Genomic DNA, 72,089 nt, shown 5'->3' with positions numbered 1-72,089 from the left:
GCGGTTGGTTTAGAGGAGCAGAGGGATGCTGGGGTGATGGGCGCTGGGACGGGGCTCTGCTGCCTCCTGCTCATCCTCTTCTGTGGCTTCAGACCCGGCTCTGTGTGCTTAGCACAAGATAGAACTCAATTAAGCAATACGGGGTATTTATCACTTGGTGTGATTAAGATGTGGATCTGCAAAGAATGCAATTGAAACCTGGGGATGAGTGGAACAGCCCATGTCTGTTTTCTGGGCTGGGTTCTGTGTCTCGGTGCAGAAGCAGCGCTTGCTGTCGGACGCTGAGCTCCTGCCCTGAGCACCACGGGGTCCGGCCGTGTCCCAGCTGGGCGCTCTCCATCGTCCCAGTGGGACCAAAGGGCTGGTCACGATTTGGGGTGTCACTGGTGTTTGGGGGAACAGGGTGGAAATGATGCAAAGCAGTTCAGCTCCAGGAAGGACGCTCAGACATGAGCAGTAGTGTGAACTGTGTCCTCAGCTCCGGGGCCGTGCTGTGCGGCGGCTGCTCCCTCAGCAACGGGTACAATCATCTGCATTTTCCACTGATTCTTTTCAAGAGCTGTTAACCAAGCCGCTAATGAAGCCTGTCTGTGTTATCCCTGTGCCTGCACTCAGCATTAAATCCCTGGTACTGCCCTCTGTGCTCGTGGCACTCTCCTCATGCCCCTCAAGGACCCGTCCCGGTTTCTGCACACCAGGCACATCCAGCCACAGTCCCCGTGTCACCCCAGCTGCCTGTGCTCCTCTGAACCGCCATCCTCACCACACAACCTCCTGCGCTAACCTCTCCTCTTCTCCACTGCTCTCACTCCTCATTGACCAGCATGAGTCTTTAAACTGCAATATTTTCTGTCTCCTGCTGCCTGAGCAGCATCTGCGCTGGCACATACAGTCCAACCCGGCTCCTCGGCCCCGCTTGGTTCTTCTCAAGTCAGGATGAAATTTCTAAGGAGTTTGTGGTAACAAACCTCATAATGAATGAAAATGTCCAAATTGAGCGTTTTGCTTGCATGCTTCCAGAATGTGAGTCCTCATTAAAACAGAGCTTATGTACTTAGAGGGGAAGCAAACATCAAAATTTCACTTTATACAGTACGAGTTATTATCAATGAATAACAGTAACTCAGCTGTTTGGGGTAGATTTGGGGACTGTCTTTGATTTTTATCGTAAAGTTAAAATAAAAAAGGGCGGGGGGAAATGTCCATGTAGTCCTCAAGTGTCAGCACTAAGAATCCTTCTTTACATGGAGAAATTCAGCATGGAGCTGGTGGAAAGTCTGGTGGTGGGGCTGGTGGGGTCCATCCCATACCTGTGGCTCGAGATTTTATTGTAAGTAAATGTAAATTAGGGCAGTGCGATGTCAGCCCTGAGCTGGGCTTATGAAACAGTTTGGGTTTTTCTTTTCATTTTTTCTTTAATCCCTGTGAAATGATAGAACAGAGTTCTGTAAAAGTGCTTCCTACTTCTCAACAATCCAATATTGCCAGTGCAGTAAATGGGCTGTAACTTTACGTGGCCTCTCGTTCGTTTTCTGCCCCAGCAGTAACCAGCAAGTGGTGGTTGAGTGTTCTGCTTTGGTTTAGTGTTCTGCTTTGCTAATGAATTTTGCTGGGAGGAAAACCGCGGGTTGATCGTCCGTCTCCCGTATCGCACCCTTTCCTAACGCAGGCTGCTAAATCTGCTTTAATATGGGGCGTTTGGTGTGGGAGACTGAGCCAAAAGAGAGAAAATTCCTGCGGAAATTTTATGCTTCTGGAGTGGCTTCATTATTTTTGACCTTTATCTCAGTAAATGTGGGAGGAGGAAAACAAAACAATAAAATTGTATGCATTTTGAATTCTTGGTCGTGCTATTTCGGGAGGAAGGTAGGCGCTGCCTGTTGGAAATGGCACAGTCAAAAAAGGAAGAGAAAGTACATGAGAGAAAACCATCGTCACCAGAGGCGGGATGTAAGGGCTGTGGTGTTCTGGGGCAATTCTTCTTCCCTTCTCTCCTCAGTCCATTATCAGCTGGATCCTTTGCCCCTTTGTTTTGCCTTGGTCTCGCTCATGCAGCTCGTTATCCTGCACACGGCCGTACAACAGCAATAGTCCGCTTGCTTGGGCTTTAAGGTGAAATAACACACAGGCCGGTATCTCGCTTTACCCTTAAACTCTTTGATCTGAGTTAAATACAGAGCTACAATTTAATGAGGTTCAGTATATGCCACGTCCCGTTCTGTTTCAGTAAATAACAGATTGCAGAGTGCGTATTACCAGCAGACATAAGAGCCCATAGGTTCACACAGGTTTCTTTAAGCTAATGTGCATTTTTGCCCAAGTGAGGACTTCAGTTTTCATCTATAAACACCAGGCTCCAACATCTGTTCATTTTCCAAACAATGACATTGTCTGGCAAGAACAGGAGCCATCTGCATTACAACAAGCTAACAAAACAAGGAGCGTTTTAAAAATATTAGCAATTGTTCCTGTTATTCGGTGCTGGTGCGAACTCCTTGTAAATCCAAGACGAGCCTGGATTGCTCACGACACACTCTGAGGGAGCAGATTATATATATATTGTTTATCTGTAAATGCAGTTTAGGATGCTGAGGGTCAGGCCAATGATACTGCTAGGGAGAAAAAGGGAAGAAAGGAAGAAAAGGCGAGTCCAGAACTGGTCAGCACGGGGAAGGGCTCCCGCGATGCTGTGGGAATGTGGCTTTTAAAGCAAAGATCATCTGTGTTCCTGCATTGTCGTGCGACCGGGTGCTTGCAGACGCTGACGGTATGGTTACCTTCAGCACAACGTTTGTACGTCGAACAAATGCAATAAAGGCTTATTTAGAATAGCGCTTCTGTCCAAACAGATCAATTTAATGGTTATTTAGCAGAAATAAATTCGATCTGGCACAACGGAAACAGCAACAGGAGAATCTAAATATAGCAGCAGCCGCTGCTGTGTTATGTTTTTCCACCTGCCGTGTTGGTTTTTAATAGGGAGAGATGCTGTGGGTGCTGGAGGGAGCTGGATCGCTCCCACAGCTCTCGGCGTGTTCGGGGGGATAAAGATGAACAGGCTGGTAAGAAAATGGCAAATAATGGCTGTGTTAGAGAGGCAATGTGTCCTGGAGGAGCTGATCCATCTAGGGGATATAGGAAGCAGCCTGGATATATATGAGGGATAAAGGAAACCTTCACAAAATGAAGTTATCAATTAATTGAATACAAGATAGAACAACATTCTTAAATGTTAGAGGGGTTTAGTATTTATACTTTTCTTGCTGTAACTACACTAACTTAGGGATAGTTTAGGTAAGCAAAGCAAATTCCCAAATTAACCAAGGCTGTGAGGAGCTGGTACCTGTGTCTGGGCGATGCTGGAGGTGGTGGAGCTGGACACGCTGGACTGTTCCCGCTCCTGCCCCGGCTCCGCTCACACCTCCCGGGTGACGGGTGGCTCTTTGTGCAGGACACGTCTGCAGTCAGGGGGTGCCTGGACATGGGGAGGAAATTGCTGCCCCTGAGGGCGGTGAGAGCCTGGCCCAGGTACCCAGAGAGGTGGTGGCTGAACCATCCCTGGAGACATCCCAGGCCAGGCTGGACGGGGCTCTGAGCACCCTGAGCTGCTGAAGATGTCCCTGCTCATGGCAGGGGGGGCACTGGGGGAGCTGGGAAGGTCCTTCCAACTCAACACTATGATTCTGTTTTCCTGCATTTCTCCTTTGCAAGGGACGCTCTGCACACACAGAACCAGGGAGCGGGATGGTGCCGGGGAGGCTGTGCCATCTCCTGCCTTGGGTCCTTGGTTCAATGCATTCAAAGTTCTTTCTGTAAAATGCTTAAAGCATCTTGAATGCTCCAAATGCAGCCGGGAACAAACGGGCGGCTGTGTCACCTCCGGGCTGGCTGGCGAGGTGGTGCCGAGGGACACGAACCGTCAGCGCTTTTCCCGGCAGGTTGGGCAATTACGTTGATCAGATTTGTTCCCGTCAGAGCGCACAAACCCCTTTGTGCTCCCCCCACCGCCCCCAACCCACCGCCAGCCCAGGTCAGCAAGGGAAATCAGCTGCAGGAATAGAAACACCATTTCTTTTCCTTCTGAGCAGCCCAATCCGCTCACGGACAGACCCAGAAGCACTTGGTCCAGCAGAGCCCTAAAACGGCAGCAGTTCCAGACCATTAAGCTAAATCAATTTTGTGTTATCATTACTAAGTTACCTGTTGGAAGAAGAATTCGCCCATCTTTGTGAAGGACAGATTTTTATTTCTGCTAAAACGTTTGCAGCTCAATGAACAGAATTAATCTATGATTTGGCAGTTAATGTGTCCGCAAGCTCTCATGAAAGAAGAAAAAAACTTATTAAACTTAATCGGGTTTTAGGTTTTCATTATTTCTGCTCTAATAAACCCAGGAAAGCACACTGCAGGAATGCGAAGGCTGAGCGGGCTTTCAAGGGTGGACTGTGGGGCTCTGGCACCCCAAATGAGGGGCAGTCCCTGCCCTGCTGGGGTGGCCTCCCCAGTAACCTCTGGATACTGGGTTACTGGAGTCAGCTCAGCAAAACCTTCCCCTTCCCCTTCCCCTTCCCCTTCCCCTTCCCCTTCCCCTTCCCCTTCCCCTTCCCCTTCCCCTTCCCCTTCCCCTTCCCCTTCCCGCTGTGAACACAGACACACACACAAACACATATATGTACATTTTAATATTTATTAAAAATATGCTTGACATCATTATGCTAGTAAACAGAACACATTTTTATATGTTATATAAAACTATATTTTTAATAGATAAATTATATATATATACATATATATATGTGTATATATATATGTGTGTGTGTGTGTGTATATATATATATATATATATATATATGATGATGCTTTTTACTGACGTTGCTCCTTTCCCAAGTAGCTGTTGATATTCAGGACCTTGCTAATTAGTTTCACAGTCAGAGCTGGAATTAATGACGCAGAGTCAGATATTTTCAGTTCTTTCTCCCCTGCTTTTCTCCACCACCCAGGCGTCTGCTGTGCAGCTCTGAGATGTGCGGGACTGTGCTGGCCTCATCCTTTCCTGGGTGCTGGGGTGATGGGCAGCGCTGAGACCTGTGCGTCTTTCTTTACTTGCTGAATAAATTGTCAGCGAACATCTTGTTCCAGATCGTTCCTCATCTGGTGCAGCTCGTATCCCTTTGATAAAAGATGAAGCAACAACAATAACAACAGGCTGCTTTTGTGCCATGCACGAAATCATTATTTAAGTGCCAAACAGGATTCTTAAAGAATTTGGCTCATACATGTGAATTGCTGGTGGAAAATGCATGTAATTAAATGTTTTTAGAAACTCATATGGGAATTTGAAACTAGTATCTGCAGACAATAAATAAAAACAAAGCTACCGGGATGCTGAGGAAAACAAAAGACAGTGGGAACATGTGAACATATTTAATTATAGTGAAAAGTTATAATTACATTTAAAAATGACTTTTCATACTTGAATGCTTTTGATAGAGCTTTGATTTCTTTAAATCCAGAACATGGGGCTGGATGTTTGAATTGCCATGGTTACTCTGCTCTTGATCACTGACCGCTTTCCAAGCACCTCGTATAATGTGAATAACTGCTCCATGATGGTCTCAAATTCTGGTCAGTACGTGTGTGAGGTGGAACGTTGCTGTATTTCCAAAACACTGGGGTGTTTTGTGGCAGTAGAGTCAGTCACTGGTGGTTTTTATTCTACCGGATGATACTCAGCTGGAAATACCTTTAAAGCAGTGGGTGAATCTGGGTTGGAAGAAGATAATATGTTCTAGGGTTTATTATGAACAATATAATTAAAATCAGTATTTCCAAATAATTATTTTGACTTGTCTGTTAGCAGCATGATAGTAAAGTATCGTTTTATCCTGGAGAACAGGAGCTGAGGGGAGACCTTCTGATCTCTGAACTGCCTGAAAGGAGCTTGGAGCCAGGGGGGTCGGGCTCTGCTCCCCAGGAACAAGCGCCAGGAGCAGAGGAAACGGCCTCAAGTTGCCCAGGGGAGGTTGAGGTTGGATGTGGGAACAATTTCTTCCCCAAAGGGCTGTGGGGCATTGGAACAGGCTGCCCAGGGCAGTGCTGGAGTCACCATCCCTGGAGGGCTGGACAGACGGACATGAGGTTCTCAGGACATGGGGTAGAGGTGGAGGTGACGCTGGTAGGAACCAGAAAATGCCACTTTCTGTTCGGTGTCTTGCAGCAGCTGCAGCTTTCCTGCTGTTAACTCTAGGAGTTAAGAGTTTTATAGTGAGTTGCCTTCATGTTTTACTGCAAACTTCAGCATCGCCTTACAGACCATCCGTGGTTGGGCTTGGGTACCGAATCTAGCAACGTGTTTACCAGCTGTTTTAATTTCTGCACCTGTGACAAATATTTCCTCATTTAATCCCTTTCCTACTAACAAGAGGCACAGGGAATATGTGTTAGCCCTGTGCTTTTTGGAGATAATTCACTGCGGGACATTAGGCAGCGGTGGGTGGTATTAACGGCTTCCTCTGGCAGAGAAATGAAGGTGTTCCCGTGCGGTGATTGCAAAGTATTGCAGGAATGGTAATGGGTTTGTGATACTCCTGCAATTTTCTTGAAGTATTTTTATATCAGGTGCCACTCTGAAATTACTGTGCATTTGAAAAGAAACCTTAACAAACATCTGCTTTTGTTCAGCCGTGCATTAACAGCGGAAATACACCTTCCAGATGAGGGGTAAGGAACCAGCCCGCAGGAGCTGCGATGCCCTTTGCTGGTTTGGTCCAGCAGCAACTGGGAAAAGTTAATTTGATTAATTTCTCTATGGGAAAAGCAGGCAAACCTGGGGCAATCTGAAGCTTTTCCCCATGAGTGCCTCTTTGCTGATTCTAGATGTCGTGTATATGCCCAAATCACCCTGCGCATCTCAGCAGAAGCCATACTCAGCAGTATTATTTAAGAAATAATGAAGGAATGCCATTGTTTTTCTTCTGGTTTGCAAAGGCCTCTGTTCTGCACACCGTTGCTGGATCATTGAGATTCTGCTTGCTCTTCCTTTGCCTGTTGCAGTGGGAATTTTGTATGTGCAAGGAAAGGCAATTCAGCCACTAGATGCTGGTTTATTGAAAATGCCTGTCAGTGAATGTTTTTAACTAAAAGGAAAACAAAGTGGTTGAATTAAGGTGTTTTTTTTGTTTTAAGATTTTTTTAGCAAAAGCATTTACAGTGCAAGCACTAAGCCCGACACTTTTGCACATCCCAACTCTAAAAATGATTTGTTCTCCCAGGAGTTTTAATTAGGTAAAACATACAGAGAAATGGTGAAATATGGTTCTGAGGAAAAGCTTTTTGTGCAGAGAAATGTGTGAGATTTGGCTCTCCTGCCGTCCTCAGGGCTCCTCTCCAGCCATCCAGCAGAACTGCCCTCCAGCGGGAGACACACTGTTCACTATTAAATCCTTCAGAAAAGAAGACTTGAAAACTGCTCCAAAAAGCAGAACAGTCCAAGCGCTGCACATTCTCCATATTCTTTGTGTACATACACTGAAATTTCAGACAGTTATACAGCTTTTCCGTGATGTGGACAGGGTGTAGAATCGCTCTGCAGTTATCACGAGCTCCAGCCAGCCCTGCAGAATGAGACAGAGACCAGACTGGTCCGGGGTGCAATGTGTCCCCCCAGCTCCCCCGACAGGCCCAGGGATGCTGCAGCTGGAGTTTGCCTGCATCCCTGCCTGTCAGACATTTTCTGCAACCTTTTTATTATTTTTTATTGTTTTATCATGATATTTATAGTATTTGCATATTAGATTTGCCCGGAAGAGTTATCATCTATAGCAGCTCAGTGGTTTCATATCTATCTATATAGATATAGATATAGATATAGATATAGATATAGATATAGATATAGATATAGATATAGATATAGATATAGATATAGATATAGATATAGATATAGATATAGATAGAGATAGAGATAGAGATAGAGATAGAGATATAGATATAGATAGAGAGAGCAACGAGCATTGTTTTACATCTATCTATCTAGATAGATAGATAGATTGATAGATGTAAAACAATGCTCGTTGCTCTCTGTCTCCCTTGGCTCCAGATGGTGCCCAGGGAAATTAAACTCTTTCCTATTTTATTTTTTAATCACCCTCTGAATTTGTCCACAGATACCCTGTTACTTAAATGTATTCTTTCTGCTGAATGTGAGAATTTCCCATATTGCTTAAACTCAAATGAAAATATTTGGGGGTGAAATATATCGAGGGATACCACCATACTTTGTTTCATATTTAGTTTTATTTAAATCTTCAGAACATTCTTTTTTTTAAAGAAATGAATGCTGTTAAGTGACTAAAAGATGCAGGCAGGCAGGCATCAGCTGGGGAAGAAAAAGGCTGGGGTAGATCCTGGCCAGCACTTGCAGAAGGGTATGCAGAGAATTCAGTGCTGGGAATTCAGTGTTGCTGTGCCAGGGGCATCTCCAGGTGTCCTAAAACTTGGGGAAAGGATGCAAAAGATGCCCAGTGGACAGAAGCGTGTGTGGGCAGGTACGGCGTGAAGCTTGGCTGCTACTTGCAACCCAAATCAATGCCAGGCAGGGGGATTTTGGTTTCTTCCCGCATCCATCACCTCCCGTGGTTTGTGTGTGTCCCTGTGATGAAGTTAATTACGGGGGCTGGAGGGAACTGCTGGGAAATCAGACCTGTCCACCTGTGGCACTTTGCTCTCCCAGCTAATTAAAAAAAAGGTGTTTTCAGTTTGGTGGTGACATGTGTGAATGTGGCAGCGAGACTGTCATAACTCCTGTGCTTTTGTTGCTGGGTGGGGTTTTTTCGTGTGTTTTTATGGGTTTTGTTTTTGTTGTTGTTTGTTTCTTGGGTTTTTTTTTTTTTTTGTCTATTTGATTGGTTGGTTGGCTTTTTGGTGGTTTCTTTTTTGTTTTGTTTTGGTTATTTTGTTTTTTTTTTTTCTGGGCAACTGTAGTAGGGTCATTCAAAAGAGCCAAGATTTCCCAGACCACCTCCTCTCCCACCTCCTATTCTATTTCTCCTTTCCTGAAATGATCTTCCTTTGTGCCAAGCTGCTGGGCTGTGGGACGCAGCCAGGCTCAGGGACAAGCACATTGCGTTTGCTGGAGCCAAAACAGCATCCCCGTGTCAGTCCAGATGTGTGGAAATCTGAGGGTGACAGGGAAGGATGTGCCACTTGGGGTAGTGCATGCCAAAGAAAAAAGGAGCAATTTACTATTTCACAGAATCCCAGAATATCAGGGATTGGAAGGGCCTGGAAAGCTCATCCAGTGCAATCCCCCCATGGAGCAGGAACACCCAGATGAGGTTACACAGGAAAGTGTCCAGGTGGGTTGGAATGTCTGCAGAGAAGGAGACTCCACAACCTGCCTTTCTCAGCCTGAACTGACAGTGACAGCAGCTACAGAGCTCTGGATGCAGTTCACGTACCTCTTGATGCAATTTAAGAATGTAAAATTGGAGGTGCTGCTGCTGCTTCATAAAAATCTCATAGGAATTACAGTGATACCTAAAAAAAGCATTTTGTTTATTGCTCTTGGTTACATAATCTGTCTGGAATACAGCATTTGCCTGTTATAGATATACTGACTTCTAAACTGCTGAGAAAAAGAGAATTTCATAGACGATGATCTGGATTGGTGATTGACACTGGTGAGCTTCCCACGGAATATCAACCACATCCCCCGTTGCTGAAGATGGATGCAGCACCAACCCCTTGGCTTCTGCAGGCAACTGAAGCCCATCGATCACTTTTTTAGTGGTTTCCAGCTATTCCATGATTGGCCCTGAGTGCTCCAAGCCAGGTCGGCAGCCTGGGGGGTGTGTGGGGCTGGGGGGTCCCGGCCACGCTCTGCTGTCCCCCCGCACATCTGCAGTGACACAACACTCAATGTGGCCCATTCCCCGTGAAACCAGGGATGACACTGCCAATTAACATTTAACATTTAGAACAATGACTAACGCTTTAGAAACCATTTCATTTTCAGTGCTCCTACCTCCATCATTATTTTGCATAGCGAAGTGTAACAGTCAAAATAATTATTCTGAACCTGGGAAGATAACCAATGATTTTTGTTTTCCTTTTAGCCCCTAGGAAAGGAAAATTCCCATAGCACGCATAGGCCAGCTCTTTGGCTGAGTCAGTGTGAATATAGTCTCAGAGAGACCATATATAATTCATCCCTGCGCTGACTTCTGACTCTGCGAAATGGGAATGATATTTAAAAGGGAGGAATAGCAGCAAGGCTGCGGGTTCCCTCTGTCCTTTCCTTGGTTCTCTGAGGTCACTTGTCATGCAACACTCGCCAGAAAGGGTTTTCTCTTAAATATACATTTTAAATATTATTGTCTTAAATATAGTGCAATGAATGTTTTTAAATGGTGCAGTATTAATGGGGTTTTGCTCTCTTTCTATGCACATAGCTATAAATATAAATCGATAGGCACACAATACCCACTTAGTATGTGCAGATAGGATATAAACACATGTAAATATATTTCAGAACCTATGTCCTTCTTCCTAAGGAAATGTAACCCACCTTTAAGATGTAGGGCTTTGTGCTCTTTAAATTTGTACAGCTGCTTTTAGCTCTTTTAATTTATAGATTAAAAAGTAAGGTGATTAATAACACCAAATAGTCTTAGATTAACAGAGGTAATTTTAAAATCTTTAAAAACGCATCTTGCAAAGCAATTAACACTGGTCTTATGTACACATTACAATTATGCAGGCTTACCTGATTGTATAATGCACGGTTGTTGACAGGTTTCCCAGCCAGGTTTGTAAGAACAGGGCTCCCCGAACTGCCCATCTTGGTTGAAAGATGCTTCAAGGTTCTGTTGGTAGTTCTGACAGACACAGCACTAGAAACACAAAATGGACACTGAATAGATCAGCCAGGTTCCAAACTTACAAACTACCAGCACAGCTGAAGTTTTCCAGTCACTTAAAAAGCTAAATTAAACAAATCAACAGCGAACTCAGCCGCCGGACCAGCGGCCACACTTGCCCTCCCCAGCGACTCTTAATAAAACCCATGTTATGTTTTATAAAATTTCATCTCTTGATACTTCTCAAAAGATACAGTATATATGCTATGTACAACACATATAGTGTATCTTGCACCACCCAAATCACTTCAAATTTATTTACTGAAGTGACTTTCGTGTTGCCACATTATTTAAAAACTGACATTTTTGAGGATGGGTTAAGGAATGGAAAAAATGAGAGAATAAAGAAAAAACAGGAAAAAAACCCCTCCTATACCCCCTGAATGCTGTTGGCACCTCCCAAAAGCTGCGCTGGTGCCCGGCAGCCATGGGGAGGGTTCCCGAGGGTGCAACAGCACAACCTGTGCACCGTGACTGGGCGGTGGGAGCGATGCTGCTGGTGCTGGTGCTGCTGGTGCTGCTGGTGCTGCTGGTGCTGCAGGTCCTGCCCGCCGCCCCCGCCACCTGCAAATCCCGGCCCCAAACGCAGCCGCCCACACCACAGGGATGCTCGGGTGTGCCGAGAAAACAAATACAGGCCGATGGTTTTTTTTTTTACAGCTGTAGCAAATCCTTAATAAAATGTGTGTTGTTACAAAACCCTCTCGATTCACAGGGCAATGGGGATGATTGGAATGGTTACAGAAAAACCATTCCCTAATCCTGATCTCCCCTGGAAACCCAAGAAGCTCTTTCTTCACAGATACCTGTGGGACTGGGGTGGGTAATCTCCTTTTTGTTCCTGCTCTACAGCCAATAATTAATTTCAAAACACCAAGTGGAAAACACTGGGGATAAAAAGGGGAGCGGTTACCATGGCATTGCAGGATGGGCTGGCTCCATCCTTCCGCACGCACGCTGGGATGCTCAGCTCCATGACGGGATGCTCAGCTCTATGTTGGGATGCTCAGCTCTATGTTGGGATGCTCAGCTCCATACCGGGATGCTCGGCTCTGTGCCAGGATGCTCACCTCTGTGTTGGGATGCTCAGCTCTATGTCAGGATGCTCAGCTCTGTGCCGGGATGCTCGGCTCTATGGTGGGGTGCTCGGCTCCGTACTGTGATGCTTGGCTCCATGCCAGGATGCTTGGCTCTATGTTGGGATGCTCGGCTCTGTGCTGGGGTGCTCAGCTCTATGTTGGGGTGCTCAGATCGGTACTGGGATGCTCAGCTCTGTACCGGGATGCTCAGCTCTGTACCGGGATGCTCGGCTCTGTGCCAGGAGCCCAGGAACCAACTGAGGGGTCCAGGAGGATGAAGGACCCACTACGGAGTACGATGTGCTTGGATCCCACAGCTGGGATGTGTCCCCACACCCCACGGCTGGGACACGTCCCCAAACCCGTGGGACACCTGGGGATGACTGGCTGGGGGATGCAGCTCTGGCTGGTGCCTCGCAGCAAGCGGGAGCTGCAATGCAGCCCGTTCCCAGGTACACAGCTCAGAACAACCTGAAATTCAGCCTTAAAAGCTGCTGGGATGTCTGACCTGTGTGTTTCTCTTCTCTCGCTCCAGCCTTGCCCCCGCCGGAGGCTGGTGCGGCGAGCGCCGTGGCAAGGGCGGGACGCCAGGGTAAATCCGCAGCCAGCAATAAGGGCGCTAAACTCCTCTGCTATTAATAAAGTACATTATACCGGTCTCTTCAATGCTGTAGCGCGTAGGTCGTACATACATAACTACATCCATAAGCGTAAGCACTGTGCTCATTGCTCCTCCACGGTGCCTTTTAACAAACCCATCTGGTATATTAGCATTTCTTCTAATTAATGTCAACTCAAATCACAGCCACCTACATAAAAACACAGTTCTACACCAAATACTGGGAAAAGCTCTTTTACAAATAGCGACAACATTTCAAACAGGCCTGGCTGCGCATAGCAATGCGCCCTGCAGAAGGGCTTGTTGAGAGCAAAAAACATGGAAAGCACACGTAATACTTTATCAAACATGAAATACTTGCTCCCGCTTTCCCTGCCATACCGGCGAGGGTGAAAATCTGAAAAATGAAACAGGGTTTTAGGAAGTCTAATAAGGGTTCATTGGTGTTTATCACATATTGATCACTTCTACCAGGCACGTCCGATGTTCTTGTCCCAAATACTTACTTTATAACATGATAACTTTACCTTCAAAGATTTTAGTGAAATATTCGTGAGCAATATCTATGTAGGACTGAAAAATGAGCACATGCCAAAGTGCTGCTGCTCCTTGGAAGCCTGAATTTTAAATTCTTTGGTCAAATCCTCAGGAATATCTGCAGATAAGGATTCTGTGCCCAGTTCCACCAGAACAGACACAAATAGGCTGTTAAAACAAAAGAAAAGGTAAGGCAGAAAAAGGTCTGATCCAAACAAATAAGGTTGTTATTTGGTTAGAGTCAAGATTTTTTTTCCCACCCACAAATTTGGATTATACAGGTGTGTGCACATATTCTGCTTCCATAAATGATGACGTTATACATATGAATACATACCGGCCATTTCTCATTTCAGCCGCTTGTTGCTTATTTACAATTGTCATTGACATCAAAACTTTCCAAAGTAAAGCGCTGCACTGGAACAGTTGAACATTCAACACCAGACATTAAACAACTGGATGGTTCACATGCCAAGAAACCTGCACCTGCACCCGCTGCACGTGGGATCTTCCACAACAGCAACCTTGGCAAGAAACCCCGTTTGAAGATGTTCCTGCAGCACCCGCTCTGCTTTGGCTTTTGGCTTTAACGCATGGAGTTCACCTTTGTAACCAGCTCCAGAAATGCACCAAAATAGTCAATTCTGCTCCACAAAACCGTAGTTTGTCCAGTCACTCTGTGACTTTAGTTCTTGGGGACTGAGTCATCATGCAATTCACTTTTCTATTATTTATTTCTTATTTCTACAGAGGCGGCGAGCAGTAAGCTCACGTTCGGCAGCGTAGCACATTTAAATATTGCAATCCTACCTCAATCCAAAGGGCAGTTCTCCCGAGTGCTGAGGTTTCTCCCATCAGGAAAGCGGTCTCCAAATACACATTTTCAATATTAAAGCTTTAGGAGAGGCGCGATGACACCCGCCCTGGCTGCCTGTTGTGATGCGAATCCTAAGAGGACGGGAGGATCATCAGTCAGTTTTTACTCCAGCAAAACTCATATCCCAGGGTTTTTAGGTAACATTAAGAACAACTTCAGTTCCCAGGGGCGTTTACAGGTGTATAAGGATTTGATAATATTTCCATTTTAAACTCTACTGACTCCAGAAATGACGTGGTGGGCGCACAGCGCGGGCTCTCGCACGGGGATGGGGGAGCCCAATTCAGAAACAGCACATTACAGATCTAAGGATGGAAGGGGAACATTTTAGAAAATACATGTCTTTTTTTTAAATTAAAATAATGCTATAGCTTTAAAAATTCATATCTGAATCCACCTCCTTTTTTATTACTATGTAGGGCATCTATGGATTTTTTTTTTCCTCCCTTATAGCAATTCCTATGTCTCCAACATGGGGATGGTGGTGATTATTAACTGGCAGTGATTATTAACTGCACCGGTACAGCCAGTTTTGCCACAGTGATTTTTCATGGGCTAAAGCTTGTGATCTCGTCCATAAATCTCAGCTGATGATCTGCAGGGAATTAGATGCTGTATTTTTACTGCCGATAATGGAGACCCTGCAGAAAAGAGGCAGCTGAAGGCAGCCAGGACCAGCACACATTTATTCCGATCTATCACCATAGAAACAGATAATCCACAAATGGTCCATTTCTCCCAAACCGGTTTACGAGGTGGAGCAGGATGCGCGCTGCCTCATTAAACAGCGCATTGTGCTGCCTGTTGAATGCACCCCAGGGAAGAAAGAGAGTGGAAAAAGGTGTTTACACATATAACTCACCCCAACACCTCCACACGGGTGACACGGGGTGCGCAACCCTGTGACAAACCAGGTGGATTTCACTTGCAATAATCGTCTGCTGGTGACAACAGGGACAAAGAAAATCCCATGAGGATCCCGTGTATGAATTTCTGTGTACAAGACCCAAAATCTCTGGGAGGAGAGCGGCTGTCGCAGCCCAGGGATGGCTCAGGTCCTGGTCCAGGTGTTCTCCTCGGAGCTGGGAAGCTTTACTCACGTTTTACACAAGGCGTCCTTCAGGAGAAGAGTTTGTGGGAAGGGAGGAAGGGACCTCTGCTCCTGCTCTGTCTGCTTGAAGCTGCAATACAGCCACTTGCAACCTTTGAAAAAGACAAAAAAGAAAAAGAAGCAAGTCTAGAGCAGGAAGAATCATCATAAGTTAAGTTTAAAAGTCTTTTCTTCTGCTTTAGAGGAATATTTTGCAGACAATAAGTAAAGTGGAAGGAAGGATGCTCTGCAGGAGCAGCAGGGGTTCGCAGGACCCCCACCCACAGCCCCTGTTGGGTGGTTTGGAGCTAATGGGATTTGGAACGAGCGCTTTTAATGGGCTTTTTCCACACTAAACCAGCTGTGGGACCACACAGCTGGAATGGAAACCTGCCGGTGTGTCCGTCCCGGCTGTCAGAGGGGACGGGGTGGGAAACGCCGTCTCTCTCCCTCTGCAGCCTGAAGGACGGGGATTTCTCCAATGATATTTAATATGCTAGCTCCGAAAAATGTGGAAAGAAAGTTCAGCTCTCATTAAAAGCATCCCATCTGTGTTACTTCTATGTCCCGGTGCTTCAGAAGTCTGTGTGCACCAAACCACTGAAACAGCGCTGGAGCAGAGAGCTAGAAATGCAATTCAAGTTTCATCTCTTAAATCCCTTCCACTTCAGCAGGAAGACCAGGTATCTATGGAAGGACAACCTGCCCCCTGCAGCGCTGGCCTGACCAGAATAACCGAACTTTGTACCATAGCAGAAGTTTAGTATTTGCTTATTTATCTAAAGGGAAGGGGCTTCAGCAGCAACGCCCATACAGACACGTCCCACTCATCACTGCTGCTCTCCTTCCCTCCTGGTCATTCCCAGAGCAAGTTTGATGGGAAAAACAAAACCAAACCCACTCCCCCCCCAACCAACCAACCAAAAAGCACAAACAAACAAATCTCAGATAAACAACAAAAAAAACCAAACCAACAAAACCGCAAAACCCAAACAACCAAAAAAAAAACCCAAACCAAACAAAACCACCAAAACAACCAACCAAACAAAAAATAAAGCAAAAAATCAACACAAAACCCAACCAAATCAAGAGCAAAAAATACAAACCAACAACACCAAGGCAAGGCAACAGGATCTCAGCAAGCTGTGGCACAGGCTTTGAAACAGCAAAGTATTTCCATTGGAAAGGTTCTAAGGTTGAGCAGATGCTGCAGCCTCCACCCTCAGGTTGTTCCCTGTCATTGCCCCAGGCCTCTCCATTCTTCTCTTTTTAAGAAAAACAATTCAAACTATACCTATTTGACTCCAAGTTCATTAACAGACTCATTTAAATAGGTTCTTTTAACCATGCAATACCCAAATACGGCAGAGCCTGGATTCCCAAGGCAGAAGGGAACGAACGTTCCAGCATCTTGGGTTTCCAGCCCCGGGCAGGATGATGCTCAGACACGGCTGGGACGGAAAGGGCAGCGAGAGGAACGAGGACACGGACTGGCAGCTAAATCAGCTTGTTTTTTGCACATCCACTTGTTAACAGGTTAAGATTTTGCTGTCTGGATTTAAGGAGACAATAAGTTGTCTTCACAACACCCAGACCTATGAGCACTTAAAAACATTCCCCCGCTGTTGTCTTTCTGCTCCATTAACTTTGGTACTGAAGTATCAGAGCAATAGCTGACATTTCTTACAGTGGCTCCTTAGTGGAGATTTCCTGAGGGCTGAGCAAACGAAGTGTGCATGCACAAGGAAAAATAGAATATAAAAGACATCAATTATGCAGTAGTGTTAAGGTATCTGTACGGAGGACTTGCGGTCTAGTCGAATGTTGCGTGTACAGAATTGGAAATGACTGCTTATAAAATATTTGCACTGTGCAGAACCTGCGGTGGAGCTGATACACGACACCCTAACTTTATAAAAGATGCTTTAGGAATATTACATAAAAATTAAGAATAGGTCTTGTCAAAGAAACTGTTGCTTCCTGTCTTTTTTAATATTAAATTCTAAATTATGCATCAGGAAGAGGCCATTGAAGTTTTTTGGCTGTTTATGGCACATATTTTAAATTGTATTCAATATTTGAATTGTATTTCGTGTCCCCAGCTCTGTCATGTGAGACCAAATGGCTCTGCGGGCAGGAGAAGAGGAGAAGGGACCTCTCCTTGGAGAATACAGCCCTGAGGCATCGTTAAATATCGGCAATTAAGGCAATGTGACCGGTGGCATTAGGGCACTTTTGCTGAACCAGAAGTAAAAGGTGCTTGAGCTGTGCGTAGAGTGGGGAAATTAAAATAGGAGGAAATTTGGTATAGGGACACAGAGGCGGCAGCATGTCCTAGGGGGCATTTGTGATGGTTTTACCTGTGATGTTGCAACACTGGATACACTCAGCAGCTCCTTCCGAAACGAGAAAAATCGCATTTGTATTGTAGCAGTGCGTGAAATGGGCACGTTTGTGCGCTGTGGTTTTGCAGACGCCTGTGCTCGTGTGTCCATCCAGGGTACGGCCGAGCTGGGCGCCCACACGCTGCGTGGCCCCTCGCAGCGTCCCCCCAGCCCTTCTTTTAGAGCTTTTTCCACTTCCAGTCTCAACTCTTCCAAACGAAAATGCTGCTCTATCTCTAGCTGCTCGCACCAGGCAGCTCACGTGCCACCCGCCTGAATTCCTGTCATCTGCAGCTTTAGCTCCTGCTTTTCCATTCTCAGAAGGGGGAAAAACACATGAACATGAAGCGCTGCCTCGTCCCGCGGTGTTTAAGCGCTGCCCCATATGCACAGCCTGCCCGGCCCCAACCACACACACCAACAAAAGTCAAAGAGAAATCAATCACCTTCACTTAGAGCTTTTCATTCACTTAGGCCACGGTGAATGGCTGAAGCAGAATAAATGACTATATTCCTACAAACGTCAATGGGAAATTGTATTTATGTGCTCTTTGGATGCGCATTTGTATTTTAGGCTTTGATAATCTCATTACCGCGACTGTAAGACTGAACAACTTGGGTGGAAAGATGGAAGAGACAGACGTGCTTAGGAGATTTTTTAGTTTCTGAACTTGTCTCTTGTGATGCTTTGGCAGCCGGTACCGCTGCTGTGACGCTTTATGTCACATTGGTGCCATTTTTACCCGTGTCCCGTGGAGGTGGCAGAAGCTCTGCATTGCTTTGCATCGCCTGCCCTTGCAGACATCCTGATTAGGGGATGATTTCTGCGGCAAAAATTGCATTCACAGCACTCTATTAAAGCAATGTGCTCCATCCAAAGGCACAGTTAAACTGCAGTGAGAGCCACAAAAGCCATTCCTGCACTGGCTCGCCAGCACGCCACATTTACTTTCATGTTGTCTCAATGTACAAGCATTGCCATTTTTTCTTATTAGCAAGGAGAATTTTGTGGCTAAAGGAACAAGGTATTATCAAATAAAACATTCGGGGAAATACGTTGAGAGTTTTCCTGAATTTTCATTAAATGCAAAATATAAATTTGTAATGTACGAATTAGAATGAGAACAAAATGCTATGTTTTATGGTCTCAAAGGGGTGCTTCGCTAATTTATATTTAAAAAATTAATTTTGCTGTTAAGTGTGGATTTCTCAATATTGTCAATTAGTATAGGACATTTTGTATAATTTCTTCTTGGAGCAGGGCAGAGGGTCATGTTTTATTTATCCTGAGCATCACACCGGCATAGGACTTAATTTTGTCCCTATGCTGGAACTTGCACTGATTTGTTTTTTCTTTGCTTTGCTACTGACGGAGGCTCCAAGAACACTTAAGGAAACGATGCCTGGAGCTTTCCCAGGGAACGTCTGGCGGATGCCAAGAGAAAAGTCTCCCCAGGTTATTCCGAGGGCGAGCGATGCTGCCGTCCCTCGCTCTTCCTTCCCATCACACGCAGGTGCTGTGGAACGAGTCCAAAGACCCGACTCCCAAGGCAGCGCCCAAAGAGCTTATCTAAACCTACAAACGGGTTGAAAAGTTTGGGGAGTGCAAATGGGGAATAAATCTCAATTAGCAAAGAGTTAGCTTGACTGCTGTTACCTATAGTATTATGGATACACAGACATCACCGATTGTGTATTTTCTTACGAATGTATAGGCGATTATTATGTAATTATTATTTTCTTACCTGTGTCTTGCCTTACCCCTGTACCTGCAGATGCAGAAGCAGCTCTGCTGAGCCCACGGCGTTTGCAGTCACCAGCACATCTCATCCCCATGTCACGCTCGTGCTGTTCCTCAAACCTTCACCATCCCAGCAAAGCCTGTGACCAGAGTGACCAGAGATGGGCACCCAGATGCCAGTGCCTGTGTGGGGCCATGGTGGTGATGGTGGGTGCCCGTGGACCTCCCGGCGTGGGCTGGCAGGTGGTGTCAGGGACAAATTGCACAAGTGGCCATCAGGTCTGGTGTTCTGCTCGCTCCTCGTTAGCATCCCCCAAGCGATGGGACGAAAGTGATGGCAGGCTCGGTGGTTCCACTGGGTCGCCCAGTTGTCATGACCATAAACTGGGCTTAGTAGTCAGAAAACAGGACGTTGGGCTTATCTCCATTCATCGCTTGGTGATGCCCACTGTCCATGAGCGCTATACAGACCCACTAGCATGGGAGGACTCCACAAGGTGACAATCACAGAATAATGTTGAGTTGGAAGGGCCCTCCCCAGCTCCCCCTGTGCCCCCCCTGCCATGAGCAGGGACATCTTCAGCAGCTCAGGTTGCTCAGAGCCCCGTCCAGCCTGGCCTGGGATGTCTCCAGGGATGGTTCATCCACCACCTCTCTGGGAACCTGGGCCAGGCTCTCACCACCCTCAGGACAACAATTCCTTCCTCATGTCCAGCCTGAATCTCCCTCCTTTAGTTTAAAACCATCACCTCTTGTCCTGTCACAACAGCCCTGCTAAAATTTGGGTTAAGACATCCTTTACCCCTGGGAGATGCACATGCAGGTGTCCAATGGATGGCACCCCCAGAGGAGTCTCAGCCAGCAGATAATTAATGTCTGGAGTGGAAGCATCTCCGGCTGCGGGGCTGGGGTCCCACCCAACGGAGCAGCGAGCGCCCGCCAGCCCTGCTGGGTGATGCACAGATGTTTGTCTGGGGAATAATAATTCAAGTGCATTTCTGCAGCAATCAGCAAGTGCTTGGAAGTGGTGTAAACAGATTAACAAAACCAGCATCGCGCTCACGCTAAATAGTACTTACAACCATAGGAAAATTAGGCTGAGTTTGCTCTCTCTCTGCCCCTCTCTTTCTCTTCCCCTCTTTTTTTTTTTGCATTTTTTGTAAAGTGGACACCCCATCTAATATTTAAAATATATATGTATATATGGATGTAGGTGGTGACCTGATCCATAAATCCTGCCTGCGCTGGGGTTCATAGTTCAAGCTGCTGGCTGGGTTTGACAATATACTGAGGTATTTAAAAACCTACCGCAGTTTCGTTTTCACATGTCTAAGTAAGCACTGCAAATTCACTTTGTTTCAACCACGGCTGAGGAAATATTAATAAATTCAAATGCATTCTGTGTCTGGTGACACGGGATGACTGAAACAGCCCCGTGTTGTCATGTCTGTCCCGCCACAGGCACTAATTCAGTTTTCCAAGCACCGACACCTCGGTTTGGGCTGTTCCTGACCGGCTCCTGGAAAAACAAAATATGGTTATGCTCCAGTAACCCTCGTTCAGCAGCCTCTGGAGGGGAAGGAGTTAAAAAGTCGGCTATTGTCACACAGATTTAGTCATTCCTTTATTATTTTTGTTTTCTTAGCACAGAAGGTATTTTGCCCAGCCCAAGTGGTGCCACCCAGCTGCTAAAAGGGTAATTTATAGCAAAAACCAAAGAGGAAGGTCTGCTGTATGGGGAGAGACCTGACAGCCTCCATCCATTTCTGGAGCTTTAATTCCTGGGGCTGGATGGGGGAGATAGCGATGAAAACTCCTCCTTTTCTCTGCAAATGAAAGAGGCTCCCCGGCCTCTGTGCTAGAGAGGAAAACGGCATTGAGGAATTCATGTAAAGTTCAAAAATTCAGCAGGACATTGGTGTATCGGGGCTGCCTGGATTAGAGAGCCCCCCAATTTTCAGCACGTACCTCAGCTCTGCTCTTCGCCGTCCTCAGGAAGGAGCCTGCGGGCTCAGCTCAGCCGCCTCCAAAGAGCCCGCAAAGCGCAGCTCAACTAAACTCAGCTTTTATTTTTGCTGCTTTCAGGAGTAATGGAGAGATTAGCCTTTTGTACACACCAAATGTGAAATCAGAAGCCCTTAAACAACTTGAATACGTAGTCATTTATTAAAGTAATAAAAAGTGGACGGGCTAAAAGAACAAACACATTTAAACCGAACAATTTTTGAAAGTTTAATATAGCTTTAGATAAAACTGAGCTTGCAGTATTAATGAATACAAGAGTGTGTTATTTTGTATAATTCAAATCAACTTGTACATTTATACAGTTATCGACTGCATGCCAGAAAATGCATTTAGTTTGTTCTAATTTGAATATGTACAATTTACAATAGAATTCAAGCATAAATTCAGCAGTAGAGAACACAGACCGGCTGTGCAATCAGTTACTTTTTCTTAGCGTAAGCATCGGGGCTGGGCTAAAATGTTAACCAGGAAAAAAAGTGGCCACATCAATAAAAATGAAATATTAGCCAGAAATCAATCCCAAAAGTGAATAACTAAAGAAAGTTATAACCTATGTTTGTACTTTCACTCCTATTAATGAAAGACGCGTATGTTGTCACCTGAACATACATAATGCATTGCAATACAAACCACAAGCCTCAAAATCTTGCGTCCAGCAAGAACAGGTGCATATTTTGATTAAAAAGAAACTGAACTTTTCAGTTAATCATAACTTAATATTTTATACGGCATTAATATAATAAAATGAGGATACTTTCCCAGTGTTTCAATACTTGCAGATTTCTTTTGCACAGGCTGCCGAGGAAGCTGCAGTCACCCAGACTGGCAGTGTATTTTACGGCTCCGGCACTTCTCCCCATCACCTATTTTAAGCTCAGTTTGTAGGACACATCCATGCTGCTCCTACTTAATTCAATAATCTCCTGCACAGACTCAAGCCAAAGTTGCCCAAAGCAAAACACCCCTTGGCTCTCCCAAAGGCACGGGATGCTGGGATTTCGGGAGGGAGGATGCTGGTGGCCCCAGGGCATGGCTGGTGACACACCATCGCTCCTAGTCACATTTACTTTGCCATAAAGAAAAGCCAAGCAGACCGTGAGCCACACATGAGGTGGTGGGAGACCCAGGACAAGACGAGCAACCCCCGGTTGGACCCCCATGTCCCAGGGAGGGAAACCCCACCCTGGAGAAACCAAAGGAGGTTTTGAGGAGAGGACAAGCTGCTGGAGACCCTCCTTATGAATCCAGACGGATCTGCTCAAGGCTGCTGGCAGGACTCATCACTCGGCCCCACCAACGGCCGAGCATTTATCACACCATTTAATACCCATGGACTTGGTGTTTCTAGTGTAGACACCTGGCAGTTGCACATGGCTATTTTTGCTGTCAGTCAAGGACGGGTAGAAGAGTTAGGTGTGGTACAAAAATTAGCAGTATTTTACAAGACAACCTGAGGAAGTGTTGGCAAACGGGAGAAAAGCAGTCCAGATTTTTCCCTTGCCACATCGGCAACCTGCTCAGCGGCGTGTGGCGCACGGGTCAGCGCACGGGGAGCGAGGCACACGCTGCCCTTCAACAACTACGTGCAGAGAATCGCGGCACAGCCAGAGGCGTAAAAAACATGCAGTGCCACTCAAAAATCTCGATACATGATGAAAAGGAACTTTGGAAGTTAGTATAAAGTCCTTGGGTGTACAACCGATGGCTCATAAATCGCAACTTCCCAGGAAAGCAGAGCTGCAGCGGTGCGGGAGCCGACCCTCCAGCAGCACCAAGTCTCTGGGTTCTTATTCCATGTCAACATTTATAACAAAAACAAACAACTTTCCCCCCCTAAACTGGCAGATCTGCTGTTGTTAGTTATGTAGCAAGTGCCAGCGTTGGTGCAGGATGGTCCAGAGTCCTCAAGTCAGAACTGCCCACCCACATCTCCGCCTCCCAACCCATGCATGTCCATCCCCGGGACCACCTGGCTGTGGTCTCCAGGGTGGTCCATACAGACCATGGCACATAAAGCCCTTTTCCCAGCCATTGGTGGTGGTGACTTTTGTACCCAGCTCCCTGACAGCGCCACACATCACTCCATGTCACCCAGACCTCCTCCTCCAACAACGAGTCCCCTGGAAGCCATCGTGACCTGGTCCCAAACGCAGACCACGGGTCATAGAATCATAGAGTTGGAAAGGACCCACAAGGATCATCGAATCCAACTCATGTCCCTGCATAAGACAACCCCAAAATTCACACCATGACTGGGTGTCCCTGGGCACCCCAACAGCCGACCTCCAGCGTTCTGGGCAGGGTTCGAGGTGACACGGGGTGCCACGATGACGGGGACATCCGCACAATGCCCAGACCCAGCCGGAGCACAACATGATGGATAAAGGAAACCCAAACACGAGCACGGAAGGATATCAAACCAAACATTTATACAAAGTATTACTCATTGTGAAACCCACAGGGTCAACTTCAGTTAAGAACATGTTTAAACATTATTTTCACCATAGAGAAAGCAGTAAGGAGCGCTGGCGCCGGCAGCGCAGCAGCGAGACGGCGGCTCTGGCAACCAGCACCTGCATCGGTACCGGCCCAACGGGGCCACCAAAGCAAGAGGGAGGAAAATCCAGGTGCTGCAGAATTAGGGGGAATTGTGACTCTGCCCTTGGGGTGCAGTTCATCCAGAAAAAATGCTCGTTTGGCTTCATGGAGACATTCAGCCTTTTTCATGTTTAGCTGTTCTATTAACGTGAGAAATCAAGCACATCTGGCTTACTCAAAGTGGTTTTCTTGCACATATAAATCACAAAGGTTTTAAAAAATTTGTATCTAAAGTGTGAATTTTATCCATTTATTTATTGTTTTCCCTAGGCTTATTAATACACGTTTCTGCTCTAAGCAATGCTTTATGAAATATATTTCAAATTTTCTCAGTAGCCTAGATGCAGGGAAAGAAACCCCAAGAAAAACATCAAAACAAAATAGAAACCAGCAGTTAAGTTAAGGCTAGCAGATTTGGTGTTAGGAATTAACTAATACACCTTTTTTTGAGAAAAAAGACATGCACCGTAACTACTTTGTTGAACAAAACATCACAATCCACATCTGAAAAAAAAATAAATAAACCTTTTCAAATCGAATTATAACTTAACCCTGAAAGTTACCCACTCGCATGTTTTACCTACTACTTACTCTTAAGAAATACAGGGGAAAGGAACGCCCCTTTCTGATTGTTTTTTTTCAGAATATACAGTATAAATATAGTAGGAGTCATGCCATAAAACTATATGCAAAAATTGCACACTATTATTGCATGCGTGAGGTGATACTACATGCCGACCCAGTGTCCCGTGTTGGTTACTCACGGATGCTCCTGCCCCCCGGGACCACAACCGAGCGGCCGGGGGCTGCGGAGGGGCCGCTCCTGCCCTCACCGCCCGCAGTTCCAGCTCCGCACGACGACCCCGAGTCCCGTCGGGTTATGTGAACCGGTCCGAATTCATTTTCCGCAGTTTGGGCGGCAGGTTCCCCTCCATCCTGCCGCCCCCCGACAGCTTCTGCAGCTTGGGCGGGAGGTCGGCCACCGACTGGCTCATTGGATCCGACATCATCTTGGTGGTTTTAGACACCAGTTTCTCCTCCGAGTTGCCAGGGACCGAGCTGATCCGCTGGAGTTTCATGGGTAAATCCCCCATGCTGTAGGCCTTCTCGGAGGTGGTGGAACTCATCCTGAGGAGTTTTTTGGGGAAGTCTTCCCTCCCAGTTATTTTCTGCAGTTTTGAAGGTAGTTTTGTGCCAACTTCATCGAGCCCATCCAGGCACTCCACCGAGTTGTTCCTTTCCTTGCTGTTGCTCACAGCGGGTGCAATCAAGGGGGAGGACATGAGCAGCATCTCCTCCTGCTCCTTCACGCTGTACGGTGGGGTGGGGACCTCAAATGTGGCGTGGAACTGGGAGTAATCCACTTTAAAGAAGCCCTCCTCCAAGGAGATCACCGGGAAGAACCGGTGACCCCAGAGCACCTCGTCCTCGGTATAGGATGTCCTGGCTTGGCACGTCATCCCTGCAACGACCAAGGGAGAAAGACCCTCACCAGCTACAGACAACTCTGGATGCACATGAATCTTGGGGCTTTTTGAACATTTCAATAAAACATATTTTGTGATTTTAAATGTAAAAAAAGGAAAGGCGTTGGCATGCCTACCATTTACATACAATAGCTGTTAAATTGTCAGCCTCAAGGCGAAAGGAGCCAACAACAGAGGAAGGAAAGTCACTGAATAATTCACATCTATCATTCTGGCCACTTCTGAAGCTGCTGCTGACAAAGGGAAATACAAGGTTACCTGATAAACCCGGTACTGAATTAGCAAGAGCTGCTAATTGTCATGTATCACAGTATTACAGTATGTTTGGGAATGGAAGGGACCTCAGAAGATCATCCAGTGCAATCCCCCCATGTAGCAGGAATGCCCAGGTGAGGTTACACAGGAAGGTGTCCAGGCGGGTTGGAATGTCTGCAGAGAAGGAGACTCCACAACCCCCCTGGGCAGCCTGGGCCAGGCTCTGCCACCCTCACTGAGAAGAAGTTTCTTCTCAAATTTAAGTGGAACCTCTTGTGTTCCAGCTTGATCCCATTACCCCTTGTCCTATCATTGTTTGCCACCGAGAAGAGCCTGGCTCCGTCCTCATGGCACTCACCTTTTATATACTTATAGACATTAATAAGGTCCCCCCTTAGCCTCCTCTTCTCCAAACTAAAGAGCCCCAGCTCCCTCAGCCTTTCTTCATAAGGGAGATGCTCCACTCCCTTCATCATCTTTGTTGCCCTGCGCTGGACCCTCTCCAGCAGTTCCCTGTCCTTCTGGAACTGATGGGCCCAGAACTGGACAAAATACTCCAGATGGGGTCTCACCAGGGTGGAGTAGAGGGGCAGGAGAACCTCTCTCGATCTACTAACGACCCCCCTTCTAACCCACCCCAGGTACCATTGGCTTCCTGGCCACAAGGGCCCAGTGCTGGCTCATGGTCACCCTGCTGTCCCCAGGACCCCCAGGTCCCTTTCCCCTACGCTGCTTTCTAACAGGTCATTCCCCAGCCTATACTGGAACCTGGGGCTGTTCCTGCCCAGAAGCTGGACTTGTCAGGATCTTAAAGTATGACTAAGTTATTCCATATTTTCACCACACTGACGGGTGCGTATGGAACCAGACCCTACGCTTTATGCATCGTACGCACAGACCCAGCCGGCGCCAGCGCATTCCAGCCCCCCGGCGAGCAGCAGGCACGTCCTACCAAATACATCTATTCCTCTTTAAGGGCTTCACCGGCAATCTGCTCACAGATCCATCGCTGCCAGGCTGAGATTCAGGCTCCAAAAAATTAGCAGGGGAGAAGAAATATGACTAAGAGGCACAACGTGGCCCTTCCCCTTCCTCCACCACCTCCCTCCGCCCGAGCACCCAGACTTGGACATCCCAGTGACCCATCCGACCTCGGAAATCAGAGGGAAACCATGGCCATGGAGGGCTGGAGGCTTCTGGAAGAAATGCTGCTGCTTCTTTTATTTTTTTAATGGTATGTGTAGCAATCTGTAAATAGAACTACCCTGCCATTTTATCCTACTGTAGCAAACGGGAAAGATGACATTTTGTTTTCAGGAAGTTAAATCTACCTCTGCAAACACATCCTCTGCTTAGCTGGCAAGAATGCCTTTGAGGCAGGAGCAAAGAGAAGGAAACTTCAGAAGGCACAAGAAAGATGATAGTGAGGGGGAACAGGGGATGGACACGCGCCTGGTGACATACAGCCAGAAAAATAACATTTTATTGCGCTCTATGTTCTTGCTAATGGAATCAAAGCTTTACTTTTGCATAGCGATTTCTACTGCAAATACATCTGAGTATATCACAAGATGTAAACCTCACAGTTTTATGGCTTATCTCTTAGGAGAAAAATATAAACGCAGGGTTTTTATGCACCGAACGCAGCTCCTGCCGCTCGTGAAGGTTCCTCACCTGAGCTCACCCACCTGCAGGATCACACCCCAGACCAGCACTCCTGCCCCCTTCCCCAGCCCCCGACAGGACAGATTTTATACTTTATGATGTATTTTTACCCGGTCACTGTGTGTTTCAGTTCTGTTTACTAAGTGAAGTGGAAGCAATCACATACCTAATGGGTTTAGAAGAAAACCCTGCAATTTTTAGAAAAATGGTAATTAGAGTGAGTACTTCTTCCATCTGTGTCCCTCACTCTGCAGCTGTTCATCAGCCGAACCTTCACCACGAGCGCCCAGACCTTTCCCCCTCTGCTTCTTCAGACCTGACTTCTGAGAGAGACCTCATTAGCAAACAAACGCATCTAATAACGCATGCAAATGGCCGGAGCACATTTGGAATTGGCTCTATGGTGCCCGTGAAGCAGATGGCTGCTTAACTCCGGTGACCTACGCTTTAAATAACAAATTGCTTAAAATGCAAATCTCTCTGTACAGAAAAGTTGGTAATTGTTGACCTCGCTGTGCCACAGGCTTTGCTGAGGGGGCTGGAGCTGCACCCCCAGCATGATTCCACAGTCCGGGGACATTGCCAGGGTGGCCGCCCCCGCCACAGCAACGTTGCCCGCAGAGAGCTGATTCATGGGTGGAAATGCCTTGCATGGCTTTTTCTTTGCGTTGGCAACACTAAAAAACGAAGAATTAAGCTTTACAGTAAAAGGTGCGCTATCAAAACACCATGGGGGGTGTAACAAGGGGTGGAGGGCGAATGGGTGAGTCAGCAATGCTGCCAAGGCTTGGGGAAGGGACCAGCGCATAGGACTGGCTGGCACCTGCACCTGCATCCCAATCCCCACTCGCATCCCTATCTGCATCCCCATCCGCATCCCCACTCACATCCCCAACCACATCCCCATCCTCACCACATCTCTACCTGTATCCCCATCTCCATCTGTATCCCCATCCCCACTCACATCCCCATCCTCACCACATCTCTATCTGTATCCCCACCCCCATCTGTATCCCCATCCCCAACCACATCTCTATCTGTATCCCCATCCCCATCCCCATCTGCATCCCCATCCCCATCTGCATCCCCATCCCCACCTGCATCCCCATCCCCACCTGCATCCCCATCCCTGAGACCCCCCCGGCCAATGTTGCCCACCCAGGGCGATGCCGGGATGCGGGACCCTGCCTGCCAGGTAAGGCTCTCCCATCCCCGCTGTGCTGTGGGACTATTTCTACCTCCTGCTCAATCGTCCTGCCACCTCCCAAACCTGCTGCTGCCATGGGGCTTTCAACAGAGGGGTTTTATATCCATTCCCTATCAAAAAATGTATTTGCTGAGACTCAGGAAAATCAGCTTCACATTTTGTTCCACCCTTTGTAAGCTCACTAGAGAGATAAATATTTGCAGGTATATAATTTTTTCTTTAAAACTCTAAAAAATCAATTTATCTTATTCACTAACAAACCTGAGGGTGCAAATTATTTAATAGCCTCTCGGGATGAACAGCAGCGACTAATACGCTTGTCATTATAGGGAATACCTGCCACACTAAGCAGACGATGCTAAGAGGTGCTAAACGTGCTCTGATAAGCCCTTGGACAAGAAATCAATTTGCAGGTTTTCTTCTGCTGCATTTCCCAGCTCTTGCTGCGCTTTCCATTTCCTCAGCAAAGCCTCAGACTCCCAGCTCTGAGCTCTGCAATGCTGTTCTGCTATTAAACACTCGGATCTGCCAGCTCACAACAGCCCCGCTGTAACCATCTCCTTTGTGTTGCTACAGCAATAACAACGGAGTTGCATAAGGCACTCGATGACCGGGGCCATTATCCACGTCCTTGCACAGAATAAGCTGCAGCTCTTTGCAAGTGTCCTAACGCATGGGCCAGGCTCCTTCCTTGGGAGAATTAAAGTTGGGAATGGCACTGGGGACAGTCACAGTCCCTGAACAGTGATGGTGTGAACACCCCACGCTGGGAGAACCTCGTCTTGCTCAGAGCACCCCAAAACTATCACACTGCAAGGGTAAAACTACACCCAGGTTCACCCTTTGTGGTGGAGGAAACACATCACCCATGGCTGGGCTCTCCCGTTCCATGCACCATGAGCTGCACCTTCAACAGACCTGCTGGACCTGCTGGAGAGTGGCCAGGAGGCCACCAAGATGATCCGAGGCTGGAACAGCTCTGCCATGGGACAGGCTGAGAGAGTTGGGCTGTTCAGCTGGAGAAAAGAAGCTCTAAGGAGACCTGATTGTGGTCTTTCTGTACTTAAAAATGGCCGATGAGAAGGATGGGGACAGACTTTTTAGGAGGACCTGTTGCAATAGGACAAGAGGTGATGGTTTTAAACTAAAGGAGGGAGGTTCAGGCTGGACATGAGGAAGGAATTGTTGTCCTGAGGGTGGTGAGAGCCTGGCCCAGGTACCCAGAGAGGTGGTGGCTGAACCATCCCTGGAGACATCCCAGGCCAGGCTGGACGGGGCTCTGAGCACCCTGAGCTGGTGAAGATGTCCCTGCTCATGGCAGGGGGGGCACTGGGGGAGCTGGGGAGGTCCTTCCCAATACAAACTGTTCTATGGTTCTATGACTCTGTGATCACCTGGACAGGAAAGCACCAAACTGAACATCAGCTGGTGCTTCCACTCCTTCTCACAGCAAAAGCAGGAGCACCTGTGTGTGAGCCAACACTGACAGCCCTTCCTGATAACCCACCAATACATTTTCCTCTTCTTCTGTTGGTACAAAAGGCTTTTGGATTTTTTGTGCCTTTTTTTTTTTTCCTTAAGAAGTTATTCATCAGCAGGGTACACAGCCAGCAGATCCTTCTACACCTTCATCATGTTAATGGGACTGCTAAAATTTTACCAAGTTGCCTGTATTATTAATATTCGTTTGTGACATACATTTTAAAGTCTCATTTGAAAGCAAACATGCTATATGCAGTGCATATAATTAAAAAGCCATCCATTTGTCAAAGGAAAAGGTTTTGATGCATTTTGTTCATCACTCCTAACGCACATTTCCATCACAAAGTTCTCTGCAGACAGCAAAGCTTCGGCTGCATACAAATCGCAACAACGCACCTGAAAAATGGGCACATTTATGCACATATTCCAGCAGAAAACCCAAGCAAAGTGTCCAATAAAACCCCCCTCTATCATTTCAAAAACAGAGGCTGCAAAACCACTGCCCGCTGCATCCCAGGGAAGAGATTTCCATCCAGAAGCCCTGTTGCTAAGGGGGTATTTTGTCTGAATACCCCATATTTTACAAACCATCCCTACCCACATTATCTCTTGCTGTTTCCAGGAATTATATTCCTTCCACAGAAGTCAAGAGCTGACTCTATTTGTAACCTTGTAAGAATAATGAGCTTAAAGGAAGCAAAGAGCAAAGTTTTGGGACTCTTCTCCTCACTGAAATGGTGTTAGAGAGCACGTCAGACATGAGTAGAAATTTTGCTACTGATTAAATTCGGTCATTGACACCCATCTGTACTGATCTGGCCTCCCTCTGCAGAGCCCAGCACACAACGCCACAGTCAGTAACACGGGGACATTCCAGCCACGCGTATTTAGGAAAGATTTCCATTAACTTCCTTAAATAAAGTGCAGCAGAGCAGCTCTGGAGGATGCGCACAGCCTACACCAATGCACTTCTATCCTTCAGTTTCATATGAAAGGAACTTCTTTTTTAATAATCATGCTTTCTCCTTTGCTCTATCTGAAGCAAGTGCCATCACCGGAGAATAATACATCTCTCTGTCATACCATAAGTTATTAATTAGAAGTTGTTATTTCTAATAAGGTAGAACTCTTGGTTTTAGAGCCCTTAGGCGAGCTGGAAAAGCGGACGCAGTTCTCTCACCCTCAGCCAGGCAGCAGACTGCTTAAGCTTTTATTTTGCTCTGTCTCTGGCTACAGCGGGTTTAGACTCAATATTCCATTTCAAGAAACACCAACGCTGACAGGGACCAGCACTCCCGACGTCCTCACTCAATAAATGTGTAACACAGAGGAGGTTTGGTGCCGCTGGGACGATGTCGGGGTGAGAATTCCCCAGCATCCTATACCCTAATAATTCAGTTAATGATCCCGATTGCTTCAGCTTCCCTATGGGATAAGGCCAGTTCCTGGGAAGGTGAAGGCATCCCAAAGGACAATGGTTGTTGCCACCAAAAAAGCATCATCATCCTGCATCACCCAAAGCCCTGTCCTGTCTGTGTTGGCCGTGATGTCCCCATCACTGCAGGTGACAGACGCAGCTGGACTTGGACACCTCTCCCTTGTCACCAGCGCACTTGCCTTCCGTCCCCACGCTGGGCTCTGCAAGCCTGAGCCCAATCACAGCCATTAACGCGGTTATGCTGTCTTTAGACAGATTAGACTTGTCCTAAAGTACCCAAGCACCTGGTCCCTCCCAAGGAGGCCAGAGAACAGCAAAAACACAAACCATCCAACACCAGCAGCACTGAGAGCTGCCCCACCACACTCGTAATGGGGCGGATGGAAGACAACACAATCTGTAAATAAGTGCTTTGACTAATTCTATCCTATAACAACCTCAAATTATTCCTAAATTTCTAAAGAACCCAGAAGGAGCTGGCTGTATTCTGGCAATTTCTGGAACTCGTAATATACTGCCTTGAAAAAAAAATCACAGGGGCACAGTTATTTATGTGGCCCTCTTACGTTTCATTATAGAAGCTGGCTGATAGTTGGCAAATCACAGACCACTAATAAGCTTTTAACAGCCCCCCGTGAAAGTCTTCAGAAGTAATTTAGGCACACAAAGGTTACGTGGCTCTTTTCCCTCTCCGAGGTAATGCCAGAAATTTGCCCTTAAATCTTTTGGTGTTTCTGGGCTGCAGTTTGCTGGCAAGGGCTGGCGCAGGGACAGCAGGAGTTGTTCTTTCTAACATGGAAATGTGGAAAATTTAATCTTAGCCAGTCGTTGGAAGAGAGAATTATTTTTGCATTAGGACAACTCAACAGCACATCGTCCCAATGGCACCAAAAAGGGCATCTTGGCATCCCAGGACAGGAGCAAAGAGAAACCCTCCAGCAGAAGTTACTGGCAAAAATGCACAAAGATGCTTATATTTTGTCATATTTTTTTCTCTTTCTCCTTATGAAGAGCTAGAGCCCTGCACGTTAAAATGTCGGGACAGGAGCTGAGTGTTTCTTCCCTTCACACACTTTACTTGGCAGAGGGGTCTTTACCTCCCTTAAACCCACAGTTTATCTGCGAAGCCTCAAAAATATTCAACAGTGTTAAAAACTAATCAGCCAGCAATGTCAAATCAATTACTATGAATTAAACTAAATTACAACTTCAATCTAAGGCCACAAGGGCAAGAGTCACACTTGACATGAGACCTGACATAACAATACAGTACCCGCATCCTGCACCCTTACACAGCTAAGGGAAGATTTACAGCTGCAGAAAGAAAGGAGTTGCTTCAGTTGCAGCAATCTCTGCCCTTCCAGGGATGTAGATAATATACAGGGAAAAGAAGCTGGTTTTATCACATTTAGCAAAATAACAGTCTGATCCCCAGCTGTTAACATCTGGCCACTTGGCACCCTGCAGCTGAAATGCCAATAGATGTCTGAATTCTGTGATAAGCCAGAAAATGGGAGCCCAAAATGGGAGGTCAGACCCAAAGCTCGGAGCGAAGGATCCTCTCAAGCTTCTGCTCTCCATGTTCATTGCCAGGTTATTTCTGATGGAAGTTAAAAGGATAAGCTGTACCGCGCACGGCTGGGAAATGCACAGCCTGTCGGAAGGGCTTCTCAGCAGACAGAAAGCTCTAACGCTTCCCATCTATTCGGAAAGAACAGCTATTTTTAGCATTAACATTTCCCCATCATCATCATTTCAGGGGGTATTTTTTTTCATTAGACCGACGATAGTTTGAAGTGCAATACAACTTGCTGTCAATTTGCGGCTGCCGCTGGTGCTCTCAATGTCCCAATGCAGCCTGAAGGGAGACGGGCACCCCCGGGCACCTCTGCATTTAATGCTTCTCATCACCTTTCAAATAATGGTTCATTAAAATAAAACCAAACCATTTTGTTAAAGGGGGAAAACAAAGGCATTTCCTGAAATGCAAGCAGCAAACTCAGTCTTGAAGGTAAAACTGCAAAAAAGGTGCTGTATGGATTAATGAAAATATAATATATGAAGTCCAAGCCCTGCCTGAGGCTGCTGGGGATGCTGAGGGCATCGTTTATTACTGAAATATAGAAACTGCCCCAACAAAAGGAGGTCAGAGATTCACCAAATTAAGCACGTGTGCAAAAAGGGAGCAGAGCAACTCACGCAAGAGTCAGAGCTCAGTCTCATGCTAAATATTTCAATTTCTCTCGCACTGAACAGCAAACCCAGGCTTCTGTGCTGCTCCTCAATTTAGACACGTTGTTTATGCTCCGGCACTATAAATACCTCCCTGGTTTATTCAGACTGTGCTGTTCCCCAGGAGCTATCTTGACACTTGAAAAAATAGTGCTGACAGCCAAGGTATTTTTCTTATCAGCCGGTCCTCTTCTCAGGGCAATTTTTAATCACTCGTACCCACATAGTTTCCTGACAGCTTGCAGACAGCTCGTCTTGATGCTCTCCAGAGCCTCCGCTACCCATCATTAGCACTGTTAGAGCAGGTTTCGAAAATGTCGTAAAACCTGCACGTGAAAGCAAGGTACCACTGCATATATATATCTATATCTATATATATATATATATATATTTTTTTTTTTTTTTTTTTCCATATAAATGAGTGCAACAGGCTACCATCAGGTGAGGTAACCTCTCATCTTTTGTATTAGCCATGGACCAAAACAAAAGGGGAAAGAAAGCTCAGCAGGCTCCAGCGCTGCCGTCCTGCGCTCAGCCTGCACACGGCTGCAGCACGTTCCATTCCTCTGGGAAACCAGGGCCAGAACCTCCGTTATCTGAACAAAACTGTCCAACGCACACTTAATGCAGTGGCAGAAATTTATAATACTAGTTGAAAACCTGGCCTGGTATTTTTCTTATGTCTTTTTTTTTTTTTTTTTTTAACCAAAATGCCCCTATTATTCTGCGAGGCTGCTCCGTCCCCTTCCACCTCAGTGCAGGGTGCACCAGAGCTCATTTCACCCCCTTCGGCTCCTTTCTTTGAGCAGATTTTTTTTGCAGAGCCATCTGCCACATTCCCGTTTTTTTGCATCATTTCCCTCCTACCGGGATGTTATTGAAGCAGCAGCCGCAGCACGGAAATGGGAGTGATTTAATTCCCTGCTCCAGGCTGCGGGCAGGAGGAAGGGGATGCAGGGAGGGCAGGGGATGCAGGGAGGGCAGGGGGATGCAGGGAGGGCAAGGGGGATGCAGGGAGGGCAAGGGGGATGCAGGGAGGGCAAGGGGGATGCAGGGAGGGCAAGGGGGATGCAGGGAGGGCAGGGGGGTGCAGGGAGGGCAAGGGGGATGCAGGGAGGGCAAGGGGGTGCAGGGAGGGCAAGGGGAGCATGGAGGGCAAGGGGAGCAGGGAGGGAAGGGGGGTGCAGGGAGGGAAGGGGGGTGCAGGGAGGGAAGGGGGGTGCAGGGAGGGAAGGGGGGTACTGGGGAGAGGCAATGCACCCGTTCTCACGGGACGGGGATATCTGCAGGATGCTCACACGCAGAGCTGGCAATAAAGCGATATTCTGACACAAGATGTAGCTGTCTGTCCGTGACCTGACAAAGTGCAGTGGACGCTCTCCAGAGCTCCCCTCCAGCCTCAAGGATTCCCTAATTTTTACTGATAACGCAGTTCTATGATAACTTGCCTCATGCTAGTAGCTGATAATATTTTCAAAACCTCAGAGCAGCCAGAGAAGGTCCAGCAGAGCCCTCCTGCTCTGGGGACACGGTGGCAATGCCGGGGAAGGGGGGACACCCTCATCCGCCTCCCCCGCCCCAGCCTGGGCACCGCGCATCCCATAAACCACTGAAATTCTGCACAGCTTGGACACCTTGCAGCTGGCATGGGGACATCTCCAGTAACCCAGTAACTCCTTCCAGATCCGGGCTGCCCAAATTATTGTAAAGTGTTTTGTTTAACTTTGGTCCGTGCATAACTTCTATCACAGAATCATATAGGATGATAGAACAGAATCACAGAAGGGTTTGGGTTGGAAAGGACCTTAAAGGTCACTTAGTTCCAGCCCCCTGCCATGAGCAGGGACATCTTCACCAGCTCAGGGTGCTCAGAGCCCCGTCCAGCCTGGCCTGGGATGTCTCCAGGGATGGTTCAGCCACCACCTCTCTGCCCAACCTGGGCCAGGCTCTCACCACCCTCAGGGCAACAATTCCTTCCTCATTTCTAGGAGAAATAATTTCTAAAAACAAAGATGAGCACTTACCATAAAACGCACATTTCCATATAATGCAATGCTGGAACCTCCCAACCACAATGAGGATTTTCCTGGGCCATAAGCACGGGCTGTCCCAACAGGACCCCCTCAGTCTGGTTGATGATGTCCCTGCTCATGGCAGGGCTTGGACTGCATGAGCTTTGAAGGTCCCTCCAACCCCAAACCTTCCGTTCTGTTTTAAAAGCAAGAATTTTTCAGTTATCCTTAATTAATGTCAGAATAACTTTATTCCCTTGTTAGTGATGCCCCCGAACTTCCTGAACCACCTCCTCTCCTCCACTGTTAAAGAAAAGCCCGGGGTAGCTGCCTCTGCGCTGGGTTTCTCTTCAAATTGCAAGTGCAATTTTCCACTAAGAATTAAAAAGCTGTGTTCTGCAATTAATGGAGTTCTGGATCCAAACTGCAGCCAAAACTGCCGTGATTTCATTCGCAGCACAATGTTAACTGTCCATTGGGGATGCTGGGGGAAAGACACGGGGAAAAAAAGGATTGTTTTGTTAAATTGGAAGAAAATTGTTTGTGGTCAGAGGATGCCCCAAGAACATACGGCTAGAGCGGAACATGAGAGAAGTGCCAGCCAGTTAGAAAAGGAAAGGAAAAAAATAAAGATATTTAAAATAAATTATCCTCTTTGAATGAGAACATTTTAATTATGAGGCAAGAAACCCAAACCCCAACCCTTCCCTTTGAAAACACGATTTCTTCAGCGGTCCTACGCTTCTCCAAACACCCACCCAGCCATATGCCGCTGAGCACCAAAATAGAGCACTTGAATCTTCAGGGCTTTGGCAGGCCTAAAAAAACTTGAAGAAATATATCACGTTAGAGACTGCCTTCCTGGGATGGAAAAGCTATTTCTCTTCATACCGAAAAGCATCATGTGCTGGTGCAAATATACCATACATTATATACCATAAACCTGGCAGCCGATTTCTAAGCTGAAAATAATATGCCATTTGGTATGAACTGCATCCATAGAAGGACAAAATAACAACACAGCGCTGTGTTCAGAAATAAACTTTCCTTATTTAGTGTTCTCGGTCTAACAGATGTATTAATTTGTTGAATATCTTTGCAACGCTAAACATCTCATGGCAATCGATTCATCCTCATGAGCGCCCCGGTACCAGTGCGACATCTGCTCCTCATCTGACAACCCCAACAACCCCAAACCACCACCTGCTGCTTCCAGGGAATATTCTGTTCTTTCTGCCACACAGATCAATTCTGACATTGTGTTTAAACCGGCTCTTCTAGCCGCAGCTCCTTCACCCGCACCTCTCTGAGAGCCTGTCTCGCACTTGAAACATTCATCGTTCGGCTCCACCACCAGCATCTCCCAGCCCGGTACAGCTTCTGTCATGTATTTAAAATTAATGCACGGTGCTTAACACAAGATCCCTTGAACTAAACATAGCATTTCCAGCACAGCCTTCGCTTGCAGCTGACAAACGTTTCTTGCAAACACGTTGGGTGTGCAGAATTTCCCCGGGAAGAGACGCATCGGTCTTGTCAGCGTGGGGGGAAACGACTGGCAGGCTGGACGGGACAATGTCTGGGGCTGTTAAAGGCTCTTCAGGAAACCAGACACACCTTGCTGCACCACATATATATATATATATGGGAAACCAGACACACCTTGCTGCACCACATATATATATATACAGGAAACCAGACACACCTTGCTGCACCACCTATATATATATATACGGGAAACCAGACACACCTTGCTGCACCACCTATATATATATATACGGGAAACCAGACACACCTTGCTGCGCCACATATATGTGTGTGTGTGTGTGTGTGTATATATATATATACGGGAAACTAGACACACCTTGCTGCACCACATATATATATATATATATATATATATATATACATAGGGGAAACCAGACATACCTTGCTGCACCACATATATATATATATATATATATATATGTATTTATAAAACAAGTTATGCCTCCTTGGCAGCAGTGTGGCCTCACAGGTTGCTACAGGCACCCAAGCACCAGCATCAATTATCTGTACTGTTCCACTATGTCAAGAATTCCACTTAAATTACAGCCAAGCCACCAGAACAATAGTATTTGTAGAGCTTCTCATAAGCAATCTGTGAGAAGGCAAAGGTTGACAGAAATGGGATGGATGTTTTGCTGGGAGAAGCCAATGCCCAGCCAGGTGCCCACCCAAAATACGCAGTTTTAAATAGTGCTCTTAGTCCCAGCAGTGCCCACAGAAAATAAACACAGTTGCATGAAGATGAGTATGTCCTTGCAAACACACGGTCATTCGTTAGGCAGAATTTCCTGGCAGAATTTCAGGGTTTCAAGACAATTGTGTATCTGTATAGGTCCAGAAAAGCCTCTGAAGTGTTAAAATAATAACGAACTTTAGAAAAGAGAACACCTCAAAATCAGGATTTTCTCATCTTTATGCAGTAACTTTTCATGGTGCTGCAGGTAGTTCCTGGAATACAGGTGAGCGTATCCATCTAACCCAACATCTATATTATAGATCCAACACAATTAATACATCTTCCTACAATATTTACAATTTGGGAGGCATGACCGCTGATTCCAGGTTTTCCTCCCTGCCTGGTGCGTTGCTCCCGCTGCACCACGGGCTCGGTACGAGCTCAGACACATCTGCTGCGCTCCCTTTGATCAGGACATCTCGCTTCTCCGTTTAAGTCAGACGTTACATCCCTCAGCAAGGAGACAAAACGATGTTCTCGCTTGTTCTTCCAGCTCAAAAAGCTCCACCCAGGCACGAGTCCCACACACCAGTGCTGGCCCTTCCCAGCAGCTCTGCAGGCTCCACAATACTTTTTAGGGATTTTATTTTAGCATTAATTAACAGGAATGCAATTGCCTTAATCTTCCTGAGAGCCATGACTGAGCCCCAGGCACCTGGTGGGACACAACTGGGTTTTATTCTTCCCATCTGAGCAGCCCCTGGCCACAAAGAGCAGGAAATAAGTTGCCCATGACCTTGAGTTTTCAGCCTCTGAAGACGGGGCTCGCTCAGAACACCACCACGCTGGGCCCTGCCCAAGGACGGCCCTACGCCCTGGCCTGATGACTGATTGGCACCTTGAAGGCAGAAGAAGGAAGACAAAAGACGTTTCTCTTGGAGGAACCACAGGACCAGTTCGCTCTCCTCTTACTCTTCAGAAGAAACTGTGCAGAACTTCGCAGCCACCATCACGTAGAGGCTGGTGACATGAACCCACACAACATACTTGCTTAATAACAAAACCAACTTTAAAATGGACTGAGCACAGCAAGGTTCATGCTGTCTTGTCTCTGATGCCCGTGGCGCAGCTTTGGCAGCCTAAGGTGAGAGCCCTGGAGAAGAGCTGGGGTTGGCAATGTTGGGCTGAGCACCCTGACTGGTGGCACCCATTGCCCTTCTCCCACACAGAGTCCTCTGCAACCTCAGTCCTGACTCCTCCTAACAGACAAGGGAACCCTCTACCCTACCCAAGGATGCGGTGGTGGGACTGCCAATCCATCTCCATCCTCCTGGAGAAGCTGTGGTAGAAGTTGGCTGGTGCTGGGGTGAAGGACCTGAAGGGACAAAGGGAGCATCTGGCAGCTGCTTTCTTCTCTTTGAATTAACATATGGGAATTAAAATCTCAACAGCAGATGTAAAGAAGATGTAAAGAAGCCTTACCACTTGTATCCAAAAAAATTGGGTCTTTCCACAAATTTGAGATGTGAAAATCAGCCTGCCCAAATCTAAGGTCTCCCTATGCGGTGAGTAGAGAAGTCTTCCCGTTACCTCCCCAGCTTACTGAGCTCTTCCTCTGCCAAACTCAGGCTTCCCTCTGGACAAACTTCTAAAAAAAGCATCTTCATGCATTCAGTAATTTTGTGTTGGTTTTTTTCCCTCTTGGTAATATACTTGACTGATCTCCACAGATTACACAGGTGAATTCATATCACCAGGTGCACAACATTTCAGAGCTGTTCCTTCATTTGCAGCGTCATCAAACCTCTCCAGTATTAAAATAAAATTCCCCAAAATAAAACAGGACCAACATTTCCTGATGCAAAGGCAGGAAAGGCAGATAAGGCTCAGAGTTATTGAATGCTGCTTTCTTCATATGGCCCCATCTTACATTATGGGTTATATAGAAAGCATTGAGAAGATAATATAGCAGAAGACAATTTCCTGCAGTGTGCACAGGAGTGAGACTATTACAGCAGTCAGTGAAGGTTAATTAGTGACTATATATATTGCAATGTGATGTCATGCAGCGTACTTGTTATTTCCATGTGCACCCCAGGAGAATAAATAAGCCGCAACTCAAAGCTGTACTGTACAAATAACCATATGCCTATAAGGAGTTTCTAATTTTATATACAAACCCTTTTCCTTACATTTAAATTGCACTGATATTAACTCACACCGGGCTAGTTTAAAATCCTCTAAGTCAGGGCCCCTTTTGACATTTTGGGGAAAATTATGACTTTTCTTCCTATTTCAAAAGCGAGGCAGCATTTCTGACATTTCCTTGTGAATTTTGTACGGTATTCTTTTTCACTTCCAATCCTAAATGTCAGCATGCTGCTTTTGTTCTGGGGAAAAGACCCATTGGGCTGCAGCACGAGGCCGAATGAGTTAACGCGATGGGCTTTGAGCTGTTCAGAAGGCAATCACCACCAAAGACCTCTTCAAACTGAAGAGCAGTGCTCACCAGTGTCCATCACTTGTTCAGTTTTAGGCTAAATGTGAAAAATAAAACTCCAAGAACGTATTGAGAAAGCCTTCAATGAGCAGATAAAATCTAGCAAGTGTTTCAGAGCTAAACAGTTTTCCCAGCTCAAAGATTTGCTGATTACTTTCCAAAACGTGCTGGTGGAACTGGTTGAATCCTCAAGGGCTGGGAATGGCTGAAGGAAAGACCTGCATGGGGAGGGCAAGATGGAGAGATGGAGGAGGAGGGCGAGAGAGATGGAGGAGGATGGGCGAGAGAGATGGAGGAGGAGGGCGAGAGAGATGGAGGAGGATGGGCGAGAGAGATGGAGGAGGAGGGCGAGAGAGATGGAGGAGGATGGGCGAGAGAGATGGAGGTGGATGGGCGAGAGAGATGGAGGTGGATGGGCGAGAGAGATGGAGGTGGATGGGCGAGAGAGATGGAGGTGGATGGGCGAGAGAGATGGAGGTGGATGGGCGAGAGAGATGGAGGTGGATGGGCGAGAGAGATGGAGGAGGATGGGCGAGAGAGATGGAGGTGGATGGGCGAGAGAGATGGAGGTGGATGGGCGAGAGAGATGGAGGTGGATGGGCGAGAGAGATGGAGGTGGATGGGCGAGAGAGATGGAGGAGGATGGGCGAGAGAGATGGAGGAGGATGGGCGAGAGAGATGGAGGAGGATGGGCGAGAGAGATGGAGGAGGAGGAGAGGTTGCTGCAAAGCACTCAGTTCAACAAATACTCTGAAGAAACACCATCACCATGAAGCACTCTATGGAAAAAACACTCCTCTTTCACCCCCACCTCAAATTTTCTCTTTTGTGATACCCTTGTACTCAGAAATTCAACACAGCCGGCACAAACGCCGGTGTGAATTACCGTTCTTTGCTATGGGAAAGTCATTTAAAGGTGGTGTAGCATCTTCTTTCTAGAAATACAGCTTTTCAACCTACTGATGGACACAGCTCCATGTTGAATTATAAACACTCCCACGTCCCAGCAGGGCCTGCACCCTCATGCCAGACTGTGGCACCCGATGATCCTTCCCTTTCCTCAGCAATATTGAGTATCTCCGCAGCTGCGATCTGTCACCAGAGCCCCTTTGCTGCGGGCAGTTTTGCAGGGCATTGATTAACCCCCCATCCATCGCTTTTCCATGCGGCAGCAGAAACACTGCGCTGAAATGAATTAGATTTCCAGTGGAGACATTAATAACGGATGATGTAAATGTGCTGAATTCCTAGGGAAAAAAAAAAAAAACAAAACCCAAGCCTCTCTTCTCCTACTTTAAACCGCACGTCAGAGCCAGAGAAATGGGTATTTCACTTCATTTTTGAAGGTTGGGGACCTGCTGCTAAGACCTTTACAGCTGATCCCTGGCGCACAGGAGCAGGGCAGGACCCGCACCCATCTCCTTTCCTTAGCAAGGAAAAGGACACAGCATTTTAAAGGCAAAATTCAGTGATTCTTGTAAAAAGCACAAGCAGAAAGAAATAAAACCATGCCATAAACACACCATTTATCAGAGTAATTCAAAGCTAAGTGGACCAAGAAAAAGGTTGCTGCTTTGCTAGCCTGGCACCACGTACCTATAAAACTGCAATTGCCCTTTCGGGTAAATGCCACAGCCAGGAAACACGGCATTAGCCTCTGGCCAGAAAAGCTGGATCTCTAACCCCAGACTGAGTTACGGTAAGGACATTATACGAGTGACCCCCTCAGTTCAGGAGGTGTGGGACAAGGGAAGGACGGAGAATGACGCACACACGTCCCCAGGGCCAGCGGCTCCCGACCTGGTGCCGCACGGGGACGACTCATCAAGACCTCACGAAAAGATAAATCCATATTTACCTATATTTTAGCATTTCTGCTTGGTAGCCAGAGGCTGACGTGGAGAAAACCTTACTCTGTAAATAAACACTGTGAGTAATTCTGCTCTTGACACAATTCTCCCCCCATCCCTCCAAAGACAAACAATCCCTCGCCAGGCGGGTGGGCTGATACAGCAGCTGAGGCATTGCAGTTAGCAGGTCAATTCACTTCTTCAAAGACCAATTGGAAGCTGTGTTATTGTTAGGAAAACATAACTTTCCAGGTTTAACAGAAAATACACATTTTAATGAGTAATCAGCGTCCCGAGAGATAACGCAGCAAGTCGTATCTGCAGATCCTACTCCTACTTTTCATCGTTTCCTTTTCCCTACTGGCATTTTTTCCTGTATTAAAAGAGCTGCAGACAGGAATCTTTAAAACACAACTTAGAGCCAACAGAGGGAAGAAGTCTATTATTTCCCAGGACAAATACACAGACTAAGATGCACTCGCTGGTGAATCGCTGAGGACAAACCTCACACTCAGATCTCAGAGGGTCTTTAAGGAACCCAAGGAAGCAAAAGGGGCTTGGGGAAGACGTGAGGGAGTCTGAGGAGCCTGAAGATGACAACTCCATCCTTACTCCTCCCATCTGCACTCCTCTGAGCATCCATCCTTGCTGCTCTGCTGCCGCATCCTTCTCGCAGACCAGCAGCCACAAGTTTGGCCCAGATTAATAGCTTTGCATTAGATAGCGTCTTTCCCTTGGGGATTCTGACTCCTAAGCACTGAGACACCCCATGACAGGCTTGCCTTGCAAATGCACTGAAAACAATATAAACCAAAAAGTATTTTGGCAAGCACCAAAAAGCCGGCTGCCCCCAAGCATCCTCCGCCCCAGCCTACCGACATGTCCATCAGCACACCGAGCGTCAAACACATCACTTAACGCAGCCTGGATACAGCCAACCATGCTTTGAGCATTAAAAATCATTTTTAAAATACTGAAAAATAACCCTAGGAAAATGATCCCCAGTGAAATGCAGGGGCCACGTTACCTGCAGGTACCGACCCCGACCCAGGTGTTTATTCCTCATGGGGATTAAGCTGCGTGGTGTGGCAAAGAGCACTGACAACTTCATTTGGTGGGGAATACATTAAATGGAGAAAAAATAACCCCAAAGAGTTCACAAGCTCCTGCACACACAGCTTTGCACATGTTCTGTTATAAAGGCAAGGTCCTTTGCAGTTTTTCTCCACAAACTCCACATCCCAGCTTCTCGAATATGAAAAGCTCTCAATAAAAATGCCATTGGTCAAAGTTCCCGCAGTTTCATGTAGTAATGTCGCACTTAATATACTCAGCTTTGTAATAATTGAATACCGTTGCGTGGAGACAACTTATAGGTCTTATAGTCTGTTCCATTTTCTTCCGCAGGTGCCTCTGGGCATTCAAAGCTGAGGCTGCACATCACAGTAGGACAAAAGCTTACTAGTCACCACCCATTTGCTTGCAAAGTAATAGTAATAATAATAATAAGGCAACAAATCCACATTTTATTAGAGTTATTTTTTATTGCATTATTATTATTATTGCCAACACAGCTCCTGTGTGCAGCGTGGAGAGGGCAAACCCTGCTCAGTAAGTGCAAAGCCAGAGCAAATAAAAAGCTGAGCCCAAGCTGCAGGCTGGCGCAGCAGCAAGGCTGGAGCGCAGGTTTAGCCGCTGCTGGGCTGCTGTTCTCTGCCGGCACTGCCCAGGGCTCGGTGCTTTGTGCTGCACCAGGGGCAGGGGAAAGGAACCTTCACTTTTCCCCTCAAACTCAGCAGAGGTGGCTGTGGCTCTTGGCAGGGGCTCAGGCGCCGTTGCTAGGATCCGCGCTGCTTTCCTCTCTCCCCTGAAGGACTTTCCATCTGCAGCGTCAGGCTTCCCACGTGCATCTCAAAAAGCAGTTACGTTTGCACAAACGCCAAGCAAAGTTGTTAACTTCAATCACTTGCTAAGCCAAGTCCAGCTACGTCTCGAAAATCCTGGCAGGAGCCATGCACTGATGTGACCAGGTGCTCTCCAGAGCCTATTTATTCTCCCTTCCATCTGCAAAAAAATTAATAGTCCTTTTTTCCCCCCCGTTTTTTTTTTGGTCTGTTACTCATGTCTCTGTGTGCTGAAGAATTATAAACCATTTTTTGCATTTCCAAGCTTTTATCCTTCTCTCTCTGAAAGATGCAACGTTCCTGAGAACTAACAGAGAGACGGGCTCTTCTGCTGCTGGGTGGCTGCTGCTTTTCCATCACACCCCCTCACATAAAACCCGAGGTACCTCTGCACTTCATGGGCAGCAAACAGCACTGAAGACAAGCGTGAGCATCATTTCACGTAGCAAAGTTCTCCTTCATCCCTGTGCTGGGCTCACCACCTCAGTCTCCTACCCTCCCTTCATTATCACCAGCAAATTATCTCATATTTGTATTTTTTTCGGACTTTTCAGAGTGTCCATCAGCTCAGCCCCTTCCCCAAACCCCAGGGACGTTACCTTTTGTAGTAGCACACCTGGAATCCCCAAAATCCGGCCATTCCAGTCCCCCCTCCCTGTTCACAAGGAGTCGAACAGCATCTCACACTACCTGAAAGTCATTAATTACTGTGTTTGTGTTTACTCATGTTCTCAGGTTGATCTGCTCAATGCTAATGAGCCGTTTACTCTCAATTAGAAGCCTCTCTCAGAACAGAGCTCTAATTCCAGGGAGTTTTGCTGATGAATTAATTACATGGTGAGCTCAGCCTTCTGCAGGAGCATCTCCCCTTGCAACGAGGTCCCCTGGGCCACCGCACCCAGAGAACAACATTTACCTTAATGCTACTGCTAGCGACACATCCACATGGGTAATATATGTCCCCCAAGGAAGATGGGATGGATTCACAGACACCATGGATCAAGCAACATCTTGAGGTTTGTTTGTCAGGCAGTTTTGAAAGTCTTAAGCTCTTCCAGGCAAAAAAACCCCACAAAATACAAAATCAACCTTTTGTTATGTATGAGGCATTTGGTACAAGGCATTATATGAATTTCCCACAGCTTTAAAAACCCGCCCAGGTCCGGCTGCCGAGCGGTGCCGCGAGAAACAGCCACCAGCAGGGAAATCTTGCACCGCGCCACCCGCTTGCACAGAAATATTAAATATAAATCCGTGCTGTTTCACCACGCAACATTAAGTCAGCAATGTTCCGCTGTGGGAAATTTCATCCCCATTACCGTGTACTGCACGAACTTAAAGCATCTGCGGCATAATGAGGAAGAGGAGAGGAGCTGGGGCGAAACGCTGCGAATGTGCTTAGCAGCACGCTTTGCGTCCCGTTAGATGATTGCGGCTAATGTATGTGAAGTATCGCGCTATGAAGCCGAAAGGCAAGAGAAGAATGAATGATTAAAAGGGCTCAGAAGGGCAGTTGGGAAGAGTTAATAAGAGAGGCTCTGGGGTCTGCCCTCTGTCCGGTGCTGCAGATGGAGCCGAACCCTGTGCAAATGCTTTACGATGGTTTTACAACAGCGATGCAACTCTGTGTACAACCAGCTTTTAATAAGACAGTGCCAGAGATCTTATTCAGGTGATGAGGTGTGTACAACCCACAATCACAGAATCATTTTGGTTGGAAAAGACCCTCAAGGTCATTGAGTCCAACCACAACCCACCCCTGGCACTGCCCCATGTCCTGAGAACCTCATGTCTGTCTGTCCAACCCTCCAGGGATGGTGACTCCAGCACTGCCCTGGGCAGCCTGTTCCAATGCCCCACAGCCCTTTGGGGAAGAAATTGTTCCCCGGATCCAACCCCTCAGGGTGCTCAGAGCCCCGTCCAGCCTGGCCTGGGATGTCTCCAGGGATGGTTCAGCCACCACCTCTCTGGCCAACCTGGGCCAGGCTCTCACCACCCTCAGGGACAACAATTTCTCCCCCATGTCCAGCCTGAATCTCATTCCTTTAGCTTAAAACCATCACCCTTTGTCTGAAAACATCAGCAGCCACGAAAATACCCCTGGAATACTCCAGATTTAAATTTTAAGACACAGATCAACATGTTTGGAGACCAGGTACCAAAAGGCTGTTTCTATATTGCCCTGATAAGGGGCTCGTACGAAGCAACAGGGGGTTTCAGGTTTGCTTGAGCAAAGTCTCTCTGCGTTGGGCTCCCGAAAAGACAGAAGGCAAAGAAAACACATGTGTTTTCACAGGTGAACTAGAGCAAAGGCAGGCGGTCACCAGAACAGAAAATTCATATCCAAATGACATCAACAGTACCACTTGGAAACATAATTTCCCATTAGATGCAATGGCAATAATATGATTTGAACACTAAATCTTAACGCCAGAGCGAGCCACTTCAGAAACACAGCAATCTGTGTGCTCTTCAAGCAGCAAAATCGGGCTCATTTATGTTAAGAAAAATAATTTCGTAATTTAGTTTATGTATTATTCCACCCCCCAACCTCCCTTTGGTTTTAAATATCCTTCTAATTCTTTTCTCTCTTTTTCTTATGCCATTTTCCTCCTTTGCCAGCAAAATACTTATTGGCACGTTCAGGCCCCAGTCTGGCAGGAAAACTGCAGGAGAGTAATTCAGAGGATGGGGCCAGCTACCAGCTAACTGACCATTAACTGCTCCATGGCCCCCGGCCACCCTCCACCAGCCCCTCCTTTGGCCATTCTGTGCCTAAAGACACAGCAGGAACCCGGGACAATTCAGTGGGACATCCACCCCTCACCCACATCTTAAAAAATCACAATATTCAAAATTAAAGCCTTCTCTGTCATATCCTTAGCCGTAAGAATAACAAAGCAAAAGTAGTTGACTTTTCACAAAATCTTCTAATGTATCTTGTTATTTCTCAGTAATTACTGAAATTTGTACCGAGTTTTGTGTGGCTCTTTATTTCTTTGATAACTCACGAATGCTTATTCTCTCCCGGGCTCACCAGAGCTGCACACAGACTTTGCAGCTGGGTCACCGCTGGACCAATTTTGGCCTCTTTACTGCATGTTTTCCAGGGTAATGGCTCCTAAATGAGAGACCCTGCGCTTTCAGTGCTGTTACAGCATCCATTGCTGCAGCCACGAACTTGGGGAAAATGTGGTTTTTAATGTGGGAACTGAGATTACAGCAAAGGTGGAATTGGGGTGACCAGCACAAAGAGCCCGATGGGCTGGAACACGGGTCTGCAACTCTCCACGTGGGAAGAGAACCGAATTCAGCGCCAAAAAACCCCACATTGTTAATTCACAGCTCCGTCCAGGTGTCATCTTTATTACCCTTGCACCCTCCTGTTCTCTGAGGTTGTAATTTTAATGTTAAAGTTGTTCCAACTTTTAGTTATTCCAGCCCCAGAAGCCGCACCCAGCCAGGAACCCCCATCCACCCAACGTTAGAAACACCATGGAAGGCAAGAAAAGCATCGTGGTTTTGCCCTTTACAACACAAAATCGCAAGATGTCCAACAGCCATGGGCAGAAGGAAGACTGAAAGACCTGAACACAACGCAGCCTCGTTGGACGCGGTGGCAAACACGTGTCGTTAATCACACGCAATTAGTCACGCCAGGTCCCTGGTTGCTTCTGCAGGAGATGGGAGCGCTCGGCTCTGTCCTGAATTATCCCGCCGCAGACACCGATCAATATCTTAACGAGGAGCCGAGGAAATCTCGTTAGAAAAACTGTTGCTCTGAGAAGCCACCACATTTTCTCTATATTTCCTCCTGCGTTTCTGTGTTATCTTTACTTAGACCTGCACAAATTAAGCCCGTGGCGGTTCCCAATGGGACTGGGGCGCAGCTGTGGGATCCCCAGCATCTCAGAGCCATTGCTCCCCTTGCTGCCCATGGGAGGGACGCAGACAGCACCTCCCGCAGCAGCAGTGCCAGAATCACCCCAAAATCATTCCTCACCCCAGAAAAGCAAATCCCTGCTCCCCAACACTCGCCCCTCCCAGACATCCTGACCATTTTTCAGGTGTTTTTACAGCCCCCACCGCCATCCACCCGTATTATTCTGCCTCCAGTCCAGCCCAGCACTTCTTCTGCAGTTCAAAGCACCATCTCATTGCCAAAATTACCTATTTCAGGTGGTGCTTGTGCTGGGAAATGATTTAAGGAGGTGCTTACTTTTTTAACCTGTTGCCTTTTTAATGGGTAAGCAGGCTTTTTACATCACTTGCTCAACCATAGGTCATTACTTTTTAAACTTTTTTTGAAGCAAGCAGAAGCCCTTCTTGTTCTACAGGGGCAGAGCCAATGGCAGGTGATTCATATTAAAAACAAATACAGCCAGATTTGCTAATCAGCATCCCCTGTTGGCCCTCAGTATATTTAGGTGTATTTCTCTTCCATCACTGAGCTGTGTCCCACGAGCAGGGACCCTGTGGGTGCTGCCCAGGGGGGACAGCGGTGCCCTGAGGACCTTACACGGGGCTGCAAAAATCTCAGTACACGTCACACTTGACACCAACACATGCATTCTTGTAATTGCAAGTGATATTTAATGCATATCATGTTCATTTTTTTTTAAGTCTTAACTATGCCAGGGAGTTGACTTTCTGTCAATATGCAAATTCCGCAAGCACATTTGGTGCTGGCAGAACAAAACAAAAACACCCCCAAAAAAACAAGCAATTCTGCCACCAGACAGGGAAACAGCCTCTGAAGTCTATTTACTGGGAGATGTATTGATTGTGGGGCTGGAGCGGGTTCTGTGTGTTATCTGTGGGAAACGGTGCCAGACACACTGCAGTCCTGGGCTGGAAATTATCCGCTCTTCATTCAGCTTCTGCATTTGCTTTATGCGTCTGCCCTGCCCATTGTGTTAAAATTCCTCCTCGCGTTAGAGATTTATTTCTTTTCTTTCCTAGAAGGATTCCTTGAGCTCAGTTTTTGTCAAAAAATAATAAAGATTACAGGAACCATTGTATGACAAAGATGATAAGACCTTGGCCACCAGTGTTGTGTGTTTACATGACTGTAGCGTTCCCCAATACACAAAACACTAATAAAGCGTCTGGTTATCCTGTGTCCAAGCACAGATATTGGTAGTTTAAGCATTAAGTCCAGGCACCTCTTGCAAAGAAAAGCTCAGCAGCATCAGCCCCGAGGTTTGCAGGGATATAGTTTACCGACAGTTCCAACCAAATGATTCTGTGATTCACAATACAGAGCTGGCTGAGGAGTTCTGGACAGTGACATTTGGGAGGGCTGATAAAGAAATAAAGGCAATTAGTACATACTTGAAAGGATTTGTTGGGGAAAACCCAAAATGCTGATTTTTTTTCTGTTTTGCGGTATTTTAGTGTCAAATCCCCGTGCTGGAGACGTGTCCGTTCCAGCAGCCAGCCAGGGTGGGTATTCAGACCATCTCCCGCTGCTACCAGGGAGAAAATAACCCCCACGGCTCTTCCATAAACATTTTGCAATGAGGGTGGCGAGACCCCGGCCCAGCCAAAGATGCAAAGAAGATGATCCAAACCGAATTCCCAAATTCCCCAACAAAGCACAACTGTTGACTTTTGCTAATAAATGCCAAGAGCAATTTCATACCTTTGTGACAAACCACCCCTGGGCAGCACGGGGCTGCTCCCTCCTCCCCTCGATGCTGCGGACAATTGCTGTAGTTAGCTGGCAAAAATCAGAGCAGAGACCTAATGGCACATCAGTTACCTGATCACTGTGTTTATCGATGGGTTTGAACGCAGCACTTACAGTACAATGATCAAAGACCACTCTGAAGACCCGACAGTCATGCATCACCTGGGCAATGGCTTGGCACATTGCATATTTATCTCCCAAAAATCAATATATTGCATAAAGCCCCTCAATAAATAGCTGGCTGGCAGCAACATGCGCTGTCACCTGAGCAGAGCACACAACGGTGCCACATTATATTGCATTTACATAAGTAATCCGCATCAATAATTCCTATCAAAAGGCATCGACACTTGGGACACTGAATATCAAACAACAGGCAAGGCTGTTCCTCACTAAGAAATTAATTGTTAGATATCAGACAATTTTTTTTAAGGAAATGGAAACTTTCTGGGACTCTTGGGGTAAATGCCATGAGCTCCTAAACATCTTTCCCCAGAAATACATTGGAAATTAGAGGCTCCTCAGTACGTAGGGATGCTCAGACAATTCAGAAACTCTTAAACAAGTCATACGTGACAGGAGATGGTAATCAGGTCAGATGAAGGAAAAAATACCTTTAGTCAATGTTAATTGTCCCTCTCGTGCTGCATTTCTGCTCCCTGCGTGCCGCGAGAGCCGGCAGTACCGGCGGGAACGGGAACGTGCAGCCGTGTACCATAACCCAAAAAATGCAAATATTTCTTTAATCTACCAACATGCCAAAATATATTTTCCTCCAAGCAAAGACCAAGCATGATAAATTCCAGTCTTAGCAGTTAATTGACTGGAAAGTAATAAATAACTGGAAGCAGAGAACTGTGGACACAATATCAGGTGCCCGTTTTTCACCTTCCTTTCCCTTCAATTTCTTTTTTAATAAACTTTTCCTGCAGCCGTAGGTTGCCATTTATCAGTAATGCATTAACATTTTAACCCCATCACATTTGCTAATGGATTTATTTTGGACTTCAAGATTCATTCAGTGTAACAAGCCAAGACAATTATCTTTATTGGATGCCTCCAATGCCAGATCAGTGCTAAATAACTCAGTCAAACTGCGTCCCCGTAAGGTGCGGAGAGCCAGCGGGTGCGCTGGAGCAGGGGCTACATCCCACCTGCCCCAGGAGCATCGTGCCTGCAGGGATGCAGGGATGGGATGCAGGGATGAAAAGATGAAAGGATGCGATGAAGGGATGCAGGGATGCAGGAATAGGATGAAGGGATGGGGGGTGAAGGGATGTGGGGATGGGAGGAAGGGATGGAGGGATGGATGGAAGGAGGGATGGAGGCATGAAGTGATAGAAGCATGAAAAGACGAAGGGAATGAATGAAAGGATGGGACGAAGGGATGCGGGGATTAAAGGATGAAAAGATGAAGGGATGCAGGGATGAAGGAATGGGATGAAGGGATGATGGGATGCGGGCATGAGGGAGGCAGGGATTCAGGGAGGGGGGGATGAAGGGATGCAGGGATGAAGGAATGGGATGAAGGGATGATGGGATGCAGGGATGAGGGAGGCAGGGATGCAGGGATGCAGCCTGCCCCATCCTGTGGACACATAGATGTCCCCCATCATCACTTGCTTCTCTAGCTGCACCTTCACAAAGCCAACACAAATGGGCAAGGAAAGGAGGCAGGAGGAGCAGCCCCCAGCAGGTGTAACAGCCCCCAAAAGGCCAGTGCCTGGGGCTGCTCCCCGCACCCCAAACCTGGAAGGACCTCTGGGGTGTTTTCAGCTCAAACACATTTTTCTTCTCCATAACATTCAGGAGCTCCTTATGATATTTTGAATGACTTTCTCCCCAGCGCTCTCCTGAAACATCACAGCATCTCACCCACAATGGGCTTTTTCCACTTTTTCCTGCCAAGCAATTTCATTGTCATTTAGTCAGTTAAAAGTAGCACTTAGTGCAGGTTTTGTTTTCTTAACGCAGACAGTTAAAGCAGCTGCCCCTTCAGCCTCAATATCACCTTGGCCTGGCAGGAAAAAGAAAAGGCAGACACATAACAGGGCTTTAAAGAGAAAATAATACTGTTGTATTTCACCATTAAAACTGCAAGTCCTGCGGCTGGTACAAAGCAGCAGCAGTGGGCTGCAAATTATCCCTTGTGAATGAAAGAACAAACCCTTGTCGAGCTTCTTCCCCCGCCAATGAACCCCCAAGTTTTGTCACCGAGTTACGGGTTGCTGGAAGGTGTTGGACACGGGTTATTTGCTGGATTCGCTATGGGATGTAAGTGATGGTCCGCACGGCTGCTCCCCAACACTTCCCAAAGGCAGGAGAAACAGAGAAGTCAACCACGAGGAAGGAGAGAGGATGACTTGCCAAGGAAGCCTTTTGCAGAAACATCCATCAAGCATTGCAGCTCCGTGATTACACTAATTGCCCGGCGGAAGGCATTTAAGGTGTTTGGAAATGCAATGCTGGGGTTTTCCACCCCGGGAAGGGCTCGTGCCACCTGCTTGCTCCCCAGCAGAGGGGTTTTGGGGCAGAAACGGTCAGCTATGGTCTCTCAAATGGGCGCATAGTGCGCAGCAGCGCGATGCTGAGGCGCCGCATCCCTCCCCGTGCGGACGCTCACACGGAACCAGAGCTCCGCTGTGCATCCCTCCCCGTGCAGACGCTCACACGGAACCAGAGCTCCGCTGTGCATCCCTCCCCGTGGGGATGCTCACACGGAACCAGAGCTCCGCTGTGCATCCCTCCCCGTGCGGACGCTCACACGGAACCAGAGCTCCGCTGTGCATCCCTCCCCGTGGGGATGCTCACACGGAACCAGAGCTCCGCTGTGCATCCCTCCCCGTGGGGACGCTCACACGGAACCAGAGCTCCGCTGTGCATCCCTCCCCGTGCGGACGCTCACACGGAACCAGAGCTCCGCTGCGCCTCGTGCAACTGTAAAACCTCATCCAAACACGCTGTTCGCTCAACGATTACGAGTTTGGGCTTGACAAGCAAACTCTACACCAATGACAAATCCAGCATGCCAGTTTCCAATGAGGAGAGCTTTCCCATAAATAGGATTTCTAGTTGTAGGCAGAAAAAGCCCTTTGCGTCCCACTGCCCAAACGGGCTCTTCCCCAAGAAGTACATGTCTCAGCCCATCAAAACAGCCCAGTAAATCACATTATTCCAGAGCAAGCAAAACCCAGGAAAATATAAGTGTCCTTCAGCACTCTGAACACAGAAATGATATTAGAAGGGGCCTGTTCTCAGGCTTGCAAAACACCGATGGGAGAGGTTGCAGCGGTATTTAATTGTTTTTTCTTGGATTGCAACCTATGATCCCCCAGGAGAGTCAGTGCATGAGAAACCACCAAGGGGGAGCTGCTGTGAGCTGGAGTATGAGTGAAACCCGCCCTTTGTGTCGTGCTCTAAACAAAGAGCAGCGAGCACAAAGGTATCCAGGACAAGGAACAGGTATCCATGGAGAGCCCAGCTGGGCATTTCTTCCAGGTCTGATGCAGACAGAACATCTGCCCGAGGCAGGTATCCTGATGAGTATTATTTAAACAATAAATAAATAATACTTAAGAGGTATCAATTGGCTGCTGACAAAAAGCACTGACAATATCATTAATAATTTATTGAGGATAACCATCCAGGGAAAGTCTGCATTGGCAGTTGATCTGATGTGTTCACGAAGGAGGGGAAATAAGCTGCTGCACAAAAATAATGGCTAAGACTTCAATACAAAAACTGCAAACCAAAATAAATTTCTGCCTCCCGCCAGCTATGTAAAAATCAGGAACACCATATATTAAGCTGCAAAAGGAAAGGCCATGTGGGTATTTATAAATGGAAAGAGCGCACCGGTTCCTGAGGTTTCCATAGGAGGCACAGCTCCCGCCTGGGCAGGACTGTCCGTGCAGCCACGGCTGGAGGCGGCAGCTCCAGCGCCTGCCCCGCTCCAGCGCTCCCGAAGGTAAAAGCACCTTTAATGACACTTGGAGCTCTGCCCCAAACCCTGAGCATCCCCGACGCCAACAGCTGCCACGGGCCAGCTCAGGGGCCCTGGGCTTGGGGATTTCCCTTTCCAAACATCCAGTGAGCCGCATCCCCTAAAACTGAAGATACTCCTTTTTATTTTCTTGTTTCCTCACCAAGGCTTGGCAAGAAACAGAAAACAACGTGCACAACTCACTGCCATGAGGACCCTGCCAGGTCTGCTGCTGCCGAACCCGCGGGTTTAGAAAAGAAAGCAGATCAGGCGTCTTTTGTGTAGTCAGAGTGAGACACCAAAGCCAGGACGGGCAACGTTCAGGTTCGTTTCCAGAAAACGGTGCTTTAGGAAGGTGGATGCTCTGGGATGCACCTTAAAGGGAACCAAACCAGCAGGTGTATAAACACCAACCGCAAACCTTCCCTTTGCCACAAACACCACAAATCCCTCTTCTTGGAACCAGTTCTTAATGGTGGAGAGCAACACTGTGCATTAAACCAGAAAAAGCACACATGTCGGGTACCACAGCACTCGGTGCTGCTCGTGCTGAGTTCTGGCTTTCCTGGGGAGTGGAGGGAAACCTGCCTTGTCCAACCAGGCTGTGGAAATGTTACCAATGGCCCAGGAAGACTGTTAAATATACAGAAATAATTGCAACCTCAACCTAAGAGACGGAATTTTTGAGACAAAGTTCTCGTTTTCCAGGACAGCACAGTAAATCTCTCCTCATTTCCCAGCAGCGATCAAGAAACGCTCAGTACTTTTCTTTTCCAGACGTGGATCTCAAGGAGGTATTTTTCCTTTTCCTCTGTGAGCCCATGGTTTCCTACACTGAAACAGTTTCCACATTGAATTCCAACATCAATACAGGACGTGTAGGATGCAGATTTTATTTCTCACTTGCATGTCACACCTTCCTTCCCGAGGAGAAGCACCTTCTTCTCCTAACAGGGCAGTTCTCGGGACTCATTTCACTCTGAAGAGAGACAAATGGGCCACGGGCCCCAATCTGGTCGATGGTGTCACCCAAGGGATGCCCCAGACCCACCGTCCTGCTGGGATGCAACAGCTCAAGGGAAGCGCGCTGGACCTTGTTCTCCAGAGCAACCAACACAAGCAAGTCCATGATTAATAAAACACAGCCCAACAAGAAACAGAGTCAGCAGACAATTCTTTATCTTAACTAAGTTTAAGGAGTTCAATTTCATTGTCCGTGCCTGCCCTTCGTCCCCTCCTCCCTCATCCCACAGGACTCATTCCTCCATCCTTCCCGCCGGCCAGGACACAGCCTTATATAAATATATTTCATTTAATATCCCAAGTTGGGAGGAGCTCACATAAGTTTTAAAAGTGTAAAGTGCAGCTACTTATTTCATTTTTTTTTCCCCAGAATGAAACAAACCTTAGATATTTGGCATGTGTTTTCCCACCAAATAACCTCTCTCTATCTAAAGCAGAACTTATGATACATACACAGAATATATCACTGAATGCTTTATGCAAGATACATTATTAATATGTTCGGAGAAGTCTTTATTAACAATCTGCTATACAACTGGGTTTAATTGGTACCACAAATCTTCTTCCTGCTTGTCCTGGAAGCTGAATTCTCACTGATACTCAAATGAGTTATTTGAAAGCAATAGAGTCTTGGGGCTTTATTTGATGCCTTTCCAACTGCAACAAGCCATGACACCAGTGGTGAGAATACAGGTTGCTTGGTGGTCCTTCAGAACAGCTTGGGAACTTCAGGCATCTCAGGGGACTCAGATTTTGATTGTCGGTGACATGATGAGAAACGCCAGGTGTGCTGGGTGTGAGCAGCACCCAGATATCCAGCAGTCCCTGTGCTGGCAAACACAAACACCCCCCATCCGTCCTGGTGATGGATGTGGACAGGACTGGCATATATGCAACATCTCAAACCATATACGGAGAAAAAAGAATTAAAAAATCTCATTTTTTCTCTTTCCTGATTTTTTTTTTTGAGTTAGTATAGTTTTGATATCAAGGTTTCACTGCGAGAAACAACTTGAAACACAATGAGTTTTAAGGGACTTGGCTGCAGCGATGGAAATGAAGAAAGAAAATGCTTCTCTGTACCTAAGGAAAGAATTACATCTTCCCAAGAGCTTCCACTGGTGCTTCACCAGATGTTCAACAGCACAGCTGTTCTCCGCTCCACATTCCAACCCGCAGCCCTGACACACATTGAAAAGCATCTTCTTGGCGAAAGGTGACACGGGTCTGCTCCTCCAGCTCCACCTGCTCTGCACGACCGAAGTTACTAAATGTCACGGTTACACCTATATTACTTATACATACTCACATACTGCATTTATTATACTACACTATCAGCCTATGGGCTGGTCCAGTACCAGTCAATAAACACGACCTGATAAGCATAAAAAAGCAGCGAGAGACTCTCTAAGAGTCAAATCTCATCCCAGTGCCTTTGTGTCATCAACAGCCTTGGGAGGGACTGTGAAATATTGTCACTTCAGTCATTTCTATAGAATAAATTGTGTAACAAGTTTCAAAAGTCCACATAAGCGATTATGCACAAGTTAAAGAGAAAGGAAAGTCCCAGTTAATGACCGCTTATTTTCTTCTTGGGAACACATGCAAACCCTCGGCAGTTCAGATGCATCCTGGAAACTCCTACAGAGTCTTTTTGAAGTCTTTCATTAATACCCAGATGCAATTGCTGGCACCCTGCAGCCCAGGCCTGCAGCAGCCCCTTGCTCCTACGGACAGTCCTCGCAGCCACCAGAAAGGTGGGAAAACAACAGTTCTGTGCTTATTTCTGTGAGTGGGTTAGGGTTTGATTAGTGGGTCTAGCTAAACAGTGCTCAGTAATGAGCACATTGTGCCTTTGGAGTTGAATTCTCCGCCGAAAGAATAAAAACCTTTGGGTCTGTAACAAGAAAGATTTCATAGAAAGGAGAGCGAAGAATGCTGGTGCTCAGCAGGGACTCCTCGGAGTTTCCAAGTAATGAAAAGGTACAAGGAATTTTTTAATATTGAAAATATAAAAATTCTGATTATGTGGAAGAAAGGAACACGGCAAAGTACAAACCGCACTAACCCCCGGGTCTGCACCAACGCAATGCTAATTAAGCCTGGCTTACAAACTCAAGTCGCGCTAGAAGGGTTTTCCAGAGCTGGGTACCAACTGGGGACCAGGAACTCTTGGTATTTCCAGCTCTGCTTTTCACCCCTCAGTATCATTAAGGTTGTTGCTGATTTACCCCCATTGCTCCCCTGCTGCCTCAGAAGCTGATGGAGCCCAACACACCCACTGCCCTTCATTTGCACGGAGGGACAGCAGCGAACAAGGGCAAATAAATGCATTTGTCAGAGCAAATCAGGTCAAACAGACTTAATTTCCTTCTAAGGTGCAGGAATGGGGCTGCTGAATAGGAGAGAACGGGACTGTGCAAGAATACGATTTTAAAAATCTATTTTACAATAATATTAACAAACTAGAGGAAAATAGGAGAAAGATGCAATATATGAAGAAATAGCTAAAAAGTGCAGCTCTTGGAAGTAAGGATATATTTGCTGCACCAATATAGAACGAAATATTTTCCATTTAATTCCCATTAAACTCCATTTAAGACAACGGCCTTGCTGCCAACCCCAGCTCCGTCTCCGGTGGTCCCTGCTGCAAGATCACCTCCATCCCTTGTCCTGAGCACATCGGGGATTTGGGGGTGTCTGGGACCAAAGGGGCAGGGGTTTAAAAATGGGGTTTAACCCCATGGCCCTTTTGAGGGCTGCACTCAGGGCAGGGTTAAACGGCAAAGTCATTCAATGCAAATGGAGATTTGGGGGCAATCCCAGGTAGAACTAGCACAGAAAGAGCTATTATAGAAAACAGACACATGGCAAAACCAGCCATTCAAAACGCAACAGCAATTAAAACGCTTCCTGCATTAAGACCAAATTAGCCATCCTCAGATGAGGGCTTTCATTCTTCGTTCACACTGTTTTGCAGGAATCTTCTTTAGGATGCCCCACTTGCAGACCCGGGTAAATAAACTGTCCCTGGGATTCCTGGGGCTCAAATTCAGCTCCCGGCACAAGCCACACGTGCACATGAGTTGAATGGCTCTTCCAGCCCATCTTGCACATCAACAACATCCTTGTGACTCCAGTACCAGGGCTACTGTACTCAAAGCTTTTTTTCTGTCCAGAAATACGAAAAGTCACTAAATCATTTATGGAACTCGGCAGGAGAGGCAGCGATGGTAAGAGGACAAGAATTAACTGAAGACCTCCAACGTACGGTTATTAACTGAAAAAGCCATGGGAGAGAAACGGCACAATTTGAGCACTGCAGAGCTCTCTCATTCGTTCATGAATTTCCCAGAGAGGGGCGATTCGGGTCTGTATTTAGCACTCAGCATCCCCGCATCCCTGCCCGCTGCTGGGATCACGGGAGCGAATCGCTCCCGCCCGGCACCGCAGCGGGAGAAAGCAAACAGCCCTGCAACCGCGTCGCGCTTGCTCCCGCACAAATTCAAGCCCTTTTTGCTTTCTACACATTCCCAACCAGCTCTCCGACCTGCCAGGGCTTGGTGTGTCCCAACACCATCCTCCAGCCCCATCACAGTGGGTCCTGCCCCCCAGCATCCCCAAACCAAACCCACACGGCTCCAGCTGCAGAGGGGACGGAGCCCATACGCTCAGGGAGAACCCGATATTCATATTTTTCTCCTTATATACATTCAATTTCCTGGAGGCACGGTGCAGATTTATATCAGAGATCAAGTCTTAGTGCTCCGGAGTTTTCTGGATGATTGCACATGTCACTTCCCCAGAGATTACCAGCTCATGCTTCGCCCGCCCGATACTTATTCACGGTAAAAATTGAACGAGATGCGTAGACTGATGGAACAAGGTCCGTCAGCGCCAGCACACGCAGCACAAGATCAGCACAAGAAGGCTTGTTCAAGGGGAATGTATTCTGTTTGATTAAGCGTGAACAAGTATTTTTTGCAAAGACATGACTTCTGATGAATCACCAGTTATTCAGATTATATATGGTGAAAGGAAAGCTCCTGCAGAGCTCCACATTAAAACCACTATCGTTTTTCTCTCCTGCATCTCTAAAGAGATCTAAGGGGGGGAAAAAAGGGGAGAAAGAGTCACAAAGGCTTTATGCAGTGAAATTCAGCCCGCTGGGGAATTGCTGCCTTAGGCGGGAGGAGGGATGCGTTATCCAAAATACAACGCCGAGAGTTACGTAAGGGCTGCAGCGACCAAACCCGTTCTGTTCTCTCCCCATTGTGCCTCCTCAGAACGAGCACGCAAACCCAGATGCTTTTTGCTACATTTTCCCAGAACCTTAAACCTTTTCATTAGCATTAAAAGCAAGCTTTATTCACCCTTTGATTGGTCCAGCTGAGCCCTTCGGCTGCGCTGCACCTGAGCAGCAGGGGCACAGGGGCTCCGGAGGCCCCGATTCCAGCACATCCTCGCTCTGACACTGACAAACGGCTGTGCCTGCGCCACCAACAAATATTGGCTTTTCCACTAATAGATTTTATAGAACGGCAGCACCGGAAAAAGGTTTTGCTGAACTGCTAAGACCACAAGATTTTTAAATGACTATTTTATCACGTTTAGGTTATGCTTTAAAAAAAAAAAAAAAAAAAGGCACTTTCATTATGTAGAACTGCTGAATTGTTCTTTTCCTGTCGCCTTCCCATCTAACACGCCTTACTGATGTCTCAGCACTAAAACTGCGTTGGAGTTTCCCATCTTGGGGATATTAAGAAGCCATCTGGACATGGTCCTGGGCAGCTGGGTCTAAGTGGTGCTGCTTGAGACAGGGGTTGGACCTGATGGCCTCCAGAGGTCCCTTCCGACCTCAACCCTTTGTGACTCTGACATTTTGCAGAGAAGTGGTTCAGAGAGGTGGTTTCTAAGCAAATTCAGCCACCGAGTTACCCCTGGTGAAAGCTGCCTGGGGGTCCCCAAGACCCCCGTCACCTCCCACTGATGCAGAGTGAAGACTCCCCTATTCCCCTTTCCCCCTGCCAAGGACCATGACCAACACGAGCACACAAGCGCAGGTCCATATACCACCAAACCCAAGGTACCAAAGGCTCTGTGCCTTCCTCGTGCAGATGGGCAACCCCAGAGCGAACAAGGTGTGAATTCTGGGGTTGGACTTGATGATTCTTGTGGGTCCCATCCAACTCAGGACATTCTATGACTCTAAGGACCCATCCACGGTGGAGCAACGTCGGTGTGCACAGGGCTGCCAAGAGTCTGCCTGGACCTTGAGCTCCTCATCCTACCTCTCTATCCAAATTTCTGCCCTGTCAACACAACGAGATTGGTGATACCTTGTGGCCACCAAGACCAGGTCACAGAATGTACCGTAAGACAGTGGAGAAGAGCGAGAGGATGAACAAGGTCTAATTTATGATGTCTACCAGCTACCAAGTGATGCAATGTTCTGATTCTCGTTAGCTCCTCCATTAACTCCTGAGTTTTCTCCTCTCTTCCCACAATACCTTACCCACATCTGCAAAAAAAAACCACAGCAAAACAAACAACAAACAAACAAAAACCACACCAAAACAACCACAACCAAACAAACAAAACCACAAGCAAACAAAAAACCCCAAAATCTGAATGATAATATAAAAACAGAACAAATATATTTTAAGCTCCACCTTTTAAATTGCTAAATTTGCATCGGGGTTTCTTTAAAGCCAAGCAACCTAAAGAATAACACATAGGAAAAACAATTCTAAATTACCTAAATCATATTAGTTTTCAGATCTGTGTTACAACTCCTTGTTCACTCAAGTTGTTTCAGCTCTGAAATTATTCCTGTGTATCTGTTTCTCAGAGAAACCTTCCTGTGGAGACCCAGAGTTTCATAATTCAAGCTATTCATGTTTTTGAAAGTAAAACGAGTGGAATATGCCTTTGATTTCATCCCTATTTATTTAATTAAAAAGCCTGGCAGGCTGCTTGGTTTCTTTAATCAGAAAATGATGTTAAAAGGTTTCAGAAATAACATTTAATGAGGTTTTGAAAACGGATGCATGTACCACTCCTGCCAGGTTTCTGTACATTTCAGGTGCTTACTAACTGTTCATTTTTTTTTAGCCATTTCAGCAGCTTATTGGTAAGTCCCAGGATAATACAGCAATGGGAAAAGGCTGGTAAATGCAGGCAGAGAAGACCCAGAAGGGGAATCCAGCCTAAGAGTCAAAACTTGTTCTCCCCAGGAACACCACGAGGAAGGTTTGCTGACAACAGAGCTTCACGTTCTCCATCACAATAATGTGAAATTAGGACAACAGGTTTTGAAAAAGAAATGCTTTGAGTGTTCTTCAAAATTATATGTTATCATAATAATGGAGGGGTTGGACATATATATCAAAAATAATCCTAAGTGATTAGCAATTACCCTTATGAATCACAACCATCTCCGGATCCTGAAAAGCCATTTGAACATCTCAGCTGGGAAACTCTCCCACCGCTGACTGACACTCCAAAAATGGAGATAAACCAAAGGCCAGAGCCAGCACGGAGCATCTTCCAATAAGGGAGATAAACCAAATGCCAGCGCCAGTGTGGAGCATCCTCCAAAAATAGAGATAAACCAAAGGCCATAGCCAGAGTGGAGCATCCTCCAAAAATGGAGATAAACCAAAGGCCAGAGCCAGAGTGGAGCATCCTCCAAAAATGGAGATAAACCAAAGGCCAGGGCCAGTGCGGAGCATCCTCCAATAATAGAGATAAACCAAAGGCCAGAGCCAGTGTGGAGCATCCTCCAATAATAGAGATAAACCAAAGGCCAGGGCCAGTGCGGAGCATCCTCCAATAATAGAGATAAACCAAAGGCCAGCGCCAGTGTGGAGCATCCTCCAATAATAGAGATAAACCAAAGGCCAGCGCCAGTGTGGAGCATCCTCCAATAATAGAGATAAACCAAAGGCCAGAGCCAGTGTGGAGCATCCTCCAGCGTTCCCAGGGAAAACTCCGGGGTCTGGAATCGGTTCGACCCCAGAGCCCTCCCCACAGGTGAGGTTTGATCTGTGGGTCACGGGGGGTGAGTGGAGGGTCCAGAGCCACCCATGGTCACCTAAAGCATCTGTGGCCATGATCTTCTAAATAAAAATAAATAAGAAAGCACCTGTCTGCTGAGATATTTTGCTGCTGTGTCCTGGTTAGGAAAGGGAGGTGGGTTCTCAGCCTTGTTACCCCCGCGGGGTCTGGTGGGGACAGGACACCCCAGTTCTCTTCCCTCCCTCCCCACTTTCCATGGGGGATCATCTGAACAACCTAACAGCTGTAATTAAGGAGGGTAAGGAGAGCAGAAAGAAATGTTTACACTTCCCAGAAATTAAAATTTCAGTGACGAGGCAGTAAATTAACTTAATCAAGTTGGGAGGCATCTATGAGAAATCATTTTTATATGATTTAATGAGAGGAGGCATCAGAAATGGTGATTTTAATCAGCCAAGTGGGATTTATAAGCAAGAAGATCCTGCTTAAACAACTAATTAGACTTCTCCAAAAAATCTTCGCTGTCCCTGCAGACAGTCAAAACAAGATTTATTGTATATATTTACCGATTCCCTAAATCCCTTGGTTACATTGCATATCTAAAGTCAACTGATTAAAGCAGAAAACAAAGTTAAAGAAAAAGAAGTCTCTTCATAAGCACCTGCTGGAGGAAACCGAGCAGCTCTAGGTCCCCATCAAAAGACAGAGCTGAACCAAACCAAATGCTATTAGGACTCCTAAATCCCTATTTATTGTGAATACAAGGGCTATATTAGAGTGAGAAATACTCAATACACACTAATACTTTTTATGATTTGTATAATAAGACACTTGCACCCTGGCCTGCACCAGGCAGCGATACTGGAGGACAGGAATGGGAATAACACGGGAAATGGCAAAGTCAGATGATTTGCCCCAAATCCGCCCCACTGATCCTTCCAGTGACCTGAGTTCTCTCTTATTTCTCCTTTGTTGAACCAGAAGCCTGCACTTATTTTTTAACAGGTATTTCTGCCTCATTCAGTCCCAAATTAAATGCCACTTTTGTCATGTCAGTACGAACAGCAAACGAGAAGTGCTAGAGTATTCCATGCAATAAACATTTCATTATTTATTATTATCTAATTTGTGAGGCCGGGACCAGCAGATCTCCACAGGACCTGGGGGAGGCATGTGAGGAACCCGCTTCTTTACAAAGGATGCTGCAGATGCGAACGCAGTTTCACAGCGCTCTTCAGGCAGACGCAGAGAATAATTCACTTGAAAAACAAACCAGGAGTGTGGGCTGAAAGCACCAGCTCTCCCTCTAAACTCTGCAACTTGAAAACTTTGATGAATATCAAAGCCTTTTCTGTTAAATATGCTACAAATTACCAGCAGTGAAGACTCAGGGTAGGACCCTCCTGCAGCGGTTCAGGGCAAGGACGGGCAGGGGGAGCAAACAGCGTGGGTAGGAAAACTATCTCCATGGTAGTGATGCTCTTCGAGTCATTTCACAAAAATAAACAACAAAAAAAGGAAAATAAGACAGCAGCTTTAGAAAATTGGCTGTAAAATTGGCTGTATTTTAAGGTTGCTTGATGACTGCGTACAGAAGCCGCGCTATATGTTATATCAGCTCCTCTGGAGCGCTTCTCAAGCTGGGGACGTGGCACAGAAGCCAAGCGGCACAGCCAGCGCTGGGGGACACGTCCCCACCAGGAATGGTGACAGACGAGTGGGATGAACAGTTTGCACAGGGGAACACGCGAGCTGGGGTCCGGTTTTACACTCAGAATACAGCCGGCAGGCGGGGGCTCCCAGGAGATGCCCTGGAAGGGACACACGTCGCTTCCCCACTTCAGCTTGGCTCCTGGACCTCTTGCCTTTGCAAAGAAACCAGATGCCAAGACTTCATCATTACACAGATTCATCTATATTAATTGTGCTCCAGCACTGAAACACAGCCTTCCGAGTTTCAAAATCCAATTCAATTTAATGATAAAAAAACTACCATGACTTTTTTCCAACAGTAATTGATAGGAGGGTAACAGATAGCTGCCACAAAGGCAGCTTTCTAGGCTTGGAAAGGTAGGAAATATCTACTATATTTTACCCCCGGGATGCAAGAGAAACCCATCCTAAGACAGCACTCAGCCCTGTGACATCCCCGCTCCCATCATCACTCTCCAGCCACACGCAATCAGCATTCATTGCAAAAGCCTTTTCAAACATACGACCTACACACTGACCTTCTGAGACAAGACCAAAAAAAAGCGCATCATTTTTACACCTAGCCAAAACCAGCACCCTGCTTTCCAAACACCTGCAGGTTAGTGATGTTCTTCCCACGCCAGCTGACATTTAAGACCCGTATCGCAGTTCTGACACGATGTACGCGGCGCCACGAGCGCCGGTGATGTCCTGCACCCAGGAGGAAGAAAGCACAGACCGAGTCTCCTACCCGCTTTATCTACAAAGCATCCAACAGAGCAAGCTGCAAATTATGTTATAATATTTCTAACAATCCCCTTCAAATCACTGCATCTGTTCTGGGGTGGCTGTGGGGTGTCAGATGCACAGTGTAAGCTGAGATAGCCTAGGTGGAATATTTCTGCAATGTATTATTTCCGCAAAGAGAAGAAACCCGTTATTTTGTAGCACATGTCCTAGGAGGGATGAGGTTGTCTCCCGACCTTCAGCCTGCCCAGCTCCAGCGCTCACACCTCCGAACTCCTCACACACTGCCTCTGAATTAAATCCCCTTTACCTTAGCAGAGCTACACATCCCACATTAAACTCGCCCAACTTCCTTGCTATATAACGTACATTTGTAAGCACAAATCGTTTGTGTCACAGGTTACTGTGTGTTCCCAGAGCCAGACCTCTGTCTTGCCAAGTGTGTTTTGGCTTTTAGGTGAATAACAGGGGAGGTAGAATCTGTACTAAAGACTCCGCTGGAAAGCAGAAACTGCAGAATTTGCTGGAAGAGCACCTGGATAGAGACATGGGGCCTGACCTCCTGCAAGTTTTAGACCTACCAAGTGTCAATCTCATAAAGCAAGGGCATCCTTCAGATGAGATTGCCCCTTCCCACGCCTCTGGTCTTGTTTCCCTTACTTGAGCCAGGCTCAGCAAAAACTACCTGCTGGAAACCAACAGTGCTGCAGCTTAGAGTAGTTTGGGGTTTATTTCCCAGCCCCGGCGGCACCTCCACCTTCGTATTTACCTTCTCTCAGCACCCCTGGCCCGGTTCTCCTCCCACCCAGCTCTGTGCTCCCCTCCTCTCTCATCTACTCACATTTTTAAAACCCTTTCATCCCTCCATGTTTTATCAAGATAGAGCACAGTTTGCTCTATTTTACCCAATATTCATCTCATCTTATAAAACTAGGTCACAAAATTTGCAAGCTTAAGTGAGTTAGGCTTTCCAGATCCAAAAAACACCACCTTCTTTTTTTCATTCTGTGTATAATGCCTAAGCCTGAAATATTTACAAAACAACCTCAGAAGTCTACAAACACACCACTTTGTTTTCAAATTCCAATGAGCTATTTACAAAATTCCTTTTCTTCAATCATTTGTGTTTTAAAACAGTTCTACTAGGGGGGAAAACAGCACAGCCCGGAGTCCTCTGGTCTGCATGTCAGCCCTGAAACCCTGACACGAGCCAGCTATGCTAACAGCAGGGAGTTTCTCTTGGAATATCAGGGATCATTTCTTGAGCATCACGGATGATTCACTCCCCTCCATGAGTACCAGGTACCAGAACATCACAGCCCGAGGCTCTGGAGGTCACCCCTGCGCTGGCAAAGCCGCCCAGCACAGAAACGCAGGAACACTGGCACACGGACCAGAAAAAACCATCACGATATTGTGAGTATCCCCAGCAGCCTGGGAAGCCAAGCGAGGGCTGCGGGAGCATCTGCCGGGGCTGCAGCATCGCTGCCGGTGATGCACAACGAGCACAGCCCCACCTGCATCCCCACACGGCCCAGCATCCCTGACGGAGACCTCTCGGCCCCGATGGCACATCACCTTGGTAACAGACACATCGCCAAAAATCACTCCAGCAGTTGCACTTTGTAGGAAAATACGACTCGGGCTGGCTCAAAGTATTTGCAGAATTTGACCGTGTCGTTGGATTGAAGGGCAAACAGAAGCACCTGACTTTTCAAAGGTGGGTGATAAGACCCGCTGGGTGACATCTGCTTCGCAGAACATTGGCTTTCTCTACTCACCCGTGGTTTCCACGATGCCCTCCAGGATGACGACGATCTCGAACTGCTCCGTCTGCATGCTGCGCTGGGACAGGTCGTAGAAGGGGCTCTTGGCGTCAATCACGTGGCAGATGGTGAGCGGGGACACGAGGAAAAGCTGGTCGGCCCCTGTGCTGAAGCCCACGTCCAGCTCCAGCTGATCCAGGGGGAGGAACTCGCCCTCCGGGGTCTGGCGGGACTGGGAGAGACAGAGAGATGGTCACTGGAGCGGCCATCACTGAGGCATCCCGACAGCACGAGACAAATCCTGCTCCAGCCACCTGGCCATGAAACGGCTGGAAGCCCAGCACTGGCCACACAGAATAGGGATGAATTATTTCTAGCACACGTCTTACTGAAACACAGGAGCACTGGTGGGACACCAGCCACAGGCGTGAAGGATGGCTCTGCCACCGAGCCACAGCATCACCCCCAGGAGGAGATGAATCATAGAATCATCTTGGTTGGAAAAGACCCACAAGATCATTGAGTCCAACCACAGTTAGTGCCAACACTGGCACTGCCCCATGTCCTGAGAACCTCATGTCCGTCTGTCCAGCCCTCCAGGGATGGTGACTCCAGCACCGCCCTGGGCAGCCTGTTCCAATGCCCCACAGCCCTTTGGGGAAGAAATTGTTCCCCAGATCCAACCTCAACCTCCCCTGGGCAACTTGAGGCCGTTTCCTCTGCTCCTGGTGCTTGTTCCTGGGGAGCAGAGCCCGACCCCCCCTGGCTCCAAGCTCCTTTCAGGCAGTCGCAGAGCACGCACACCCAGCTCTGCACACCCAGCCCTTGCACACCCAGCCCTTGCACACCCAGCCCTTGCATACGCAGTGTGCCCAGAGCTGTGTACCCAACCAGGGTCCCTGCTGGGGGCTCAGACAAGGGGACACCTCCCCTTGAGGTACCCAAAACCTCACCAAATCCACGCTGTGACTCAGCAACTGCAGACAAGGGCTCACAACCACCTCCAGCGTCCCTCCCATGAGGAATTGTCCATTAATTTATTACAAAAAAGGGTTAGTAGTTGCTTTTGCCATAAGAGAGATCCCCAGCGCTGCCTCACAACAACCCAATCAGCCCCAAACCAGCTGAGCACACAGCTCCCCGGGGACGTTTTCAGGACGGTTTGGCCCTTTTGCCCTAAGCAGCCCAGAGAAGGGGACTCGGTCACTGCTTCAGTTAGAGCCGCCCGCTAAGACACGAGAAACCCCAATTTAACAGCTCTAGAACAAGTCTGTACAATCACAGCCGGAGCCAAAGCCCCAAACTCCGCGCTCGTGGCCCCACTGCAAGCGGTGCTGGGCATCCCCGCTCCATAACACTGCAATCCCTGCCCAACGCTCCCTCCCCAGCTTTCATTCCCATTTCTCATTCCTTCTCCCCACATGATGAATAGGCAGGAATAGAACATTATACCCCTTTCTGGTCATTATTTTTATTATAGAATTTTCCATTATTTACTATTCAGATCTTTAAAAAGAAGATTTGCAAACTGCTGTATCCATCAGCCGCTACGTGAGACGCGTTTCCATCGTCCCCTACATTTTCAACGGATGTTAAACTTCCCATATTGAGCAACACCACTGACTTGCAATAAGATTATTTTTTCACGGGAAAACAACCATGCTTACAGGAAAAAGTGACATTTTCCTGACTTTTCCTCTGTTTCCATTTCCCTCATGATGCGAGGGGTGCGGGAACGGCCAAACCCCTGCACGGGGTCGCAGCGCTTGGGAGCCGAAAAGCAAAAGGCAGCAGACAGAGCGAAACCGGATTACGCGCCTCGCTTAGGATTTGGTTTCTATTTTTAGAGTTTCCCCTGAAGGGTGGCTGGGTTTGAAGGAGATCTCATCCCCCAAAAAACAATCGTGTGTTTCGCTGCCCTGAAGTTCCGCGCTGAGAAACGCTTTAATTTTGGGGTGTGAAGATTCAGGTTTATCACACCTGCCTCTGCTACCCCGTCCCAGCACACCCCACGCAGTTTGAGACAGAGACATCGGAGCCAAGAAACATCTAGAGCACATCTGCATAAATCTGCCTGCGGGGCTTTGTTTGTTCTTTCTTCAGAGAGAAGTCTACTTTTCAGCAAAACCGACAAAAACACAAGCAAAGCACCCACTAACACTCAGAAGCAGGGCAAGAGGCAGCTCTGGGGAGGGAATTGCTTCCACCAGGCATCCCACACCCGAGAATACTGTGGTTAAAACCAGAGGAGCAGCTGCTGGGGGGCCGTGGGCTGTAACCTCGGCTATTTGAGTCAATGCATTTGTCAGAAGAAACGGCTCTTCTGACTCAGTGCAATGTAGGGAGGGAAGTACAGGGCTCCTCTGTTTCACTCAAGTTCTTTACAGCCCTGGAGATTCACATAAAAGGTGAATATTATAGTGATTGTGTCTTTGCACTAACTTGCCACTTCTAAGGCTTTGTATTTGTTTTTTTCCTCCAGTATAGTCTAAGGTTAACATGGAAAAAAATATATTAAAAACAGTGGACTGGGGGTTTCCAATTGTACATAGAACGTGCAAGCAGAACAACCTCTTACCAAAAAAGAATCATTTCAGCAGAAAAATCTGTGAGCAGCCCTACACTTAACTCTGCCCACCCCGTTTTGCAATAATCCTGCAATGAAGGTTCTATGCAAACCAAAGCAGAAAAAACAAAGCAGCATTTCCCCCCTGCTCAAGCAAGGCAGGCAGCTGAAGAGATCGCTCGCCCCACTGCAATCCTTTTGCTTTTTGTCTTTTTCCCTGTTTTTCGTGGCCAAGAGGCCTGGCCATGCCCTGCTGCCCCCAGCAGCAAACGGATGCACCCTGCAGAGACATTTGGTTGGGGACGCACGCAGCCAGCTACTGTATCCCCAGAAAAGCCCCATTTGAGCCCATTATTGCCCTTCTCCATCTCTCCACATTTCCAAGTGCCCGTGTGCAGAGCTCCTGCAGGCCAGGCAGCGCTGGATACACGGGGCCACGCACAATGTGCATGTTGGACACACCTGCAAAACCTTCACCCCTGGGCTCCGTCCCTGACGTCACACAGCAGGACACACGCCAGCGATGAGGAACACACACCCTGTCACGCATTTCAAGTGCGGGAAATCTCGTGCAGCCACACTGAAGCTTCACGCTCCAACTTCTAAAATTCCCCTTGCGGCACCTCTGGATACAGAAAGGGGCCAATTTCAAAATTTGTAATGGAAATGACTCACTGTGATTCTTTAATGCCATTAAAGAGCTGCGCTAATTGTGACAGTCCGACCTCCCCCCAGGTCGGGATGGCTTTGTCAGCTGGAGGGGTCACAGCGGTGCCCTCTAAAGACGGGATGATTACTTACCAGGCTAATTGCATGTCATCCCATGTACCCATCTAAACTCCTGACCCGAGGAAACAACCAGCGATAGCTCACACCGGGAAAAGCCTCACTGAGGTTCCAGCTGATTATTTAAAACAGAAGGGGAACAGACGCCTCCAGGTTGGCTGCAGCAGGAGCATCTGCCCCGATGTCGGTCCCCAGCTGCAGTGACCACCCGGGCACGGCGGGAAGGAGAGAAAGGAAATCACAGAGACTCTTTAAATTCCTCTTTCCCCAGTGTATAGGGTGCGGTGGGGGTCCCGCAGTCCCCCCAACTCAGCAACGATCCCGCCTGCAAAACCCCCGTCGGAACCACGTCTTTGGGCCAAAACGCGACAACTCCAGAAGCCTCGGAGCAACGTGCACTTGTGCTTCGCCAGCTCCCGGCGCCACAGACGAGAGATGAGCATCCCTGCCTGGGGGCACCCGGGGGGAGAAAGCCGGGCAGCCTGCTCTCTGGGGTCCCCCCTGAGGTAAAGGGGTCCCCACGTGTCCCTGCGAGCGCCCCCAGCCCTGCCAGCCAAAGAAACCCACAGGATGTTCTGCATGCGTCAAGCGTCACCCAAGCCGTCCCCTGCCACCCACTCTGTTTATTTCATCTCCCCTATGAATATGCAGCCGCTGTAGCGAGTCTCAAACAAATACTCAATTTTCCCTGGACAGACGGGGCTATGAGCACGATTTTTCAATGTCTAACCCAGGCATTCTGCTTTCCATGAAGTTCATGCACCACATAAATAAAGTTCTGCCTGACTGGACTCACCATTGCATGGAAGCCAAGAAATACACCAGAAAGGCAAACAGCTTTCTTTTAAAATCCACACCAAGGAATTTGAGCTACCAAGTATTCACTTGTCAGAGAGATCTAGCATTTTATAGAAATACATAAATATGCATGTAAAGCCGGTGATGAATCCTACCAGGCTGCCGGTAAATCACACAGCTGTGAGTAAATCTGGTGCCTGATGGCTGAGCTTGAAGAGCATCACAGTGACACGGAGGCATTGGCAGCCCCAGGGCAGCGCGGAGTTGGGGACGTGGATGGAGACAGTGGGATGTCCCCAAGGGACCGGTGGTGGCCGCAGGACAAGCGTGGAAGGCACCGCACCTACCTTGAGCAGCTTGCAGCGGATCTGCGCCGAGACCATGTGGCTGTTGCGGAGGTTGCCCACCCTGAACATGAGGGTGAGCTTGCCGTCCCGCATGGAGATGGCGGCGTGCTCGCTGAACATCAGCGTCTCGGCCCTCTTCTTGGGCTGGGACATCTTGATGAACATGCAGCCGATGAGGAACGCGTCCACGATGGAGCCCAGGATGGACTGGAAGAGGAAGAGGATGATGCCCTCGGGGCATTTGTCGGTGATGTAGCGGTAGCCGTAGCCGATGGTGGCCTCAGTCTCTATGAAGAAGAGGAAGGCAGAGGGGAAGTTGTAGACGTTGGCCACGCAGGGGGTGTAGCTGTCGTCGTGCGCCTTGTTGAGGTCCCCCCGCATGTAGGCAATGACCCACCACATGGAGGCCATGAAGAGCCAGGCCACGGTGTAGGTGAGGATGAAGATGAAGAGGTTCCAGCGCCACTTGAGGTCCACCAGCGTGGTGAAGAGGTCCGAGAGGTACCGGCTGGTCTCTCCGCCCAGGTTCCCGTGCTGCACGTTGCACCGCCCGTTCTTGTCCACGAAGCGCTGCCGCTTCCCCCGCGGGGCGGCCCGGGGCGGGGGCAGCCCCCCCCCGCTGGCCGAGGTGCTCACCACCTGGTACTCGTCCCCCAGCTTCCTCCGCAGCGCCGACATGCTCCGCGCTGCTCCGCGCCGCCCCGCGCAGCGCACAGCCCGGCCCGGCGCCGCCGCTCTGCGGGCGCGGAGCCTCCGCTCTGCGCGGCCGCCACCCACGCGGAGCCGGCGGCAGGGGCGGCGCGGCCCCGGGTAGGGCACCCCCCGCCTCCGCTCCGCCCCCGCGCACCGCCCCGCGCACCGCCCCGCGCACCGCCCCGCGCACCGCCCCGCGCACCGCCCCGCGCACCGCCCCGCGCACCGCCCTCTGCGCACCGCCCCGCGCACCGCCCTCTGCGCACCGCCCCGCGCACCGCCCCGCGCACCGCCCTCTGCGCACCGCCCCGCGCACCGCCCCGCGCACCGCTCCCTGCGCGCCCCACCGCGCTCCGCTCTGTCCCCGCGCACCGCCCTACCCGCACCCCTCCGCTCCCCGATCCGCACCGACCCGCGCACCGCCGCGCCACTCCGCCCCCCGCGCTCCGCACCGCGCTCCGCCCCCCTGCGCACTGCCCTGCGCACCGCCCCGCGCCCTCCGCATCCTCAGTGCCTTCCTCACCTCCATCACCTTCCTCACCCCCATCATCCTCCCCACGGCCGCGCTCCCCCCATCTCCCTCCGCGCCTCTTCCTCCCCCGCGCGGTGTGTCCCACCCGGTCCCCGCGGAACCTGCCGGGAGGGGAAGGGGCCACCCCGGCTCCGTCGTGTTTTGTCTTATTTTTTGCACCCTTCAGTCCCATCCCTTCCCGCGGTGACTGGCAGAAAACCGCAAAGAGCAGCAAGAAGGACGAGGAAGAGCCCTCGTCAGCAGAGACCATTAACGGGCTTCGAAATATATGTTAGTAAGAGCAAAATATCTGCCAACTGAACTGCGGGAATAATACACAGGAG

General features: G+C 47.7%; 1 protein-coding gene across 1 annotated transcript; it reads right to left on the bottom strand.

The window, feature by feature from the left end:
• Positions 1-24,744: 24,744 nt before the first annotated feature.
• Positions 24,745-71,219, bottom strand: KCNJ3 (potassium inwardly rectifying channel subfamily J member 3; the record flags this gene model as incomplete). Its single annotated transcript, XM_082056382.1, has 3 exons — positions 24,745-25,328; positions 66,060-66,276; positions 70,542-71,219. 3 exons carry the CDS (start codon positions 71,217-71,219, stop codon positions 24,745-24,747), a joined length of 1,479 nt encoding a protein of 492 aa, XP_081912508.1.
• Between the last annotated feature and the right edge of the window lie 870 nt (positions 71,220-72,089).

Source organism: Streptopelia decaocto, assembly GCF_964273445.1.
Source record: "Streptopelia decaocto genome assembly, chromosome: 6".
Lineage (NCBI taxonomy): Eukaryota > Metazoa > Chordata > Aves > Columbiformes > Columbidae > Streptopelia > Streptopelia decaocto.
The sequence above is the reverse complement of the archived record's forward strand: the minus strand, read 5'-3'. Positions and strand labels throughout refer to the sequence as shown.